The sequence below is a fragment of the Mytilus californianus genome, unplaced genomic scaffold, assembly GCF_021869535.1.
Source record: "Mytilus californianus isolate M0D057914Y unplaced genomic scaffold, xbMytCali1.0.p SCAF_2, whole genome shotgun sequence".
NCBI classification, from domain to species: domain Eukaryota; kingdom Metazoa; phylum Mollusca; class Bivalvia; order Mytilida; family Mytilidae; genus Mytilus; species Mytilus californianus.
The window spans coordinates 100,422,322-100,494,410 of record NW_026262668.1 but is presented as its reverse complement, the minus strand read 5'-3'; the positions used below and the strand labels follow the sequence as shown (position 1 = coordinate 100,494,410).

At 32.6% G+C, this 72,089-nt stretch overlaps 1 protein-coding gene and 2 long non-coding RNA genes across 3 annotated transcripts; 1 reads left to right on the top strand and 2 right to left on the bottom strand.

The window, feature by feature from the left end:
• Window positions 1–10,849: 10,849 nt before the first annotated feature.
• On the bottom strand, window positions 10,850–13,886 carry LOC127730576 (uncharacterized). Its single transcript, XM_052239029.1, has 5 exons — window positions 13,497–13,886; window positions 12,606–12,798; window positions 12,232–12,335; window positions 11,851–11,937; window positions 10,850–11,216 (listed from the first exon to the last, which is right to left on the bottom strand). The coding sequence occupies exons 1-5, from the start codon at window positions 13,722–13,724 to the stop codon at window positions 10,884–10,886; spliced, it is 945 nt and encodes a 314-aa protein (XP_052094989.1). The 5' UTR covers window positions 13,725–13,886; the 3' UTR covers window positions 10,850–10,883.
• A 26,438-nt stretch (window positions 13,887–40,324) lies between these two features.
• Window positions 40,325–54,993, top strand: LOC127730579 (uncharacterized). The gene is made up of 4 exons (XR_007995167.1): window positions 40,325–40,427; window positions 41,253–41,303; window positions 47,932–47,979; window positions 54,964–54,993. It is a non-coding gene; the product is annotated as an uncharacterized LOC127730579 (long non-coding RNA).
• LOC127730580 (uncharacterized) lies at window positions 41,495–45,971 on the bottom strand. Its single transcript, XR_007995168.1, has 2 exons — window positions 45,781–45,971; window positions 41,495–41,567 (listed from the first exon to the last, which is right to left on the bottom strand). It is a non-coding gene; the product is annotated as an uncharacterized LOC127730580 (long non-coding RNA).
• Window positions 54,994–72,089: the final 17,096 nt, after the last annotated feature.

The following is a 72,089-nucleotide window of genomic DNA, read 5'->3' as shown; positions in this document are numbered from 1 at the left end:
TTTTCACTAATTATTCACACGGTAGGTATAGTGTCCGGCTAGGATCGTGGTTTTTCGAGTGATTTGATCGTTTTTTTTCGAGTGTGACCACTTTTTTTCGAGTTAATATGAACAAAAATGTAAACAAACAGACTTCCTTTCTAACAAGACGTGATATAGCCGCTTGAGTTTAATATACAAGGTTATACAATGTATGTTAGTATTTGATATCAAAAGATATTAATAATCCGACATTATTTTTCGTTAAAAAAGTTAAAATTAGCCTTAAAATGCTTTTATTCCAAAATACAGAATAAAGCCATTTTTATACACATACCAATGCAAATGTCGAAGGAAATGCATACATGGAATCTATATTATCCTTAGAAATACAGACACTTTACAAAAATTCTTGTTATTGCATTGAAAACGACATTTTGAAACTAAATGCATTTCTTTATGTTCGGGTTTTTTCGAGAGTAGTCAGGGCTTTTTCGAGTGCGTCCGTTTTTTTTTCGAGTGATTATACAAATTTCCTATAGCTTAAAATGCTATGTGTCAGTGTATTTACGTTGAAAAACAATAAACAAAGGTTCAAATTAAGTACTTTTCAAGGCATGAAACCAATACATTCGCCAGTTTGATAATGGTGTACTAACACTTACATGTTATAAACAAGTATCGTTCATTTGTATATATATTGTTGTTTGTCATATCTTATAAATTACATTTACAGTATATATTCGTGATGTCAACAATATAATGTAGGCATAGATAATTTGGATTGAGACGTACATACAGATACTGTGTAAAGCTGATGAACTATTCATTTCATTGTTAATTATGTATATAATTTAATTCAAATGTTTTTGTCAATGGGTATAGAAATGGTGCGGATTAAGTGTGTGTGTGTGTTTTTTTTTCATTTTTTATTCATAGATTTTTATGTGTTGGGGCGGGGGGCAGGCCTCCTTTAGTAGAATATGTTTTCTTACATGGCATTTTTCTGATTCCTCACTGCTGTCTAGTAGGTTTCTTACTCCTTTTTATAAAAACTCCGGGGTTCTCCACAAAAAATATTGTTAACTGTAAAAACAAAAGTAGCATGAAATAAAGTTGAAAAGATTATGAGTCCCCTGCACTATATTCTAAAGACCGTTTTATGAAGGATCCAGTAATTTCTAATTTAACACTGCAGACTTGTGGTACGTTTTCCGAACAGAAAATTTGCATTAAATTGAAAAAGGTTAATTTTGATCCACGTAGTATTACACCCCAGTTCTATTTTTATTTTTCATAGTTTCGATTTCTGAAAGTGTAGATTGAATAGATCTTTTGTTACAAAAAACAATGGATTTTGACCACAAGGTGTGACGAGCGGGGTTTCTGGAAACCCCTGCTTCTACATACCGTAAACACAGTCCATTGTTATTCATAACAATAGAAATTGTTTTTTAAGCATGAACATAAGGGATTACTAATAGTATTCACTACAAGTTGTTTCAAAACATATTTCAGGCAATTTCAATAGCGACAAAAATATTTAGTTTCTATTTGGAATTCAAAAAATCATTCAAATACTCCTTTGCTTGAAGTTTTAATTTTAATTTAACATGGCAATGTTTTAAAGAACATACATGTAAAGAACTTTCATTTGAATTATACATTCAAAGCATTTAGATTTCATTCGGACTAAGTCTTAATGATAAAATAAATATAAAGTTTGGATTGCTGAAGACTAATGATGGCACCCGGGGGCGGATCCAGCCATTTTTAAAAGGGGTAGCCAACCCAAGATAAAAAGGGGTTTTCAGTCATATGTTCCCATTTGAAAACATTGATCGTAAAAAAGGGGGTTCCAGCCCCAGGACCCCCATCCCCTCGGATTGCCCCAAAAAAGGTGGGTTTCTACATATGCATGCAATATGTAATTTTGTATGTTAAGTGTGTCCGGTCGTCGAATTTCTAATCCAAACGCACATATGCCTCAGTATGTTTGTTAAATGTTGAGAAGAGGGGGGGGGGGGGGGGCATTTTTTTTATAAAACCGTAACATGTAAAATACATGTATGATTACCTTCATTAAACTGATACATGTAAGTACCTTGGGTTATAAATATTGCGTTATCTTCAGTCTCTTCTGCCAAATCCAACAAATAACCCAAAATGTCGTCCGTCCTATACCCGTCAATATTGACAACTGCATACCATGAGTAAGATGTATTGTTTTTGGTAATAAGAATGCACGATACGGCAAACCTTGACCGGCTGATCCATATTAGCACATGGATTTAACGGCAGTATGCAAAACGTCAACTTTGACTTTTGAAACATCTACTCACTTGTCAAAGTTTGAATGAAGATGTCATAGTAAGGTTACTTGTCGGGTTTCATTTAAAAAAAAATAAAAATTCTTATTAATCATGATTTGATACTGTCATGTCAATAAAAATGCTATCCATTCTTTTTCATTTAATATTCAATATACTAGTAAACAAATAAAGGGTTTAGCATCGGGTGTAAGATAGTTATACACTTCTGGCTACGGTGTGTCTTGATGTGAAAATCTCCTGCCTCCGTCCGTCGGGGTTTCTTATCCAGACACACCTATCCCTCAGTGTATAACTATTTCATATGTTTTGGTGATTTATTGGGAATATATGACATTGTTCTTTACTTAATTACAGTTATAAACTAGAAACTGTCATTTTTTAAAGTCAAGAATACCTTTTTCCTTATTCAAATTTTCATAAAAAAAACCCGGACAATCTGTTTAAAAACCCGGATGGTTTCACTGTTGCTCTCGAAAAAACCCGGACAACATAAAAAACTGAATGCTTTGGTTAAATACAAGGAAATTGTGCTTCTTAGTTGCTCAAAACATGTATAGTATTCAAAATAAGATGGGTAGTCATGTAAAAATCTATTATAATTACGAAATAACAGGTAATTGACCTTATCGCATGTTTTCTCACTCGAAAAAGCCCGATCTACACTCGAAAAAAATGGACAGATTCACTCGAAAAACCACGATCCTAGCCGGACACTATACCTACCGTGATTCATATTGAATTATTTATAAAAATGTCTATTGTTGAAGACCTTATATTGACTCCTATATGTCTATTGTTTTATTGTTTGTTGCCGTCTTATTTGGTGTATACCCCAAACGAATTTATTTGGAAAAACTATCCATTGTTTTTATTTTACTTTTATTTTAGATATAGAAAACTTCTTACCTTACTTCTTCTTTGATTTCTATAAGCAATGTTTCATCTGCTTTCAACTGCAAAAGAACAATTATCGAGATTATAAAAAGATGATGATGTGCTGTCATTTGTATCAGAGAATAAAAGACCAGAATTATATTTAATTGCTGAAATATTTAAACTAGATGTTCTCAAGAGCCTGTGTTGCTCACCTAGATCTATGTGTTTTTCTATATCGAAGACTAGAATAAAATTCACGACTAAGATTTGGTGATAATTGCTTCTGCTAAAAACTTTTCTTTGTATATTAATTTTTTGGCAAAGAAAAGGCAAAACAGTGTTTAACATCATGATTTAAGGGGCAATAAGTCATAAGCAACTGACTTCAGCCATTTGATGTACGGGAAATAAATGAATAATACTTAGATCTCAATATTCCTAAAATTTCTGTCATGTTGATTGGCATGCAGGATCATTGGACACATTTTAAACGAGGTTCCCTAATGATGTATTTGACCAAGTTTGGTTCAATTTGGCCTAGTGGTTTCAAAGGAAAAATTCTTGGTAAAAATGAATGGTCAAAGATGACATTTGACAATGGACAATGACAACAGAATATGACAGTCGACGGATGCCTAATGATGAGAAAGCTCACTTAAAATTCATTAGAATTTTTAATTCTATCGCTTAAATTAAAAATATTTTTCGGTCTAATCGGTTAAAACTAGAACTGTCTGCATAGCGAAAGTAATGCCCCAATCATATGCATGTAAGTTGTTCATCTTTCAGAGTTATACTGATTCAGGGACAAAGTCTAAGGTTTGAAAACTGTAAAGTAAAGAAAGCATTGCTTATATAAATAAGAAGATGTGGTATGAGTGCCAACAAGACAACTATCCATCCAAGTCACAATGTATAAAAAGTAAACAATTGCTTGCATTTATTATTACAAATCCCTGATGACTGTCCAGAATTTGAGTTTTACTTCTTACAATTCTAGTCCTTTTTCAAAAAGGAATACTTCCAAAAATTAAAAATGCAAGATAACATTCTAAGTGGTCAAGGCTGGGAACAGTATATCTCAGATTAAGGTAAAGACCACATTGACCTGATTTTTTTTATGTGAAAAACTGCCACCCCATGATGCATTTGCAGTCCCAGTTATGTCAACCTAGGTTCTATGGTACAGCAGTTATGACCTGGACAAGGTCTTAATATCCTAGATTTCCAATGATTTTTCAACATACCAACATTAATCAACCTAAGTTCTTATGAACAAAAGTTATGGCCCAGACACAGTTTTCCTATCATAGGTACAAAGATCAAAGTCAAGGTCACAAGGACCTAATGTTGTATATGACACACCCCAATCCCATGATGCATTCACAAACCAAGTTTGGTCAATCGATGATCTTCAGTACAAAAGTTATGCACTGGGCATCAATCAGGCAAAGTTTTACTTCAATACGGGTTTTTACGTCAAGGTAAAGGTCACAATGACCTTATTTTGATTTATAGCACACCTCCATTCCATGATGCACTTGTATAGCAAATTTTGTCAACATAGTTAAGTTAAACGGTTCAAAAGTTATAGACCTAAACAAAACGGGATTGAAGAAAAGACAGACAGATGGACGGTCAAATACTGACTTATTATCTTATATAATCCTTAATTGTTTGCAGGGTACAAAAATTAGTTATCAAAATAGAAAGATCACTTTTCAGTTGTGAAACGTCCCACGTCACTATGTCAATAAGGGAAACAATTGTCAATTGTTCAAAATTTTTCCAATATCTCCTGTAAAAATTGGAATTTAAATTGCGGTTGCTATTGTCAACTATATGTATTAGATACACCCTGAGGGCATTAGTCCGAGTAGGTGTATCTAATTTACACACCCATATTATGATTAATGTAAAATGATAGATTTCTATAATTTAGGAGGGGTATCTTTCATCAATTTTACCTTATTTAATGGTAGAGCATGATAAACGCAGGTTATCCAATTACATTAAACGACATTCGGGTGTAAATGATTGATTGATTGATTGTTGGTGTTTTAACGCCACTTTTAAGCGCCACATTTGGGCTATTTCGTGGCGGTCAGTTTTTATTGGTGGAGGAACCGGAGTGCCCGCAGAAAACCACCGACCTTCGATAGGAAAACTGACAATCCTAGTCAATAAAGATTGGAGTCGAGTGCACCCGCACGAGCGGGGTTCGAACTCACAACCTCAGTGTTGACTGGCTAGTGATTACAGTAGTAGAACTACTTAGACCACTTGGCCACCGAGGCCCCCCGGGTGTAAATGACAATAAACATTACTACTAAGAATGAAAGCTTTTTGTCAAAAAAATGATTGAAGTAATTTTTTATATATAAAGTTGATCAACGACGATGAATGCTAAGTGATGGCAATTATTCAACAAAAAATGAATTATTGGGGTTCATTGATACAATGTATGCCAAATATAACCGTGTATTTAGATTTTTAATTTTGGGTCCCGAGATTTTTAATTTTGGTCCCCGTTTTCAAATTGGTCATACTTTATAGTTATCTAATGTTGAATTGTTGAAAGACCCTCCTCCGAAAATAACGAAAACTGTTAATCATTAATTATAACAGCTAAAACTTGTATGGTTGTATCTAAAATCTTTGAATTTTGAACTGTTTCTCTTACTTTAAAAAACGACCCTTAACACAGAGTACATGTAATATTTACTCTGAGACTTAATCAAGATTACTCTAGATACAAAATGATTTTTTTTTTAAATTGAAGTCTTTATTTTGATAAAGAATGTTTTATATTAAGTGAAAACAGTTCTATCAATTCTAATGAACTAAAAGAAATGCCATAATTTGAAAGCTTGGAGAACTGGCATCCGGAGTCCGTCGTCGTTAACTTTTATAATTTTAAGATATATATATTTGCATTGAACACATAAGTTCTAAGTTTTCATAGTACAACTTTCATGCTATATCTTTTTATACAGACTTGCTCAATTAGTTTAAGGGAATTAAAGTTTGTCTTTTCTTTTCTTTTTTTCATAGTTTTTATTCAGTACTACTGTTTATTTTTGTTTGTTATATGGAACATCCTCCCTATGTTTATAATTGTTCTGTCTTCGAAACAAGACCCCTAGAATGATTTTCTTGACATTTTCAGAAGTGACACTATTTGCTGGCAATAAAAAAATAGCAATAAAAAAGTCCTTTAATTGAACAAAAGTTGAAGTCACAGCAGATTATATTCTTACTTACTACAACTAATCACCAACCAAACTTGGCTGGTTTTTTTCAGCATGATAGTTTTACTATGTGGCAAGGAAATAACAAGAATAAATCAAGATTTTATCAATTTTAATTTTTGCTAACTATTTTATGAAGTTCTTAACTGACTTAACGTATATGTCAATATCATAACCAAAGAACTGACTCAGCTTTTGAATGTGTGTGGGCCATTCTTTTCTAAATTAATTGTTTTGATTCTAAATGTCTGGGAAAAATTGAACCAATAAATATTTGTTTATATTGTGTTTCAACAAATACTCTTGTTCCTGTTTCTTATTGAAAAAAAAGTTTGTTTTGGAATAGGTAAAAAAAAAGAAAGAAAAGAAAACAGATAATAAATAAAATCCTGTTTCAGAATAGGTTTATTAACTTTTCAAAACTTCCTACTACAAAAAACCATACCATGCTTCATACCATCAAATTATACCATGGTATAGTAATTTGTACCATACCATCATACTCATTATTATTACCATACCATGGTACCATTCATGAATACCATGGTATGGGGGTATTCGTACCATACCACTATACCATACCATGTTTTACAGTATGCCCAATATTTTTTATAAAATATAATATTCTACCTTAAACTTTGTTTTAAACAATTTATAAGTACATAGTTAGGAATATTCATTGGAAACCAACTTATTATACCATTCATTTACTAAGCATTTTATGTCTTTAATTACATTTTAGTTAACAATATATATCACAAGTACAGTATGGTTCAAGATTATATTTTTAAACTAAGTCATTACACTGAAGCACCAATGTATGATGAATGAATGAATGACTTTATTTCTCATAAAACTGCAATTTTTTTTCAAAGTTCAAGTTCAAAAGCTTTATTTACAGACGAGATCATTATACAGAAAACATAAGCTCTATTGAGCTTTTATATCGTCTTACATTGTATTAGAGATTTCCAATAAAATGACATACGTACCTAACTCGACGTACGCACGTAACGGGACCGGTTATTGCTAACCTATTATTTTTGTTAAATTCGTCACTCAAGTTTTAACTAAGTATTCCTAAACTATCAAACCCATTCATGATAAATTTTATCAATATCAAGTATTTATAAGATGATGAAAAACGAAAGAAATCATGATTTTTATATATCACGTGATTATTGAGATTTCCGCCTAAACTTCACTGTCATAAGACCACGTATATATACGTATCTTTACCTATCATACAATTCATTTGAGTTGTCTTTCATGGTTTTGGCCATGACTTTGTTTTTCGATATACTTAGCAAATGAATTTTATTATTTGATATTTGTCATGCTTTTATTTGTCGTTATCAGATTGGTGTCCCTTCTTCTTTTCGTTTTTTTTTTCATGTTTTATAATATTTAATTTTCGTGGGTATTTATTATTAGATAGATTTTGTTTTAGCAATTTCAGAAAAATCGAACTCAAAGTCTTAATCAGAATTTGTCTCTGTTAAAATTGATAACTGGGATTGCATCATACTTTATTAAGCATCATTTCAAACGTTCTCTTCTTCTGCAGTTAATCTCGTTTATTTACAATCTCCGTTTTTTTTTCAACAGGGAAAACGTACGACAAAGGGATGTGTATAATTAAAAAAAAATTAATACAGGTCTTGTACTTCTTTAAATTTTAATAGTTGACATAATCTTTTCTTTCAAATGAAAGTCAACGAACATTAAAAAAAAGAATATTTTAATTGAAAATAATGTATGTAAATAAATGTGTACACCAATTCGTTATATATATTGTAATTTGGAAGGTGTACTTGATTAGCAACTGATGATTAATAATCTGCATATAAACATTGACCGCTGTCGATAGTAAACTATCAATTTATAGTACATAGTAATTGGCTAAAAAATATCCTGTCCCAAAGTATCTCTGATTAAAAGTGGATGAGAATGCCAATTTACATACAACTATAATGTCACTTCAGTCTTTACGGGAATTTTCTTTTACTCTTACTTATCCAATAAGTGGATTCTAAAACTATCACATATATTGATTGAGTTCGCGAAAATTTTTAGTTTCAATTTTTGTCTCGCTTTGGAGGTATATATATATATATATATATATATATATATATATATATATATAAAAGTGACAACTCTGCGACAGATCCATGCACATGATCACCAGTGAAGGTGATACACGACTAAAAAAAACATTTTATATTCATAATTACTTTAAATATGTATATATTTGTGTAAACCAAGCTCTCTGAAGGAAGGTTTTTCCAGGTTATTCTTATGTCGTGCTGTTGCACCACTGTCCCAGGCTGTAGGGGAGGGGGTTGAGCGCTCACAAACATGTTAAACCCGGCCACATTCTTTATGTGCCTGTCCCATGCCAGGAGCCTGTGGTTCACTTGTTGTCGTTGATTCATATCTGTTATATTTGTTTTTCGTAAATTGTTTTGTTTTTTTAAAATCAGACGGGTAGTTTTTTCAATTGAATTGTTTCATATTTTTCAAGTTGGCCCTTCTTATAGTCGACTATACGGTATGGATTTTTCTCATTGATGAAGACCGTACGGTTGCCTATCATTATTTACATCCACTTCATTTCTCATTGGCATTCATACCACATCTCCTTATTTTTTTAATTTCTTTTAATACGTTAAATATTTTCAGGTAACTAAACATGTGAGAATCCGCTTTCAGTACCTGGTGGTACTTGAAGATCGATACTCGGTGTCTTTCATCATAGAAATGTAATTATTTTGCATGGCTTCATTCAAATTTGATTAGTCGAGCTATTTCCAACTGAATTTTACATTTTTTTCTTATACTGTGCTGTTACACCAGAGTGTTGAGCGCTGATAAACGTGTTTAATCAAGCCAAATTCTATATTGGCTTTCCCAAGTCAGGAGCTTTCACTTCAGTGGTTGTCGTTGGTTACTTTTGGTCATGTTTCGGTTATTTTTACTCGTGTAAAAATGGTTTTTTTTCTCGTTTGAACTGTTTACACTTTTCCTAGTCAATGCCTTATATACACGTATCTGCTAATACTGTATGCGTATTTGCTTATTGTTGACGACAGTACGAGCCACTGTAGTCGTTATTCACGCCATACCAAAGACTTTTTATTCATCTATCTGTATTTAAAATATCTGTTCGTCTTTTGGAAAGATCGGCGCACAGTTCTACTGGATATTAATAATAGCAATTCACAAACAGAATGGAAGCTGTGAAACACCATTTTACAATAAAAACTGAGCTTTATGATACAAAGAAACAAGCAGAAAAAAAACAAATAAATTATGCAACAAAATGTGTTATCAAAACAAAACAAGTGTTGCTAGAATAATAATATATGCACATAAAGCATAAAATATATGAACAGGTTTTTTTTTATTAAATATGGGATTGACTGTAGACATCTAGCCTCGATTACGGGTTCAATTATTTTGTTGGACCCCCTGATCGAATGACTTTAAGACTGGATTTTTCGGCTTCTCCACCAAGCATGATGCATTCACGAGTAAGAGCAGGTATTGGTTTACTCGTAGAAAGACAAGTGTGTCTTTATAGCGGTTACGCTATCTTGTTACCTAGCATATGAAAATGCGACTCTTAGTGTTGGGCATGTACAAAATGTATATGCATTTATCATTATCATTTCATCATCCTTAATATATATGTAGGACTCAAATCTATGGTGGGTTCCAAATCTATGGCGGATTCCTAATCTATGGTAAATATGACGTCATGCCATCCCAAATCTATGGCAAAAAATTTACACTCCTAATCTATGGCAAGTTTTTTAAATTTTCTAATTATGACGTCATGCCATCCCAAATCTATGGCAGATTTTTTACAACCCAAATCTATGGCAAATTTTGTAATTTCCAAATCTATGGCGGATTTTTGTTGATTTAAAATCTATGGCAAATGTCGTGCAAATGGAAAACAATGCAGTATATACGACCAATGACTTGTCTAAAACAAATGGAGATAAATGACAACGTTAGAGTGTGTATAAACACTAGTGAAATAAACATGTTATAGCTGACTATGCAGTATGGGCATTGCTCTTTGTTGAAGGCGGAACGGTGACCTATAGTTGTTAATTTCTGTGTTTGGTCTCTTGTGGTGATTTGTCTCATAGCAATCATACATGTCATACCACAACTTCTTTTGTATATTGTATAAATTATAAACCACATCATGACAGTAACCAAATTTATAAATGATCAATTTAAAAAGCTTAATAAAGACTTCATGATCTTGAAATGATGTGTCCCGTAAACATAAGCATTTTCTACTCTGTGCATGGTCATGTTTAACCGACACATTAACCAAATAGTAAGTCATTAAACAACAAGAAAGCAGTTTCTGTTTGTAAAAAAAATAAACACTTTGACTCTTCACATGCTATTTATTTTCTCCTGATCACATCTTTTTAATTTGATGACGATTTAAATCAAATTTGTATCCTGTAATTTGATCTGTCACTTTATACACTTTTCCAGCAGTAGACGCTGAAATTGAGTCTATGACCCCTTTCCTGAAATATCCTGTACTGAAAACTGCGGTGCCTTTGTTCATCGCAGGATTCGGTCTGTACATCACATTTTGTCCCTCTTCCGGATAGTAGGTAATGTCTTCCCTCAAACCATCGGAAAACTGCTCTAGTGGAAAAGCTGAAATTGTTTCCCGGTGAATTTGTTTATAAAAATCGGTGAGTCCAGTGTTAAATACCGGTAACTGTTTTTGATTTACATTCTACAAAAAAAATAGTCTATAAGTATAAACAAAAAGTATATGTTGGCTGAGTGAAATCAAATCTAAATCATCTAGATAGATATACGAAGATGTGGTATGAGTGCCAATGAGGCAACTCTCCATCCAAGTCACAATTTGTAAAATTAAACTATTATAGGTTACAGTACGGTTTTTCACACCGAACAGCAAGCTATAAAGGGCCCCAAAAATGACTAGTGTAAAACCATCAAACGGGAAAGCCAACGCGGTTTACTTATTTTTAGGTTAAAAAAATATATGCAAAGTGTAGCAGTTTTAAAATAAAGTTGATATACTAGTAATAATCGTACAAAGCAAACTAAAATTCAACTTTTACATTTTGCATTTGAATGGTTCAGCATTATTAAAAGTCTTATACATGTACATGTATACGTGCAGTCGCAACACTTTTAAAGATTTCTATCAAATGCATCAAATTTTATGTTATATAGGACAATATTTTAAAAAGTACATCATACAGTTACAAACCTATTCTATACAACAGTATGTAAACAAAATTATTACATATTACGCTTACATAACGAGCAACAAACTACTAAGGCACAAAGTTTAAAATATATGACATTTAAAGACAAATCCCAACAAAATCACATACCTGTGGATGAACTGGTACATTTTCTTTATTTTGCTCATTATAAAACTTTCTCTGATACATTTGTTTGTAGTATGGACTAACATTTTCCTACAAAAAAATAAACAGAATATTTCGTGTTATTTTGTGCACAATTTATCACTTAATATTTCACTGAACAAATAATACATTAATACACATGTAAAAATATTCGTCTAATCTGTAGGTTATACGGAAACTCATACAACAATAGGTTTTTCTATTTAAAAAAAAAGATATTTATGTATTGGTTAGGAACAAGTACGTACTCTTAAGATCTAATGTGTTGGTTTTCTTTCTTCTTCTTTTTTTTGGCGTGTGTTGAAAATTATAAACAAAGTAATGCACAAGGCTTAACATACTTACTTGCAAAATAACAGTTCGTGAAAATGATGGTTCGGGCACTACAAAATCATTTTCCTGGGTACAATCTGGAGGTAAATTGCCATGTTCTTCATTTACGCCATGGTCTGCAAAATAAAAACAAAAACTAATTAATTAATTTACAGTTAAATATAGCTAAGCATATGTTAAATTTGCATTTATTTTTATCACATGTAAAACAAGTAATTGTATTCATTTTTAGAATTAAATTTATAATTTAAATTTGTGTACTTTTATTAGTTTTAAATAATGATTGATTGTTTGTTGGTTGCTTAACGTCCAGTGGCAAATATTTCATGCATGTTCAGGACGATAGCTTTAAGTAAAAAGTTCATGCATATGTGTTTAAATCTTACCATGTAAAGTGAGTTCCTCTTCATTATGATTTGTACTGGCGAATTGGTTTCCACCTGAAGCCTCAGTTAAGGATGAGTGTAGCACATCAACAGATACTTCTGGGAGTTCTTCCTCTGACTCATTTTCATCAACATCTAATTCGGCGTGCTCTAAAAAGTCTCGTTCTTCTTTAGTAAGAGAAGCATAAGGTACCTATAAATACAAAGGTATGTTGAACAGAAGCTGCTCTTTTTATAATAAAAAATAATTTTCAATTTCTTTGGTGTGAAAAAAACCGTTGTTTTGTTGGTTTGTCTTTATTTCCTGACATTCGGCAAGTTATAATTTTTAAATAAATCTATAATGTAAAAATCTATCTCAACCGCAAGTTAAAAAACAAATACTGATATGAATAATAACCCTAATCAAATTTTTCTTAAGACACGTCTCAGGATAGCTTATTTACACAGACTAGACTGCATATTCTTACAACTTAAGTCACTAGACGGCACATTGTCACGGTAAGAGACTTAACATTGACACAGCCTACGGCTAAAAATAGTACATTTGCAAAGTAAGGCGCTATAGTGCACATGACACATTCTATGGTACTTGAATGCACATTGACACAGCCAACAGCCCTAAACGGCACATTGACAGCCTACGGCCCTAGACGGCACATTGACATAGCCTACGGATCTAGACGGCTAATTGACACAGCATACTGCCGTAGCCAGCTTATTGACACATCCTACGGTCCTAGACGACTTATTGACACAGAATAGCTGTAACATAAAGTAAGAATACTACTATAAATGACCTAATTACTAAGATTTTTTTATAACACAAAGACTCAATTTTTAATTTCCGAAATAATAATTTAAATAAAATTAACGAAGTAAAGTAAATACCTGATCATCAAGCGGCACAGCAAAATTTGGTCGACTAAAAAATAGCTGATATGGAGTCTTTGGACGTGTGGCCTTGTTTAGCTTGTTGTTATATGCGTAATAAAATTCAGGAAGTTGATCGGACCAGTCTGAACGTTCTGACATTTTAATTCTAAAATACTCAGTCAGTGTGCGATTAAAACGTTCCACTCTGCCCTGACTTTGTGGGTGGTATGGTCTACCATGCATTTGGACTGTGTCAAATTGTATTACAACTTCTTTAAGATGCGAGTTCCGGAATTCTTTTCCATTGTCAGATTGTAGAATACGTGGAGCTCCATATAGATAAATGTAACTGAGTACAACTTTGCTTATTTCAGTAGCACTTTTAGTTTTACATGCTTGGCCAAATGCAATCTTGAAAAACAATCAACGATATTACATATGTACTGATATCCTTTATGAGGTGGCATCTTTTTTAGGTCAATTTGCCATCTTGAATTTGGATAAGTTGCTGGTATTAAGCGTCTTGTTGTTTCTGTTTTTGGTAGAGATATAGCACTTTTACATTGTTCACAGTCCACGTAAAGATCAAATAAAAGCTTCACGTTTTCCCTTACGACTGGGAAAACAAATCTTCGAATAGATTCATAAATGCTGTGAGATTTTCTGTGATCTAATGCATGATTCTTTTTTACTAGATTAATTAAATCCTCCTTTGAAAGACATTTCCTATGAGGAGTAGCTAGGTCAACACTTTTTTTATACAAATGATTCGAAGTCAAATCATAAAAATAATTTTCCAAATATTTTCTAACCATTCTATCGTTCAACTGTTCATTGCAAAACTTGATTATTTTTGCGGATCCCCATTTTGGATTTTCTGCTTTTAATTTGCAAATGGACACTACCTTTGCATAGTCCCTCCAAAACACTTCTGGATTAGGGTCCTTTGAAACTGGTTTCTTCTTTTCCTTTGCTAATACAAAACCTTCATCTGGAATGGTGTTCATGGGTTCCGCCATCTTCAAATTCGGCGGCGGCGACGACGTCATATGGCGTTATTTGATTGTGACGTTATATGTAACTCTTTTTCCCGGAAAAATAGGCAATTTCAAAATCTGCCATAGATTTGGAGAAAACAAAAACTGCCATAGATTTGAGACGGCATTACGTCATATTTACCATAGATTAGGAATCCGCCATAGATTTGGAACCCGCCATAGATTTGAGTCCTACATATATGTAATATTTGTCGCTGGATATAAGACATACATCATTATCATCATCAACATAAGTACTATAGTTTGAGGTTCAATCTTCGTCGTAAGTATTATAGTTTGAGGCTTCTTCGTCGTAAGTATTATAACTTGAGGCTTAATTCTTATCTGATATTTTAGCCAATTTATGCCAAGAACTTATTTTACGCATGCATCTCTTTGCTACATAGTTTTTATAAATGTCCAAGTTAAAGCCAAAAGAGATCATAGAAGTATGTTTATCAAATGATCATGTCACAATTTTTAAAAACAGTCAGAAAGGGACTGACTCGTGAGACTGAAACGAAGCACAAAAACAGCTATTTCTAGTATTTCCAAATAAACTCCATGTACCTATCTGATAGTATCCACAGCTGCTGAATACTATCTTAAAAACAACTCCAACTAATAAATAGAGAATAATTATCCAGTTAAGAATATTGATCAATTATATCGTACTGTTACACCACTGTCCGAGGTCAGGGGGACGGTTATATGTTTAACCCCGCCACATTATGTATGGATGTGCCTGTCCCAAGTCAGGAGGAGCCTGTAATTCGTTTGTTGTTGTGTTTTCGTTCATTTTTTTTAACATTAATTTGGCCGTTAGTTTTCTCGTTTTAGTTGTTTTACATTTGTCATTTTGTGGCCTCTTTTAGCCGACTATGCGGTATGGGCTTTGCTCATTGTTGCTCATTGTTGAAAGCCGTACGGTGGCCTTTAGTTGTTAATTTCTGTGTCATTTGGTCTCTTGTGAAAAGTTGTCTCATTGGCAATCATACTACACCTTGTTTTTGTGCATATCACAAATTAAGCATAAAAAGTTCATAGACAGTCTAGAAAAGCAAGACCTTTTGTCATGTCAAAAGCACAGAGTGTCTGTAGGACCATTAGTGGTCATAACTGTATAGCAGATTATATGTAGTTTCTATAAAATGTAATGATAGTTTATCGGCAAAAGATACATGATGATTTGTTTTTTGGAATATAAATAAATAAATATATATATTTATATTAAAAGAAACATCAGAAACAAGAATATGTGTCCATTAGATTACACGTCAGTATCACATTTCTGTGTTAAGTGAGCTACTATATCCAGGAAAAAATCCAGTTCAGTATGTAGTCTTAAACTTTTAAATCTCATGCGAAATGTCTAATGTTCAAACATTGTTGTTTTTAAAAATATTTATCAAAGTCAAACGACAATCATTGAATTTCTTTTTCGTGCATTACAATTTGTGATTATGGCCGGATCCAAGATATTTGAAAGAGGGTGTAGTTCCCGATAATTGAATTTATACTGCCGAGCGAAAAATAATCTGGACGATTATATACTAAAAAAAAAACATGAGATTTTCAAATTATTTGGCGATCGGAAGGGGGGGAGTACGCCCACTTCCCCTGTATCCGCGAATGCACGTTTAGGTTTACATGGACAAAAACCTCGTCCCAAACATTAGTATAGGTTAAGACGAAAAAGTATTATTTGATAAATATATCAATGATATGAATTTCTGCCCACGTCAAATTATCTTCATTTAAATTATAGAAAAATGATTTTTTTTTAAAGTAGTCGCGTACACCTTTTAAATTCGGGTGTGTTGGAATCTTTTAACGTTAAAACTTTAAAAAAAAAAAAAAAAAAAAAACCTTCTCGCTTCGGAATTCATTATTGTAATATTTTCATGCTAAATTTTGACTTGGTAGTTTTTAAAATTCATATTTTGAGAAGAACTAAAATATGGGTCAAGTGAAATGACAAGAAATGATGGGTGTATTTGATTACAAGTTGCTAACTTACTTATTCCATTAAAATATTTGTGTCAATAAAATCATTCAAAATTTAATGACAAAATATTTAAAGATTAAAAAAATTAGTTGGGGTTGATTTTTACATAAAGTATATTCCAGCAAAAAATGTGTGTTCAAAGAGCAAAACATGCATGCAGTATATGCTCCCCTCCGTCATGCTTCAATGCAATAGGGCGAAATACGTTGAGTTAGGTCGGTTATGTCGAGTAAAGTCATTTTATTGGAAATCTCTATTACAAACAAAACATCTAAAACGTGCACGTTTAAAACAAAGCAAGCATGCTTCTCACACAAAAGCTACACAAAGCAAAACATTACATTGAAGCATACATATACAGTATACATGACATGAAGAAGTTAAGTATGTTAATTAAATACTATGAGTTATAGAGAACATTATATAAACAATAAAAGTTATGTTCTAATTCGCCAAGTTTAAACGAACATAAATTATTTATACAATAAAACTCAACACATGTATCAGAAACGTATAAAAATTTTCAAACATCAGCTCATTTTTCTCCACCATCTTCTCATCATATAACGGCTCATTCTCAGCCGTTATATAAAACAGTCATGCGTTTACGGGCTCAATAACAGCCATTCAGTCAAACATAAATATACATCAATCTAAAAAACAAGAAATAAATGTTAATATTAAAAGCTTTATAAGTAGTAATCACTTTTCACACAAAAATGAGCCATTTATGATGAGGGGGTGGGGTGGGAGTTGATACAAACAAGGCAGTTGCATAATTAACTCCTTCAACCACTGCTGCAGATTTGTGTTTTTTTTTATTTGTTAAATAAACGAATCAGATATAACGAAACATCATAATCTGATGCTGGTAAATGATTCATATGAAACGAAAAACACCATCTACAAAACTTGTTAAAAGCGTATCTACATTTTTTCCGAATTTTATCCTCTTCAGAATGTAGACAAAATTTTGGAAAATGTGAAAATTAAATTAAAAATAATGAATAAAAAGAGTATCTACATGTTAACGTTAATCAATGCGTTTAAAATATAAATGATCATTACTGACCTTGCTCCGTACAGTTAAGCATCATCAGATTTCTAAAAATGACCTAGCTATCATTGTCAACATGTTTCATGGTTATGTCACAGTAAGACAAAACTGTTATCTATATCGTTCTTAGCCAGACAACTAAATTATCAGAATCAAAAATTCTTTGAACCAAAAATTGAATTCTTATTGATCCATTGTGCAATTGATCACGTGTTCATTCATTAACCCCCGATCTATAATGTTGAAATTTGAAATTCTGAACAAGAAGATCCAAAAAGATGAGGACGACCATTTTCATACCAAAAGGGTACATTCCTCTTTACAGAGTACTAAATGATTTAAACTTTTACAAACTAATTTAATGGGAGATACTATCCAATTTGTCTCATTTTTCTTTTCAAGTTTGTGAATATGTGTCAATAGCTTAACTCTCGGGATTCAAAAAATCTGATATAATCGCTTCAATTTTGTATAAGCAAAGTTGACAAATCTAACTATGGTATAATGCCCTATAATTCTTTTTTTCGTGAACTCAAAATCTTCGAAAACGTTTGCTAGTCATCGGTATTTATTATTTTAGAGAGAAAATCTGCCCTAAAGTTTTCTGAACCAAGTACCCATATTGAATGTGCAATCTACTTCCTTCTAGCAATTTTTAAATTGCCATATGCAAAACACTGTAAATGCATTTTAGTGCTACTTTTTTTATTATATTTAAACAGTTTTGAATATCTGTGCGTCATTTTACAGCACGGTTTCTAAAACAGATATAAATGAATACAAAACTTATTGAGTAGCTCTAAGTTCTCGACAAGTGAAACTCGTATTTTTCTCATATTCAACTCCATGTGGAATGAAAAACTTTTTCTTCTCTAGTTAAACCTTGCCACCTTCCAGACTCAATCGGTAGATGGTGACTACCACATCTATATTTGCACAATGTATAAATGGAATTAATAGGTAAAAATAAAATGTAATGTACTTTATAACTTCATATAGTAATTGCTTTAATTAGCGTAGCTTAATTAATTATACCCCAAGTAAAGTTCCGTAGCTGGTTCCTTACCGTCTACGTTTTGTAAGCAGGCGGAAATGGTTTTGTATTCAATTTGTCTTGAATTTATGACAACTCCGCCAACGGCCAACTCGCACCACTCAAACACTCTCACTAATTATTACAACTTGCATCACTTTATCAAACTCACACCACTCAAAAAAAAAAAAATAAACTCGGAAGAAATGTGTTTAATCATTAGATTGTTTTCTCCTTCTCTTAGTAAATTCCTCCTTTCTTGGAGCACCCGTGTCACACAGAGACAGAACTCGCACTACTCGAAAAAAAAACCCAAAAAACCCCTAAAAACTCGCACCACTGAAGAAATGTTTTAAATCATCAGAGAGTTCTAGATTGTCTTCTCTTAGTTATTTCCCCCGTTCTTGGAGCACCCGTATCACACAGAGATAGAACTTGACTCGCACCTTTCGAAAAAAAAAGAAATACTACAAACTAGCACCACTGAGAAATGTTTTAATCATCAGTGTTATAGGTTGTCTTCTTCTTCTCTGAGTTATTTCCTCCGTTCTAGGAACACCTGTGTAACACCGAGACAGAAGCAACTAATTGGACATTCAAACTCCTTTGGAAGAGGAACTGACAAACTAATCAAAACTATCAACATAATGCATCAGTGCATAAAAACAATTTGAGAAACACTAACCCAAGCTGTGTATCACCATAAACATTTCAAGTTGTCTTCAAGCCGCGCTCGCGATGATTTTATCTATTAGGCATATAGTTTTGTGGCCCATTTTCAAATCCTTTGTTCTTAATAAATTCCTTTTACCAATGCCTCCAAGACCAACAATCCTGTGTAAAAAATAAGATTAAATAAATACACATATACATCAATAAAATTTTCATTAGACGCACATATATATCTTTTACAATTAGATTATCACCAGGTGTTTTATTATTTTTCAGGCTTCTATACAAGTATTAAGAAATACATTTGATAAATTTTCATTTTCAAAAATGTATTGCTTTTCTTTTTCCTTATTTTTATTCAGATCGTTATAAAAGGAAAACACATATTTATATCATTTTTATTCCTCCGTCTTTCTCGAATAAGAATTTTCCAAGACTCTTTGGGTTTTTAGACCGCATCTTTGTCATCTTGGAACGTGAATTTTCATTGAATGATCTGATTTACACCCTTTTTATATTTTCTAAACGCTTTCTTTTCCAAGAGGCATTCTGAGTTAAACCAATCACTATGATTTTGTTTCCCATCCGTGTTTGATTGATTTTTGGCTGCTTAACGTCCAGTAGCAAATATTTCATGCATGTTCAGGACGATCCCATCCTTGAAATCATATCTTAAGTTTTTTGTACGAATTCCCCAAATGTATTTCTAACAGAATTGAGTAAAACATCTCTTATTTCATTTACCATTTCATCAATAGTATTTTTATTAACAATTTGTACGTTTTCTGATTTTGTTATAATAAATGATAACAATTTAGATATACATTCTTTGTCAATATATTGATTTATCTTATAAATGAGATAAACCGTATTAATTAAAGAATCAAGTTTCAGGCAAAGCATAACAAACAAATAATTTATGTGGAAAATAGCGGCCACAGTTCACTTCGAATGACGAGGTCGGACAAGATAGCAGAATGCCGACGTAATTGATTTGATTGACAAGTCTGTGCACCATTGATGACAATGGATGCTCAAGTTCCTCAAGGTTAAATACTAAAGAGAACGAAGGCCATGATCCCCAAATACGTCGGCTCATATTCGCATCTCCCCCTGGTTGTCAGGGGAGTGAAAATTAACAATTTCTATAACATAAAACAGTTAAGCTCGAACTGGTACCAATTCAGAACCGGCCACTCATGGTAGCTATATAGTCTCAACAAAACTTCCTGCGGTAACGCAGGAAAGTAAAAACCTAATATGATCCGACATACAATACAGAGAAGGATCATAATTTCCAAGCTACGTCACTTCCGGCAATTATATAAAATATCAAACTCGATAAATTTAATGGACCCGAAATTCCGGAACGTTCGATTTATATTATCCGGAAATTCGATTCTGCCAAATTTTACCGAGTTTCATATTTTAGATACGCCGGAAGTAACGTATCTTGGAAATTCTGGGAAATTTTGAAATCTAAATAAATATTTGCCCACCTCAAATGGAATCGTATCTTATTTTATCATTTCTTTTGGATATTTCTGGAAATATTTTGCACCAATAAGCACAAAAAAGGTGAGACATTGTATCTATGCAAACATTTCTAATCGTTAATGAAGATTTCATACCAAAATTGGGTCTCAAAATTCCCCCCAAAATTCTCTCTCAAAGTCCAGACGGAAAAAATGGCTTCAGCGTTATGACGTCGTAGGAAGGCGTCACAGAAAAAATAAATTAAAATAGCCTTTCAAGACGTCATAATTATTTGGACTAGGTTTACGGTATAGTTTTACATCTAATATTTTTTTGTTTAGAAATCTGATTCCTCTAACAAATTGTGACGTCAAAGAACTGAATGCTAGTGTGTGATATTTTATGTGTGAATTGTATTAACGGGTGTTTATTATTTGCAATATTGAACAATTCATTACGATTATCCCGACTAGAATTGAAAAGAATGAATCCATCATCTCTGTATGGAGATAATAGTGCTAAATATTCCTTAAAAGGAAATAAATCAAGAATATTTGCAATAACTTCAAACATTCTTAAATCATCCAGGGATGGGCTCATTGGGGCTCCCATTTGGGACTCCACATGTTTGTCTGAATAAGAGGTCCATTTTATGTGGTAGAGGTATTTCATGCATGTGTATTACGGCATATTTGTACCATGCCCTGTCCACTGCTTCCAGCATTCTTGAGTTAAGGAATTGTGCACACTAGTCACTAGTAATATCACAGGTGTACATAATTGTGTCGTCTGGTGCCCTTATTTGTTCTTTTTCTCTATCTTAATGATTAATGTTGTGAATTTTTGGCAACGTATAGAGTCGTCCAACTCGTACATTGGCATTATTGGTAAGGTATTTATAGAAATTTCCAATAAAATGACATACGTACCTAACTCGACGTACGCACGTAACGGGACCGGTTATTGCTAACCTATTAATTTTGTTAAATGCGTCATTCAAGTTTTAACTCAGTATTCCTAAACTATAAAACCCATTCAGGATAAATTTTATCAATATCAAGTATTTCTAAGATGATGAAAAACGAAAGAAATCATCATTTTTATATATCACGTGATTATTGAGATTCCCGCCAAAACTTCACTGTCATAAGACCACGTATATACACGTATCTTTACCTATGATACGATTGATTTGAGTTGTCTTTCATGGTTTTGACCATGACGTTGTTTTTGATATACTTTGCAAATGAACATTTTATTATTTAATATTTGACATGCTTTTATTTGTCGTTATCAGATTGGTGTCCCTTTTTCCTTTCGTCCCTTAATGTTTTATAATATTTAATTCTTGGGTATTTATTATATGACAGAGATTTCTCTAGCAATTTCAGAAATATCGAATTCAAAGTGTTAGTCAGAATTTGTCTCTGTTAAAGTTGATAACTGGGATTGCATCATACTTTATTAAGCATCATTTCAAACATTCTCTTCTTCTGCAGTTAATCTTGTTTATTTACAATCTTCGATTTTTTTCCCATGGGAAAACGTTCGACAAAGGGATGTGTATATTTAAAAATAATTAATACAGGTCTTGTACTTCTTTAAATTTTAATAGTTGACATACACTTTTCTTTCAAATAAAAGTCAACTAACATTAAAAAAAAAAGAATTTTGTAATTAATAATGATATATGTAAATAAATGTGTACACCAATTCGTTATATAGATTGCAATTTGGAAGGTGTACTTGATTAGCAATTGATGACTAATCTGCATATAAACATTGACCGCTGTGGATAGTAATATATCAATTAATAGTTCATAGTAATTTGGCTAAAAAAAAGTCCTGTCCCAGGTATCTCTGATTAAAAGTGGACGAGAATGCCAATTTATATACTTGTTACACTTTTAAGACAACTATATTGCCACTTCAGTCTTTACGTAATTTTCTTTTTAAAATGTACTTTTAATAAGTAAGGCTTGGTATTGTCATAGTTGTTTTTGGATTAAGACAATTCTTACTAATCCAATTAGAAGTGGATTCTAAAACTATCACATATTGATTGAGTTAAGCAAACATTTTTAGTTTCAATTTTTGTCTCGCATTAGAGGTATATATTTATATATACAAAAGATAAACTCTACGGCATAGGATCACCATTGAAGGTGATACACGGCTGAACACGGGAATGACATTTTATACCAATAATTACTTTGAATATGTATATATGTGTAAACCAAGCTCTCTGAAGGAAGGTTTTTACAGGTTGTTCTTATGTCGTGCTGTTGCACCACTGTCCCAGGTTTAGGGGGTTGGGGTTGAGCACTCATTCTTTATGTGCCTGTCCCATGTCAGGAGCCTGTGGTTCACTTGTTGTCGTTGGTTCATATCTGTTATATTTGTTTTTCGTAACTTGTTTTGTTTTAAATCAGACCGGTAGTTTTCTCAATTGAATTGTTTCATATTTTTCAAGTTTGTTCCTTTTATAGTCGACTATACGGTATGGATTTTTCTCATTGATGAAGGCCGTACGGTTGCCTATCATTGCTTACATCAACTTCATTTCTTATTGGCAATCATACCATATCTCCTTATTTTTTTTTGTTTCTTTTTAACTAAATACGTTTAATATTCTCAGGTAATTTACCATTTAAGAATCAGCTTTCAGTACCTGGGGGTACTTTAAGATCGGTACGCTGTGTCTTTCATCATAAAAATGTAATTGTTTTGGGCTTAATTCAATATTGATTACTAGTAGTTGAGCTATTTCCAACTGAATTTTACAGGGTTTTTTTCTTATATTGTGCTGTTACACCAGAGTGTTGAGCGCTGGTAAACGCATTTAATCAGGCCAAATTCTATATAGGCTTTCCCAAGTCAGATGCTTTAAATTTAGTGGATGTTGTTGGTTACTTTCTGTCATTTTTGTGTTAATTTTACTTGTAAAAATGTTTATTTTCGTTTGAAAAGTTTACATTTTTCAAAGTCAATGCCTTATATACTAGTATCTGATAATACGGTATGAGTATTTGCTTATTGTTGACGACAGCACGAGCCACTGTAGTCGTAGTTCACACCATTTGGACTCTGTTTGATAGTTTGACCCCAGGAGTGTAAGGAATAAATCGAAAAAAGAATGCATGCTAAGCATACTAATGCTTTTGAAGAGAAAATTGAAAATATTTGTTGAACGGACAGACTGGCGGACGGACAGACAGGGTGATTGTAATATGAGTGCGGGTACAATATTTTGTCAGTGTATGTATCTTAGATGCTAGTGGGAAGGAAGTCTGGATCAAAACGGGGTAATCTTTACTTGTTAAAAAATATTTTTTACTATTTAGAATAATAATTGCATGCCTACTGGATATTAGTACAATAGCAAGTCACAAGGATAATGGAAGCAGTGAAACACCATTTTACAATAAAAACTAAGCTTTTTGATACAAAGAAACAAGGAGAAAAATCAAATAAATTATGCAACAAAAAGTGATATCAAAACAAAACAAGTGTTGCTAGAATAATAATATATATGCACTTACAGCATAAAATATATAAACAGGTTTTTATTAAATATGGAATTGACTGGTAGCAGACCTGCCTCGATTACGGGTTCAATTATTTTGTTGAACAATTCGATCCAGCGAATCGCTGTCATTTCATCATCCTTAATATATATGTAATATTTGTCGCTGGATATAAGACATACATCAGTATCATCATCATCATCATAAATATTATAGCTTGAGGTTTAATCTTCGTCGTATTTATTATAGCTTGTGAGTTTTATAGCTTGAGGCTAAATTCTTATCTGACATTTTAGCCAATTTAAGTCAAGAACTTATTTTATGCATGCATCTCTTTGCTACATGATTTTTATAAATGTCCAAGTTAAAGCCAATAGAAATCATAGAAGTATGTTTATCAAATGATCATGTCTTCTCATAATTAAAACAGTAAAAAAGGGATTGACTCGTCTGACTAAAACGAAGCACAAAAACAGCAATTACTAGTATTTCAAAATAAACTCCATGTACCGATCTTAGAGTATTCACAGCTACTGGACACTATCTTAAAAACAACTACAACTAATAAATACAGAATAGTTATCCAGTCTGGAATATTAATCAATTATTTTGTACTGTTATACCACTGTCCCAGGTAAGTGGGCCCGTTAACATGTTTAACTCCGCCATATTATGTAGGGCGGTGACTGTCCCAAGTAAGGAGCCTGTAATTCAGTGGTTATCATTTGTTGCTGTGCTTTCGTTCAGTTTTTGGTACATTAATTAGGCCGTTAGTTGTATCGTTTTTGTTGTTTTACATTTGTCATTTTGTGGCCTCTTATAGCTGAGTATTCGGTATGGGCTTTGCTCATTGTTGAAGGTCGTACGGTGGCCTATAGTTGTTAATTTCTGTGTCATTTGGTCTCTTGTGAAGAGTTGTCTCATTGGTAATCATACTACATCTTCTTTTTTGTACATATCACAAATTAAGTAAAAAAGTACATAAACACTCTAGAAAAGCAAGACCTTATGTCATGTCAAAAGCACAGAGTGTCTGTAGGACCATTAGTGTTCATAACTGTATAGCAGATTATATGTAGTTTCTATAAAATGTAATGATAATTTATCAGATAAAGATACATGATTATTTTTTAGTGGGATTATATATAACTAAATAAATGAATATTTATATTAAAAGAAACATCAGAAACAAGAATATGTGTACATTAGATTACACGCCAGTATTACATTTCCGTGTTAAGTGAGCTCAAAATCCTGCGAGATGTCTAATGTTCAAACATTGTTGTTTTTAAAACGTATTTATCAAAGTCAAACGACAATCATTTAATTTTTTTTTGGTGCTATAAAATTTGTGATTATTACCGGATCCAAGATATTTGAAAGAGGGCGTAGTTCACGATGATTGAATTTATACTGCCGAGCGAAGCAACGCGAAAAAATATTGGACGATTTTATACTAAACATTTGTATAGATAACGTGGAAAATGTGAGATGTTCAAAATTACTTGGCGATCGAAAGGGGGAGTACGCCCTCTACCCCTGTATCTGCGAATGCACGTTTAGGTATACATGATCAAAACCTCGTCCCATGCATTGTTATAGTTAAAGACTAAAAAGTACTTTTTGATAAATGTATCAATGATATGAATTTCTGCCCACGTCAAATAATCTTGAATAAAATTATAGAAAAGTAATTATTTTTAAAAGTTAGTCGCGTACACCTTTTACATTCGGGTGTGTTGGAATCCACTTTTTAAACGTTAAAACTTATAAAAACAAAAAAAGAGATAAACTTCTCGCTTCAGATTTCATTATTTTAATATTTTCATGCTAAATGTTTACTTGGTAGTTTTTAAAATTCATTTGTTGAGAAGAACTGAAATATGGGTCAAGTGAAATGACAAGAAATGATGGGTGTATTTGATTATAAGTTGCTAGCTTATTTATTCCATTAAAATATGTTTGTCAATAAAATCATTTAACATTTGATAACAAAATATTTAAAGTTTAAAAAAAGTAGTTGGGGTTGATTTTTACATTAAGTTTATATCAGCTAAAAATGCGTGTTCAAAGAGCAAAACATGCATGCAGTGTATGCTCCCCTCCGTCATGCTTCGATGCAATAGGACGATATACGTTGAGTTAGGTCGGTTATGTCGAGTAAAGTCATTTTATTGGTAATCTCTTATATGACATTGTTATGTCGTCGATAAATTCTTGTGTAGTTGTTTATCATTTCTTGAATAGTGTCCGATAATTTGGTCGTATTAAATTTAGAATTTGTTCATAACATGTGCTGTTGTTCAGGAAGTGCAGTCACGGTTTGTTTTATATATATACTTTTATTCAGAAAAACGGTAGATTAGTTTTTTTTTAGCTTCTTTAATAATTATATTATTATTTTAACGTAAGGTTGTGAGTGCTGCTCTTTCACGTTTAGAAAGATTATTATTAACTTGTGTGTTTTAGTCTGCATCTTTGTGGCAAAGAGATAATTATCTATTGTGTTGTTTGCTAAAGCGTGTTTGAATCTCGATTTGATTCTGAAAGGATGATTGCTGTTAACATTAGATTTATCACTAAAGTGATATTTGCATCGCGTTTTTCTACCAAGTTCGTCAAAGTTTAGAATGAGTTTTTGTTTAATGTATTTTACATCAGGATTAGGAACACATTTTTAATCCCTTTGCAAGAACTAATATTTCATAGTTTGTGTGAGATTTTCCTATGTTGTTCAAAGCTTCATTCCCATTTTCATAACAGTTTTTGGTGCGCTTAAGATGGCCTTTGTTATTATTATGTATACGGAGTTTACTTGTGTATTTTATTAATATTTTAGGGATCTTTTTCTTTTATCCATAGTAATATATATTTTGACTTCTCTTTTGTAGAGATTAGCTTTGTTTTGCTTATAAAATTAACTCTATTTGAGAGATCAAATGTATGTATATAATTCAACTATAATTAAGAGATGAAATGAGATGAATTGATTTTTATTTAATTCAATTATATTCCAAAATTGAAATGTATACGTAAACTCTGTTAACGTGTTTTTACACTTTTGAAGCATTCAAAGTGTACTGGAAATATATATGACTTATCAATGGTACATGTACAAAGAATTGCCACGTGTATACAAGCTAAGATTTATAAGATAAATTTTATTTCCAATAGAGGACCCATTATGGGCATAATCAGTACATTATTTTTTGTATTAAAAAATTGCAATATAGACAATACACAAGAAAAACAACTAAAAAAATGAAATATAAATTGAGTTAATAATATATATAGTCATATAAACCATCATGTTTAGTGTTTATTGACCATGCACCAGAAGCAGCATCACATCCATTACAAAAAAAGCTTTTATGAGTTAAGTCCTTCCTCGTGGCTGATGCATATGAACAAATAGTATTGTTGTCCATATGTCGGAGTCACCAAGGGCAGGTGCTTAAAGGACACTCAAGCAAATACACACAAATATGAATATTTAAACACTTTACAACAAGCATAAACTAATACTCATAAAGGATTATTATATAGTCCTCCTCGTGGCTAATGCACATGGGCAAGATTATTTTGCAGTTATCCAAATGCAAGATCACCCAGGGCAGGTGCTTTAAGGTCATAGTAACATGTTATGTGTAAAATTTTTGTGCTGACTATTAAAGATCAGTTTTTTTGGTTAATGAGTAATGAAAACAAAGATATCTTGTACGAAATGTTTTTTAACTATAGTCTATTTCATATTTGTTTTGTGTTTCACAGTTGGAACAAGGGTGTGCTCGACTTTTTATTTACTGTGGAGAGAATATGACGTTTTCTGAATTTCTGCTTATTTGTTTGCAAAAAACATGCACACATCTAGAGTTCAGATATAAAAATCGTTTTTTTAACATGACCATCTGGACCCAAGTGCTGTTATTGAAATTACCAAATTTTGTGAAAATTGACCGAAATGACCCGCTTTAAACACTAAAATATTCACATGAATTGCAAATTTGAACAAAATAAAATAGCCATCAAATTTTGAATTTAAAGAATAGCTTTCAATGTTATAATTCAAAAATTTCCACATTTTTGATATATTGAAATACTATAGTCTATTTCAAAAATGTACTTTTATAAGAAAATGGTTTCATTTAAAATTGTTGTTCACAATTCATCTTATCAGTTACATATTAAATCGGTATTGGGGTCAATATATTCATTACTTGATGATCTATACAGAATCACGGGAGTAGATTGATTTTATCTTCTGAGCTTGTCTAACAGTACCGCATTTACTCTAAAAATCAGGGGGGGGGGAAATATTCCATTTTTAGACTGGGGTCATCTCTAATAAAAAATTGTCAAAATTCAGGAAAGTAAAGAGAAAACGTTTTGAGGATGATCTATGTGTGGCATATATGTTTGTGCATCTAATGCACTATGAATTGCATGATTCTAGAAAATATTAAATACCGTGTAGGTTACAATAAACCATTAGAATTTATGGGCGCAGCCATTTTATGAAGATAACATGGTATTCAGAATTAAGAGTATGACTAATCCTGATTGGTCGTTGTGTCCGGCCGATATTTTTTATTACTAGATACTTCGTCCACTCTCCATTATACCAAAATAATATATTTTCCTTAGCATTAAAGGGCGTGAGAAGACTTTTCTTCGATGTGATGAGATACGTATTTTTAAGTGCAGAATTGATAGGCAAGGGAGATAAGTACAAATTGCGTTAAGAAAGGCAACGGGAACCTATATTTTTTGGACTAAAAAATACTGTCCGAATATTTTTTTTTAATTCTAGCAAGGTTTCGTTTTAAAAATCAACTTTCGAAAGTCTGTATCTCGAAAAAAGGCTACTATTGTCGCCTATGGGGAAATCAATTGTTGTTTGCAATCTATAGGGACTTTCAGTTTTGAATTTTCCTTGGAGTTCGGTATTTTTGTTGTTTAATTTTTACTAGAATTAGGAAGATGTTGTCAGTAGTTAATATACTTGAACGACCTATAATTTATAGAATATTAGTACATAATAAGTGCAATCATAATGCTCATTGCTAAAGCCATAGTAAATTAAATGAGTTACATTATATGAATATTTGTTTTAATAATCTTTTTCAAAAAATTTATTATGAGCTGCCAATTGATTGATACCAATTTTTGAAATATACTTATACTAATCGAAATTGCTCATCATATTGAACCCAGCCTCCAGAGTAACCCCCAGAGGCTGCCATTCTGACCGTTTGCATGTTTTGAAAAACTCAAGAGCTTTGTTAGGCCATTTTTCTAACATTACACTTCCATAAATCATGAAGGCGGAGGTCCATGCATAAATACTTTTGATGGGACTTCTCTTTTGAATAGCTATGAACAAAACACCTCCTTTTCCTGCCACTTCACCCTCTAAATTTTGCTCTTTTACAAGGTTTCGAGTAGATTTTTAAAAGTATATACATGTACATTTGATTGATTATGATTACATATCAGAATACAGATAGCCGAAAGGCAGTACATAAAAAAATTAAACTAAATGAAAAACATCTGCAGTACTTATTGCATAATTCTGCCTGTAGGTTTACCTTCTTTATCATTTCATATCCGAACATACAATGTTATCAACATGTTGATCTTACAAAATTGTATAAGTTTTCTACCATGTGTTTACATTTAAATCAGGAATATATCGTTTTCTTTGTTTGAATACCAAATTCGTCTTAAATATATACTTTACTGAATCGATGTCTCTGCTAAAAAATCATCTGGTTCTACTAAATGATTTAGATATTGTAAACTCGTTGTTCTACTGATGAATCAGCTGTGTTTTACTTCAATCACTTCTCATTACAAGCCATTAGCGGAATAACCTAGTCAACATATTTTCAACTTTAAAGGACTACCCTACCTGCAGACTAAATCATGACTTTTCGTTTAGAGCTTTTAATTTTGCCCTGTCGTATTGTCGAAAATGGTGCATTTTTATGCCACCACAGTAGCGGAGCGGGCATTAATTTTTACCCTTGTCCGTCTGTACGTACGTCCCAAAATTCTCTAACTTTAGTTTGCCTCAACCAAATGTTATGAAACTTATGCACAATGCAAATTACCACAAAACACAGATCAAGTGCGAATTTTGGTGGCGTCACTTTTACCGTTCTAGAGTAATGTCCCTTTACAAATGAAAAAATTGCTGAATTTTTTGTTTCTGTTCTCTAACTTAAGTTTGCCTCAACTAAATGTTATGAAACTTCTAAACAATGCTTTTTACCACAAAACTCAGACTAAGTACAAATTTGGGTAGCGTCACTTTTACAGTTCTTGAGTTATGTCCCTTTATAACGTTATATGCAAGCGGAGGCATCATCTGTGTCCCATGGACACATTCCCCATTTATTTTTTTCAAAATTTGAGGTCAAAGTTCGATAGTTGAGTTTTTCAATTGTGTTTATTTCACAAGAGGTTATAAAAAAGTCATAAAATAATATCTGAATTGAGAAATAGGAGAGATATAACTCTGTAAATAAAAGAATCAACAATATCAGTTCATTTTCGACTCGATTTGAAAAAAAATAAAATCATCAAATTTCAACAAGAAGAAGACAAAGACAAAACAGGAAATGACTTTCTATTGATATTTTTTTACCTTACATCTACATTACAGATGTATTTCTGAATTTTACGGTTTCTTAAAAAAAAGTTAATTTTGTTTTTGAATAATTAAATACCGATTGCAAGTGGCACATATTTCACTAAGTAACCGAATAAAATTGTTTTTTTTAATGAAGTACTGATGGGTTATGTACATTGAGATTGTATTGGTAGGAGTGTCAACTTTAGCGGCCACAATGGACTCCTGAGAGAGAGAGTTACTGCAAGGGTCCTTAAACATGCAAAGTGCACAACATTTTCAGAACACCGAGCTTCTCATTTTTCATCCCTGAGTTTAAATAGTCCACATAGTCAAAGTAGTACCCATCCTCCATGAATTCAACTGTAATACAATTGTACGAAATAGTTTTTCTAAGATTTCTGACTTTACACATTTTGTTCAGACATCGTATTCATCGTCGTCTTCTTAAGCATCCCCCAGATCCTTCAAACGAACAAATACTTGTACAAGACCAATTCTATGTGTTGCATACTAGCTTTTTATACGACCGCACAATTTTTTGCGTCCGTATTATGTTATGGCGATGTCTGCGTCGGCGTCCGAAGACACTTTGGTTCGCAGACAATAACTTGAGTAACAGTGTATGGATCTATATGAAATTTTAGCACAAGGTTTCATACCACTAAGGGATGGTTAGGATTGTTTTAGAAGGGTATTGTCCTAGCGGTTTTGTAATTAGGGGCCAAAAAGGTCAGTTTTACTGGTTCATAGAAAATAAATTGGTTCGCAGACAACAACTTTAGTATAAGTGTATGGATATGTATGAAATTTTAGTACAAGGTTCCGTATCACAATAGGAGGGTTGGGATTGATTTTGGGGGTAATTGTCGTAGCTGTTTTGTAATTAGGGGCCAAAAGGTGGCCACAATCAATTATTTGTTTGGTTCTTAGACAATTACTTGAGTATAAGTGTATATATCTCTATTACATTTAAGCACAAGGTTCCACGCCACAATAGAAACGTTGGGATACATTTTGGAGTTATTGTCATAGCTGTTTAGGAATTAGGGGCCTAAAAGGGCATAACAAAACAATTATTTGTCTGGTTCACAGACAATTACTTGAGTATAAGTGTATGGATCTCTATGAAATTTTAGCACAAGGTTCCATACCACAAGAGGAAGGTTTGGATTTATTTTAAGGGTTATTGTCGTAGCTGTTTAGTAATTAGGGGCTAAAAAGGGGCCAAAACAAGCATTTTTCATGTTTCAGGACAATAGTTTGTGTATAGGAGTATAGATTTCTATGAAATTTTACTACAAGGTTCCTTACTTCAAAAGGAAAGTTGGGATTGATTTTTGGAGGGTCATTGCTCTAACCGATTAATAAATAGGAGTCGAAAAGGGGCCAAAAACAACTATTTTTCTGGTTTGCAGTCAATAACTTGAGATAAGTGTATGGATCTCTATGAAATTTTAACACAAGGTTCCACACTACAATAGGAAGGTTGGGGTTTATTTTGGGGGTTATTATAGTAGATGTTTAGGAATAAGGGGGAAAAAAGGACTAACAAAAACAATTATTTTTCTGGTTCACAGATCGTAACGGTTCAGTTTAAAGGGGCCAAAAATAATTCTTTTGTAATACTTTGTATAAATTGCTTATTTCTTTAGCAATTTCAATTGGGTTTAATTCAAAGTCTTGAACTCCTGGGGTTTTTAATATGCTGAATCTAATTGGGTATTTATTATTTGATTTTGGGTCTGTTTTTGAATTGATCCATATTAAGGTTCAAAGGGTCCAAAATTAAACTTTGTTTGATTTTTTCAAAAATCTAATTATTGGTGTTCTTTGATATGCTGAATCTAACGATGTATTTAGATTTTTATTTTGGGGCCTATCTTCAAATTGGTCCACATTAAGGTCCAAAGGGTCCAAAATTATTTTTGCGACCGGTTTTCAAATTGGTCTACATTAAAGTCATATTATATATAATATATAATTGTTTAAGAATATCATTAAAATACAGTATAATTAATGATATAAAAAAACTTTTCTTCTGATTTAAATGTTATAGCAGGTTCTGGCAACACTTTCAAAAATTTTATCGTTATTGAATAAGAAAAACAACTTTTCATTATCTGATAAAACGTTAAAATTTGCAGTTTCATAAAATAATATGTGTCTAAGATCTTTGTATAGTGGACATTTCACTAATGTGTGTATTTGTTTGATTATTTTGTAATTCTTTGTTTGTTATATTTCAATGTATTTCATGAGGGCCTCAGGGAAGATTAGTTTTACAGCCAATTGTGTACCCCTCTTTAAATAAAGAATTAGTATTACATGTATAATCATTACTATTATTTTATGTTTAAAAAAAAAAAATGAAATGAAATTTTTTTCCTTTAAAAACTACACACAATTTGTATTACAAAATGTACATATTTACACTTGTAATTAAAGCGGCATTAGCTACGACATATAAAACAAATTAAAATATGATTTTTTTTTGTTCAAACATTAATAAAAGTTAAATAGTAAAATAATAATTCTCTTTTAGCAGCCAGTTTGGTTCAATTTTGTCAAAATATAAAGCTAAGAAAAATCGCTGATGAATTATTCACTTGCAAGTGAATAATTCGACCTCATTGAATCCGTATTCATGTGACCTTTTATCTAAATCCTTAGCAAGAGATTGGTTACGCATGAACTAGGCGTGTTCAGCTATTAAAAGGAAAACAATGTCAACATTGAAAGTGAAACAAGGGTAAATCATTTGGTTGACTGATTCGATCCACAAAATCTTATTCGTATACAGGTAAACGCGATGATTGACATATTTGTTTAACCTATAATATGAAATCAAACAGACCTAGAAAAATCCAATTGCACGTGTTCGCTATCTATTTATATCTATATGTATGTTTATATCGGGTTATATGACCGTCTGCAGTCTTTGGAGTTCATCTCGATGACTAATTAGATGGCGTCTAGATTACAATACACACGAAATACGGATGCATATTATCGAGTCATGCATATTATCGAGTCATGCATTGTTAATTGTTCATTTTAGACTTTTTGTAAGGTTGATATACGTTTTTGTATGATATAAATCAAATATGAGAATTTGAGTCAAATCGGTGTACATGAATTGACAGCTAATGCCCCTTTAAAAAATTTCAAATTTTCAGTACACCTATGCTAAATTTGTTTTTATGGCTAATGAAAAATGCATTTGTAAGTGTTTAAATAAAAGATTGTAGCATTTATGATTCTTTAAACCAATAATAATCACGATTAAGATATATTTTTATGAGATTAAAATATCTTAAGTCAAATGCTTGCGTAATTTATGTGCGTACAGTGTCAGGATATCAAATTTTGATTTTGTTTTCCTTGTTTTCTGATTGCCTTGAAATCTGCATAATAAACTATCATCTTATTTTAGAATGTTTAAAATAACTAACGAAAAATCACAGTTTCTTTATAATTCTATGTAACATTTTTTAATAACTAATTTCAATCAGCGTACATGAAATGCATGAATTTACTGTTAATGATACTAGATCAACCATTAAATTATTTCTCCTTAAAAATATGGGACTATTCAGTGATGATATTAAAAGCACAAAGCATTCTAAAAATTGTACACGGCACGTTTACCACATACCAGTGTAGAGAAGAGACTTAATTAAAAAAACGAAGTGAGTATCCTTCTGTCATTTCTATGCTGTTACCAACAAATCTATAAATTACAACAATATTATACTTGTAAAATGTGCAATTACGTGTTGGAAACCAAGACCATAGAAGAAAAACATTATCACTGCAAAAAAGGGAGTAGATATTTCACAACAGGATTCATAAATATAGAAGTTACTGCATATCCTGTTACTATAGTTTAGTCTCTAGTGTTACTGCATATCCTGTTACTATAGTTTAAGTAACAGGACAAACAACATAAAGAGGATGGTTTAAACTAGTAGCTTTTATTCAACTTTGCAATTTCGACATTTTTTGTATGACCCATATATAAATGCTTTTTACATGGTTTACTACCAAAATTGTGTCTAACAGCCCTATCAAATTTTCAAAATGGCCATCACAGACTTTGAATGGTAGACTTCTCGTCAAAATCTACTAAATGTAGGTTCGAAATTAGACGGAAGAAATGTTTCTGAAATGATCCTCCGCAAAAACTGCGATCGATTATTCCGACAAATTTAAAAACGTGACCACCATGGCCTGTGATTGGTTGACAGACTTTCGTCAAACACTTGGTGGCCCATTCGTGCCAAACTTGATAGAAATTTCCATGGGTTGCCAGAATGGCTGCACCAGACTATAGTTGGTTGGCACAAGTAATTTTTTATCAGCACTGATTATTTGTTCTCGCTTCTCCTATCCCCTACTAAACTAAACTTCCTTTTTTTCGTACCTGTGGAACAAGAAAATATTTCCATCAGAAAACCAGTTTTTTTAATCTTATTTGTGCACTACATCATTATGTAGAAAAAAATCATTCAAAAGTACTTATCTGGCTTCATATATTAGGTGTATTATGTTAATGAATTTGACGATACATCAGATTGAAATATGCTGTTATTCAAATTTTGCTGCTTTTTGCCGGTGGAACGATAGTATGCTCCGTTCATGGAGACTAGTTTTATTTGCTAAAAAAAACCTTATGAATCAAGTGCGCCGTAAAATTCACATTTGAGACGACCCCGTGCATTTTACCTGTCAAAGTCGGTGTCAACAGTCGATACTGAGACTTTCCGTAAATCTCTAATAATTCATTCATGCAGCAATTACCACCTATTATCAAGAAAACCAAACATGTGGTATTCGTCAACTAACACACTTATAATTGTAGTGACAAATTTATTTGAAAATTTTGTATATTCTAAGTGGCGTGGCTAATAAGCTGATTTTCAATCCATCATCATTTTGTTTCTATTAAAAATATTGAAATTCTTGATATGTTTGTTATATTGGTCGCTTCAGTCATCTAGGGACACGAATTCGACCCTGCTGACGAGATGTGCACTTAAATTTCTACAGTCGAACTCTTCCTGGTTTCAAATGTTATTTTTAATTATAAATTGATTTACGTGGTAAAACCTTTAGAAATGTTACATACATGTATCTTTTATTTCACTTGACTTGTTGCGAGACCTACTGATTTTGGTCTTGTGTAATAAAGTAACAATCCCTCATGTGATTTTTAAGAATAAAAGCTTTACAAAGTATGTTACAGTTTTAATTATTTTTTGTTTATCTTCATAATCGTTTAAACTAATCTTTTTATGAATATGTTTATTTCTTAAGGAATATATATAACGGATCTTAACTATGACCATGAAAGTGTTATATTTCATTTTACTTCCATGACAAAGTATTAAGTAATCACGGGGTATTTTCCGTAATAGCTAACTTAGACAAACCAGAAACGCGTCAAAGCTAAATTAAACTCTGAAAGTGTTCAAATGATAACAGAAGTGTGAAAAATTAATAATATATACACGCATCACTCCCTATAGAGAACAATCTTAATTGCTTGAATCACATAAATCAATATTGGTATCCCGGGGTCGTAGGTCAATGTAGAAGTAGTTAAAAAGTTACTCCGTAAGTATTTTAGCATTCAACATTTACCTATTAATGAAAATCGAAAAAATAATGCATTTTGTTATATAGATACAATGGATAAGCGAGGATTCTTGAAAAAGAAACGATGATCCCGGAGGGCGAATGGTTTGTTTTTCATGAATTTACGCTTATCCATTGTATCTATAACTTAAACTATTGTGTTAATTTCTTTTCAAAATTAAAGCCTTTTCTTAATTAGAAGGTATTGTAAGTGAGTTTAAATAACCATGTTATCGTGTCCAACGATGCATTGATAAATCTCAGATCACAATCAATTGGTTAATAAAATACATATATAACATTTCTACCTTTACAGATCTTTATATTATCAGGCATCTGAATATTATCTTATTTTACAAAATTAGACATATTCGAACTTATTTCTAATAAAATTGAGAATGGAAATGGGGAATGTGTCAAAGAGACAACAACCCGACCAAAGAGCATATATAAAGTATATATAATAAGTATGTTACCGAAATTTCTAGCACTCTAGGCACATCAGGATTTTGTCGCATAGGAATTTGCGAACAAACATTTGTAAAATTATGTAGTAAAACAGATGAAATCATACTATATTTTTATACAACAAAATTGACAAATAGAATGTAATCATTTTTGTTTCAAACATGTGAAATAGCCAATAATAATCCAAAAAATAAACGGTAAAACTCGCTATTATTACAAAAATATCCAGTATAACATGAAAATTAGAAAGAAAAAAAACAGAATTGGGACAACAGAGATAATACAGGGATTCGAACCTAAACCGACAAATCCCTATCTTTTAACTCGTTGATTTTAAGCATGCTGACCTCGCGGCTACCAACTTATATTATACGACTGTCCACTGTGTATATATAAAGGTACAACCCCTGTGTGTCCGATGTTTATTTATATATATAAAATAGACATCTAAGTTGTAACCCATTGGTAGCCGAGAGGTTTCGTCGATGAGTTGATGTCAGTCATTCATAACAGATTTCTCGGAAGGGTTCGATTCCCAGTGAAGGCATATACAAATAAGAAAGATTAAAGGTAAGTTTTTAAATTAATTCCATTAGTGAACAGAAATCAGTAAATTAGCCAATTCAAACTTAATGAAATTAGACACACAAAGGAAACAATTGAAAATAATTTGGTGAGTCCATTTCAGCGGCAGATTTAGGAAGCGTTGATTCTAGAAAAAGAATCCACGGTAAATGAATAGGCTGACGTCACCACAATGGTTTAATTACTTTTATTTTCTGAATTATTACTGACTGAATTCTTTTATAAGTGAAAATTTGTATAGAAAGCACATTAAATCGACAAAAAACGTTCATAAATTTGTTTTAAATTCATCAAATCTTCAATTTCAAATCAATAAACTTTTCTTAAAAATATATAAATGTTGATACATTAATTTTCGTGTTACTGATATAAAATATTAATAGGGTTACCAGCTTCGTTTTACGGTATTCATCATTCAAAGTGGCGTTCTAGTTGAAAAAAATACTACAGAACCTCGAAACAAGCGGAACGTCATCACGTTATATGACGTTAAACGTCGATTTTTGACGTTTTTTACTATGAACGATGTAGCAGAATGTCTAATTATACACCAATAACGAAGACGATGAATATTTCATATTATTAAAACGGAAATTTATGTTTAAACAACAACATATATAATTTTTTTCAGAAAAAAAGGATGGATTAAAATATAAAATTTGAACGTTTTTCGTGCATTCTTTATATAAAATGTTTAACTATTTTGAAAGAATTCAATCAGTTATATTTCAGAAAATAAAAGAGATAAATGCATTATTTTTCGATCTTCAGTTATAGTTCTACTAGTCAAAGTTGGATACAAAATTTTATCAAAATCTGTGACATGGCCAATTTACTGTTCCTTGGCCTTAAGGATAGAGAAAAATGTTAATGTCGATATTATGTACTTATATTTTGTCATTGCACAAGGTCTTGCTTTTCTCAGACTGTTCGTGACTTTTCACCAAATCCGTTGGATGTGTCTTGATTGACATTTTAGCATGGGAGAACAAGATTTATTCATTAGTTTTATTGGCTTTAAACTAGCTTTCAGTAACTACGAGTACTTTGAGATCAGGACTTTGTGTCTTATAGTACTTTTTTGTGCTTCGTGCTGATCTGGATGCCAGACATAGGGATAAAATACCGGCTGAGGCGGCGACGTCGTAAACCATTTGTACAAAGCTTTATATTTCAGAAGGTGGAAGACCTGGATGCTTCATACCTTGTATGCAGATACCTTATGTTACGAAGTTGTTTTCGTCTGTCATAATTATGTCAATTGTCGCTGAACTCATAGTCATGGTTCAGTGACTGATTGAAAAAAAAACAGTTTTTAGTCATGTGAAATACTCAACTATTTTGAGTAATATGATAACTGTATTTGGTATATGGGTTCCTTGCAAGGTAAACATATCTGTCAGACAGGGGGCCTCGGTGGCCGATTGGTCTAAGTAGTTCAACTACTGTATCAATAGCCTGTCAACGCTGAAGTTGTGAGTTCGAACCCCGTACGTGGCAGGTGAGCTCAAATACAATCTTAAGGGCATCCGATACAGTTTCAAGGGAGTAAATTCTTGGTGCGACGTAAAACGTTCGAATTCCCCCAAAAACGTCATTTTTATAGGGACGTAATGTAATAAAAAAAAAATGCTTTAAAGATATTTCAATATAAACGATGTCACAATTTATGTTATCACACAAGTAAACTTCATGCATTAAATTTAGTGCTTTTGCAATGAGAAGTCCATGATGCAAAACTAGAAATTGTATGAACATTGGAAGTACACACTTTGCACAAGGTCGGTGGTTCTCTCCGGGAACTGCGGCTTCCTCCACCGATAAAAAATGACCGTATATTAGATACTATAAGTTATAGGTCAACTATATTTGGTGTTAATATCCGACTCTCAGGTTTCGTCTTACCATGACCTTATTTTCATGGTTCATTGGACGATGTTAACATTTTGTGGTTTGGCCTATTTCTCAGATACTGTAAGCAATAGGGCCACTACATTTTGTGTTTGAATGATTGTAAGGTGTACATGTCTGTCTGGGAGGTTTCTTATTACATTGACCTCATTTATTGGTTAATGTTAATTTTTCGTGTTTTTGTTAGTTTATCAGATATTATAAGCGATAGTGTATTATATTTGGTGTATGGAATGATTGTAAGGTGTTCCTGTATGTCGGACATGGATCATATGACATTGACCTTATTTTCATGGTTCTTTAGTCAATGTTAAAATTTTGTGGTTTGATCTGTTTCTCAAGTACTATAAGTGACAGGACGACTGTATTTGGTGTATGGAATGATTGTAAGGTGTACCTGTCTGTCTGGCTTCTGCTGTTGTCTGTTCTATGGTCGGGTTGTTGTCTCTTTGACACATTCCCCATTTCCATTCTCAATTTTATCGTTCATCTTAAATTTTTCCAAGTGAACAGTTTTTCTATACCCAGAGTTAAATTTTTAGTGCTCGTCCGTTCATCAATTTATCCGTCCGTCTGAAAAAAAAACCCATAGAGAGTACAAAGATTGTGTCATGCAAAGCTCCAACTTTATTCAAATTTAATTAAACTGTGAACAGTAACTGCAATCATCAAAAATAATTATTGAAATAAACGAGTGTCAATATATCTAGTATAAATTATAAAACTTACTTTTTTGCTTTTATATTCAAATATTTTGTACTCTAGAACCATTTTTGTATTAGACAATTTGTTTCCATACAGGTTGCTATTATGGCGTTTGCTTTTTTACTCATAGTATTAATCTATGTGAACGTTCCTATGTCAACAGAAAATGACAATAGACCGGGATTTTCTACAGGTATGTGTGACAATTTTATAATCAAAGTGAATGATTTTTTTTCCCATTTCGGCTATTCAAACTTCGGATCACTAAAAGGGTGTAATATTCTTTTTTCTGAATTTATATATGTATAAACCGGACCAGTCACTGTCATACCAAGGAGGTTATATGACCTCCTTGGTCATACTAATAAACAGGTTTAAAGTTCAAAGGACTTTAATGTTACAATAACTCTGTTATCTGCTGGTCAAGTTTACACAACCATGCATTCAGAAAAAAGTTAAATCCTTTACATTTCAATTTATACAGATATACAAATATTTGTATTTGATATAATTCTATATTTAAGTTTCTTACCTTGACAATTTAAGTCAGAGTTTTGCAATTGTTGGAGACACACTTTATCATCCTTACAAACAAAATTAAGAGTTTAAAGTTTTCACTTCTATTATCTATTGTTTTTTTGTTCCTGTAAACAATGAATTAATGCTTCAGATTTCTGATACATGGTAAAACTTACTATTTGATTAGAAATATCTTTAATGTATCCTTAACTTACGTTCTTTATAATAATTAATTTAATTTAATTAAATAATTTTTTCCATAGTATGTGTTACTCTATCAACCTACCATTTTCCATCCTCTTTGAGATATTAGATGTCTGGTTTAAACGTAAGACGTTCTCGTGTTTATCGGCTTCAAACATTTATTTAAAGTGCTTTTTGTGTGCGTGTTTTTTTTAAAGACAGTACAAAATGACCAACAGCAATAATACAGATGATTGATTGTACCATTTGCATTATAAATATTCATTAATGTCCTTCGATTTATAAAACTTTTCAGTGCCTTACATGTCTAAACCGTCAGTGAATTGTCTTAACCTAGAAGAAGCAGGTATGTTGTCTAACCAATATCTATTATCTATTGGTTTTTCTTCCTGTAAACAATTGATTAATGCTAACAAACCCAATAACATATAAAAATGCATGACGTCTTAACCCTAATGATGTGTATGCTGAGCCTGACTCAGCTAGCTTAACCAGGTGACTGTATCGCAATCTCGGCAAATATATAAAGAACACAACTTGTTTCGAAAATTGTAATTATAATATTCCACCAGAAAGGTTTACAAGTAGTCAGTAGATTGTTTGTGGTAAACTGCAATAAAACAAAAAGAAATACTTACAATGTGTATGAAAGAACATATTAAAGTTCATATGCAAATATTTAAAACAATGAAATGAAAACGAAAGTAGAATTTACAGTTCCAATCTCGGTTATAAATAACTTACAGTTCGTATGCATTTAATAAATCACTTATCCAAATTAACGGACTTAAACAGATTAAATTATCACAGTTTATAAATGAATAAAACGTACTTGACAGTGATATGTCTCGATTTCCTCAGAAAATTAAATGTCGTCCATGTTACATGTGTTGTTGAAATATTGAAGCAGACGGTGTCACAGAAATTAAAGGCAGTCAATACGTACGGTGATGTAAGAAATCGGTCCAGTGCGATTTGTTCCGGATGATTATGAAAACATATAGTAAACATTGAATGTGAAACAGAATACTCCCCGTCTGATGTCTAACTGATATCACTATTCCAAAAACTATATACAATCGTTCTCTATGAGAAGAGTCATGTCCACGATTGGGCGTGTGCAGATGGTGGCTTTTCCATTTACGATGATTCGTACTTCTGCTTTCCGGACATGTTCGTCGGAACTCTTAAATGAATTTACTATAACGCCTATGGGCCATTGAGTACGGCAAAGGTTTTTGTCCTTTAGGAGAATGACGTCTCCTTTGATGAGATCACGGCGATCGTCGGTCCATTTTCGTCGGGGTTGTAGTAACGGCAGGTACTCTTTCCTCCAACGGGACCAGAAAACACTGGCAAGAGCCTGTACACGTCTCCATTCGGCTAGACATAGATCCTGTCTGTCGAATTCTCCAAGCTGATCTGAAGTGAAGATGTAATCGGTCTTTTGTGTCAATAACATAGCTGGCGTTAAGATTAACGGATTCTCTGGATCTGTCGATACCGGTACCAGAGGTCTAGAGTTCACTATTGCTGAAACTTCTGCCATTAGTGTGTTGAGCACGTCGTGCGTTAGGCTTCTTCCTGCTGCGTTTAGAAGCATAGAATCAAGAATTCTCCTTGCGATACTAATCATTCTTTCCCAGGCTCCACCCATGTGGGACGAATGTGGCGGATTGAAGATCCAAGTTGTACCAGAATTGTACAGAAAGTTCTTGAAGGGTCCATCTTCGACGTTGATTGAGTCAATCTTTAAATCGTCGATTGCGCCAATAAAGTTTGTTCCACGGTCAGATCGGAAAATCTTAACTTGACCTCTTATAGCAGCGAATCTTCTGACGGCATTTATGAAGGCTGAAGAGCTCATTTCCTCGATTAGTTCGATATGAACAGCTCTTGTCACTAAGCATGTGAAAAGAATTGCCCAACGTTTTGAGTTGGCGTATCCACCACGTGTTTTACGTGAAACAATTGTCCAGGGTCCAAAGGTGTCTATTCCAACGTTAGTAAACGGAGGTGACGGTGCAAGACGGTCCTCTGGCAAAACAGACATGATTTGATACTCAGTTTTTCCTCTGAGTTTGCGGCATGTCACACATTTCTGAGTAATAGAAGAGATCAAGCGTTTTGCTCCGACGATCCAGAATCCTGCGGATCGAATCGCTCCATCTGTGAAGTGGCGACCTTGATGTTTTATCTTGTCATGGTAGTGTCGGACTAATAATGTCGCTATATGATGGCGTCCAGGGACGATCAATGGTTTCTTTTCACGGAGGTTTAAGTCAGATTTGACAATACGGCCTCCTACTCGTAATAGTCCTCTTTCGTCCAGAAACGGATTGAGGTTAGCTATCGGGCTCCGCTTATGAATTTGTTCCTGACGTTTTATGCAATCTATTTCATCTCCGTAAACTTCATGTTGTGCAGATATTAAGATGAAATTTTCAGCATTCGAAAAACTTTCCAGAGAAGTTACTGGTGCTGCCTGTTTTGACCCGTGTAAACGGGAGAAACGTTCCAAAAAGGCTATCGCTCGCACAAATGATGTCCAGTTGGAGAAACGGTTGAATCTATCAGTTCCGATACCTTTATGCTCAGATGTGGCAGATGTTTTTGCAACGTTAACATTTGCACGGATTTCTCCATCTTCCTCTGGGTCTATTAGCTGATATATGTCCTCAGAATTCTTCTGTTCTGATGAAAGAAGTTGTCTTGGTCCTGATAACCATTCACTGCTATGAATTTCGTGGGCTGGTACGGACCTTGTTCCCGAATCTGCGGGATTACGGTTGGTTGGTACAAAATTCCATTGACTTGGAGAGCTAAATTTCCTTATTTTCTCTACTCTATTGGCGACGTAGATAAAGAACCTTCTTGTCTCGTTACTGATGTAACCTAAGACCACTTTACTGTCTGTATAGAATTTCACGGTGTCTATGTGTAAATCTAAATTATCCACGATGGTTTGTGTGATCTCAACTGCTAGTACGGCAGCAGATAGTTCAAGTCGAGGAATAGTATGACCACTTGTAGGTGCAACTTTTGCTTTCCCAAGAATGAACCCCATGTTAGGTTCACCACTACTGTTGGTCGTGCGTAGATATGCAACAGCAGCTGCTGTTTTTGGTGTTCAGCAAGGATCTCCTCTGAGACGCCTAGTTTTTGGTATGCAACAGGGATCTCTTCTGAAACGCCCTGTTTTCCTATGCCAGTTATTGTTCCCAGATCTGGGAATACATTAACTTCCGGTGACTTAGCGTGTGTAGGCAACACCGCAGGTGTCTGTGATGGCAGGTTCAATGCCACGGAGGGCACGAAGTCTGGCGCTTCATGACTTAGCTCATACTTAACAGACGTTTGTTTTTTCTGTTGAGGGGCTGTCGCTTCCTGTATGGCGGTTGGTTCAGGATGTTTATTAACAAAGTCTTGCACACGTTGGAGCGGGTCTTCCGTCTCTTTAGGGAGATCGTCTAGCGCTTGGCTGTCATCGTACTCTAGGATACGAGCCTCGGCTTCTGCGGCTGCAGCTTCTTTCTGTGCTTCTAGAAGGTTTAACTTGGCTTTCAGCTCGGTTTTTTCCCGGCTGACACGTGCGGCCTCCTGTTTAATTTGTGCTTTCCTGCGTATGGCCTCTTGCTCTGCTTCATGCTCCATTTCAGTTTGTCTGAACAGGGCTTGTTCCTCTAACATTGCCTCCTGTTGTAGGATAAGTGCATGTTGTTCGACAAAGGCTATTTTTGATTTAGCGGCCTCTGCTTTGGCACGCTTCCTCCGTGCTAGGCTTGACATGTCAAACACGTTAGATCTACCACTATGTGAGGTTTTCTTACTTTTTGAGGTCTTTGTTTTAATAGATTTAGCCTTTGTCAGGTCGAGCCGATGTTCGTGCAATGTTTCTAGGGCATGGTCCACTTTGGACAGACGAATATCCAATGTGAGATTGCATGCGTCTAGGTCTTTTTGACTGTCCAATGTTCTGGTCCTTTTCAGAAAGTCCAGATACTCATCTGTGAGCCTACGATAATTTGTGCAGGCTTTAACAATGTTATCCTGGGCTGTCAAGATTTGCTGGATCTTGTTAGGAGGCGTGGTGACTTCTGATAACTGGGACTCTACATCTGACCAGAGGGCCTCTAGTTCCTGACAGAACTTGTCACGTTTTTCTGTGAAAGCTCCTTTACCTTTTTCCGTGAGGTCTCGTACTCGCCTCGTCTCGGGATTTTCATCTAAATGTGTGGTATTAGACGGATTCTCTATAAGTTCTTCAGGGACATCTCCCTCTGGGGGTTGAACCTCTTCTTGCTGTTCCGCTTGACTGGGATCCATGATGGCTCAACGTTTTGTTTGCTGCCAAAACACAAGCTGTGTTGCGTAGTGTCAAGGTAACAGCTACGAACGATGCTCCGTTGTATTTCCTGATCAGGAGATGTGTAGACAAGTTGTTGTCAATTTACTATGCTGAGCCTGACTCAGCTAGCTTAACCAGGTGACTGTATCGCAATCTCGGCAAATATATAAAGAACACAACTTGTTTCGAAAATTGTAATTATAATATTCCACCAGAAAGGTTTACAAGTAGTCAGTAGATTGTTTGTGGTAAACTGCAATAAAACAAAAAGAAATACTTACAATGTGTATGAAAGAACATATTAAAGTTCATATGCAAATATTTAAAACAATGAAATGAAAACGAAAGTAGAATTTACAGTTCCAATCTCGGTTATAAATAACTTACAGTTCGTATGCATTTAATAAATCACTTATCCAAATTAACGGACTTAAACAGATTAAATTATCACAGTTTATAAATGAATAAAACGTACTTGACAGTGATATGTCTCGATTTCCTCAGAAAATTAAATGTCGTCCATGTTACATGTGTTGTTGAAATATTGAAGCAGACGGTGTCACAGAAATTAAAGGCAGTCAATACGTACGGTGATGTAAGAAATCGGTCCAGTGCGATTTGTTCCGGATGATTATGAAAACATATAGTAAACATTGAATGTGAAACAGAATAATGTGAACTGAATGATATTTTATTCTTAGATACATGAAAGTTTATTAGTTGTTATTGGCGTTGAACTAGCTTTAAGTAACTTCGAGTACTCTCAGATCTGTACTATGTGTCTTTATTGTTTTTGTTAGTTGTTTTTTGTGCTTTATACCGTTCTGAAATGTTTAACATCCGACACATTCTGCCATGGTATGTGCCTGTCCCAAGTCAGGAGCCTGTAATTCAGTGGTTGTCGTGTGTTGCTGTATATCATACTTATTTTTAGTTTATTGTTTTGTACATACATTTTGCCGTTAGTTTTCCCGTTTGAATTGTTTTACAATTGTCATTTGGAGACCTTTTATAGCTGACTATGCGGTATGGTTTTGCTCATTGTTGAAGGACGTTCTGTGACCTATAGTTGATTACTTTTACGTTATTTGGTCTCTGGAAGAGAGTTGTTTCATTGGCAATCATACCACATCTTCTTATTTTTATATAGTATAGGCCTCTTACCAGAATAAAAGTTTAATCGTTTTATTGTGATCGAATGCTGATGTCTTGTCTTCACTAAATATAAGTATTCTCATGAATTCTTACAAAACCAGTCAACTATTTTAACACATAGAAGTAAACATATCTAATTATTTACATTTTGTTGTCATGAAATGGATACCTGTCCACTGCTGTCTGTATCAAATTTGTGATTAATGATAAAACCTGTAAAAAAAGGCCCCGAAATGACAAATGTAAAACAATTCAAACGAGAAAACTAACAGCTTATTTTATATACAAAACAAAAGGAAAAGAAATTTGATATACAGCGACAAACGACAACCACTAAATTACAGGTTCCTGACTTAGGATATACACATATAAAATGTTCTGCTTAGAAAAACAATTTTAGTTGTAAGAGGACATAATAATAGACTCCAATAATATTCATTTGCTCTCTGGTGTAAATTTGTATCAATATATTTTTTTTCAATGATTCAGGGGTTACGGTCAAGGTTACAAATACCAAAAACTGTAATAAATTATGAAAATTAAGGTGGTACCTAACACTTCAGGGAGATAACTCTGTAAAAATCAACTAAACGTTTTAATCACGTTGTACTGTTATGGAAATATTAAGCTTCTCAATGATCAAAATTAGTGTTTGTCAAACTGCTATATAACCAGTGAAATTTTTCTGATAAAGTGGTTGGTTCAAATTATTTGAAATTTTTATATTTTGTCAAAGGGTCAAAGTAAACATTTTGTCAAAATTTTAGGAAAATTAAACGAGCCAAATTAATATTAGTCAAGGTGTTGGGTACCACCTTAAGCCCAAACTGACGTTCCGGACGCACGAAATTGATAACGTGTTATTTACATTTACAACATATGTTATGCATGAGTTAGGGGTTATATCTTCGTAATTTATGATGTTTTATGAAAACAATAGACTCATTTGTTTAACAAGTTATATAACAACTATTTCTATGTAATATCAAAAGTTTTTTGAACAGATTAAAAATAGGTCAAATAAAAGGGACAATTTTAATCGTTCCTGAACCTACTCCTTTGCGGTAGCCTATTTTTTTAGCGGGATTTGAGCCCATGCTTATATCATATAAGAAAGACAGGAAGACCAAATATTTTGCAATTTATTGAAATAATGTACTCTAAAAAACATGCGAAATCTTACCATTTCAAATATAGTTTTATATACAATGTCATTATAAAAATAAGGAGATGTGGTATGATTGCCAATGAGACAACTATCCACTAAAGTTCAAATGAAGTGGATGTAAGCAATTATAAGCAATCGTTATACCTTCAATAATGAGAAAAACTCATACCGTATAGTCGGCTTTAAAAGGCCCCGACATGAAAAATGTGTAACAGTTCAAATGAGAAAACTAACGGCCTAATTTTTAACAAAAATATTTTCGTTTGTATGGATATTAATATATAAAAATGTTTATCTTAACAGAGAAATTTACTATGAAATCAGATCCACTGAAAGAAAGATGTGAGCCAGGTAAGTGCAGATACTACTGGTAGTGAGGGTAAAGAAATGGCAATATCAATGAACGTCTACAACATAAATCTCTCAATGCCATATAATTGGACTTAAATGTCTTACAAAAATGAATCATGCCTATTTGTCATTTACCCGTTTCATCTTCTTTGACTTTATTTTGTAATTGATGGCCTTGTAAAGATAATTATATTGTTACCTATATGTATAGTTTGATATATATTTTCTTATGCGTCTCATTTTTACTTTAATAATGCAGAAAGCACATAAAGACACACTCTGTCCTGAACGATCTCATTGTACACACTAAGGAAAACGGTATCAGTAAGATTTAATGGCGATGTTCACTTCGATAAAGATTAAAAGTAGTATAAACATACTGCTATTAGTTGACATACTGAACTATTAGTTCGGTCACGAAAAACAACTCGTACTTAAAAAAAGGGAGGTAACTCAATTTTTTTATAAAGGGAAACGAGCTTATCAGTTTTCCGAAAAGCATGTTGAGTTTTTCAAACCAACTTGTGCACATGAATAATTAAACATCGGATCACAACGGGATGCCTCTAAACTACTCTAGAGTACGGTTTCTGAATGTTTGATGATCGATGTCCACACTTGTTTCCAATTGTATAATTTTATTTGGTTTTAATAGAAAACAGAGTTTAGAATCAAACCAGGATTATTTCGGTTTATATATGATAATTTCAATTAGTTTTTATTATACGAGATGCGTATTCATTGTGTGTAATTTAATTCTTTCTTATCTTTGAACATTATTCTAAAGATGCAAATTCTATATTAATATATATATATTTAAGTATTTGATTTTATAATACAAAACAAAAAAGAGAAAAGAACAAAACAATTCTGCTCATCTGAAATAATGAATTTTGCCATGTCTGGTTGAATGTCTCTATATATATATATCTTGATTCTCATTCAGACAAAGCATTTCATCGGTACAGCGAAAAATTCTAAACACATTGACTATTTTAACTGTTAACGAATTTGAGGAAATGTTTGTTTCTATTTTCATCTTTGAACTGCAAGATGGCGAAATGCATCATTTAAATCTATTAAATTTTGCAAACTTGTTTAAAATAGAGAATAATTTAAAAACAAAATCAATTTAACTTTTTCAATACATGTGGTATACATAACTTTTTCAATACATGTGGTATACATAACTTTTGCCACTACGAATACATAAACAAGTATTATGTAATCAAATTTTGTTGGATATCTTTTTCAAGTTTATTATCTTTTATATGTAAAGATGATAAGGTAAAAATAAGTAAACAGAATTAACAACGTTATGTTATGGTTTTGATAACGATGATGTCCTTGCTGACTTTATGACCATCATACGTATACTTACATTCCTTAGTTGAGAAGACACATTAAACCAATCAATTGTATGTTGTGTTATAACTTTAGATATTAATAAAGGTAAATACAGAAAAGCGCCTTAGACGCATCAAATTTATTAAGTGATATTGTCAATTTTATACACGAATCCCAAAGTTTTTCAGTTGGAAAAGTTTATTTTTTCTAATTTCGTTCTACATTAGCAGAAAAGTACAAGTTGATTCGAAAGACTTGTGTCATGACTAAGCAACTACAGAGATTGTTTAAACATTTTTTTTGGAAGGCTAAATTCCTTTGTAGAAGTTAAGTGGAAGTTATAACTTTAAACTTGTTTTCGCGTGTGTTTCAATATCTCAACATCTCGGGTAACCTTTCCCGTTTACGATCCAGGTAGTACCACCGTGTCCTATTACTATTTTCTTGATTTAGGACAGTATATCCACATTCTCTGATAACCAATAGCTCGTGGTCTTTATTCAATGTCTTTTCAATTCAATTCTTTTTCTAACCTTCAGCGCATCCATCGCACAGTCTTTGAAAGATTGTTTAAGCGTGATGGACCAGTTAAGTGTTGTCATTGATTTATTCAATCCGTTATCCACTGAATTGATACAAGCTTCCCATGAAGGGTTGAAACATAAAAAAGGATGAACGGTTTTAGTGTGCCTTGAAATACAAATGAGAAAATTTTTACACTCTACTGCAAAGTTTTCGGCATCTAGAGGTGCAAAGGGTAAATTTTATATGCGATCTATGATTGACGGATTTGCTTGACGTCGAGTGACAAATATTTCATGCGTATTCAGAACGAGAACAAATTTACAATGATAAGTTGAACAACCAGGACAAACAAAATAAAGGACAGAACTTTCGAATGCAACTCGAAAATGATTTTCTTTTGCCATCAAACCCCTGAAAGAGTTGTTGCAAGGGTTTGCTAACGTTTGGAGATTTGGGACATTTCATTTCGATCGGACGTGGCTGCGTTTTTATACATTCAGCACAATCAAGCGGATACCCATTTACTGCCATGAAGATGGAAGAAGTCCATAGATTACCATATGTTATACTCCATTGCTTGGAATAACTTATATACTGGATATGATAAACTAACTAGCCCCACATTGGCACAAAATTCTTGTCCATGCAAAATCTTGATTTGTAGAAATTTTATAAAACAATGATAGAATTTTCCAATGTACTTTAAATCAATAGCTTTAAACATTTAAATGTAACTAGCTTGGTTAAAATAAAGGAACATGTCGGCGAGAAGAGGATCGTAATTATTTCTGATGGGATTGCATACGTCAACCTGACATAACAAAAATTTTGTCAATAATAATAAAAAAAAACATCATGTCAGTTTCACAGTTCCAACTTTTTCATTTTTTTAAATATTATTTGTCCGTTTCAAAAGCAAGATATTTGTTTCTACGATGGTTACTTTAATAAAAATTGACTAATAAGTCTACTCTGCCTTTAAGTTAATAATGAGAAATACGTGTGTAAAGGGTAGAAAAGTCAATTTTTACTCCATAAAGTAGCGATGTAATAACACATGTTCATTTTATCTCACTTTGTCCATAATTTTTCTTTGACAAAATTAAGCGAGTCACTTGTCTCACTGCCTAAATGGAAGCTATGCAGCATGATATTGCAGAAAGTATAGTTGATTTTAAAAGGAGATCCCCATTGTTTATTATCAAAACCAATCTTATTATCACTGTTTAAATATTGAAGTTCTGGACATGATTTCTTTATTGTTTGTTATATTGGTCTCTTCCATCAACGAGGCAAACGAATTCGGCCCTGTTGACAAGTTCTCCACTTCAATTTGTTTAGTCTCTTCCTGGTTTCAAATGTTATTATTAATTATAAATTGGTTTTCAGGGTAAAACCTTTTAAAAAGTTATATTCATGTATCTTTTATTTGACACAGAAGATGTAAACCTCCATGCTGCGAGAGATATTGATTTTGTCGTTGTGATTTGATTTGATTTTTGGTGTTTTAACGCCACTTTTAAACACCGCTTTTGGGCTATTTCGTGGCGGCCAGTTTTTATTGGTAGAGGAAGCCGGAGCGCCCGGAGAAAACCACCGACCTTCGATAGGAAAACTGACAATCCTAGTCAATTAAGATTGGAGTCGAGAGCACCCGCACGAGCGGGGTTCGAACTCACAACCTCAGTGTTGACTGGCTAGTGATTACAGTAGTAACTACTTAGACCACTCGGCCACCGAGGCCCCTTTTTTGTCGTTGTGTAATAACGTAACAATCCATTATGTGATTTTTAAGAATTAAAGCTTTTCCAAATATGTTACAGTTTCAAGTATGTTTTATTCATTTTCATATTCATTTTAATTAATCATTTTATAATTATGATTATTTCTAAAGGATTATATATGTAACGGATCTCAACTATGACAAAGTATTGAGTAAATACGGGGTATTTCCGAAAATAGCTAACTTAGCCAAATCAAACACTCGTCAAAGATAAAAACTCTGAAAGTGTTCAACTTCAAATGATAAGAAAAGTGTGAAAAAATAATAATATCGACACGCATCACTCCCTGTAGAAAATAATCTTAGCTACATGATCACACAAATCAATATTGGTATCCCGGGTTGTGTTACCAGTAAGTTAATGCAGTAGTAGTTAAAAAGACGATTCGTAATTTTTTTTTTTTAAAACATATTTAAACTTTATTATAGTATTGGGAAGTTTATGTATTTTTTCTAGGGAAGATATTATTGTAAGTTAGCTTTCGGTTAAGGAAAAAATATGAAAGGATAATTATTGAAATTCTAATAATAAAAAAAAATCATGTCATTTTTTCGGTTAAAAATATAACTGGTGCGATCAAACAACCTAATCCCATTGGTGTTTATGGTCACGATATCTGTATGAAGATGAAGCTTATTTTTCTTAATGTCCTTAATCCGAGGGATTTTAATTTCCACACGCATCCTCTACAATAACACCAGTCTAGTGTGTATTGTGTCAAAGGTTTTCTTCGAAGCTTTCAGCAAATTTATTTTTGGCATAATAATGCAAAATATATTAAGTAATAAAATTGAGAATGGAAATGGGGAATACGTCAAAGAGACAACAACCCGACCAAAGAGCAGATAACAGCCGAAGGACACCAATTGGTCTTCAACGCAGAGAGAAAATCCCGCACCCGGAGGTGGTCTTCAGCTGGCCCCTAAATAAAATTGTGTACTGGTTCAGTGAAAATGGACGTCACACATACAAAGGAACTAAAATTAAAAAAACATACAAGACTAACAAAGGCCAGAGGCTCCTGAATTGTTTTTTTTTTTTGTTGGAAGTTCACTTTTCATCATAATGATTCTTTGGTATACTTTATCCTCTATCATGATTGAAAAGGGGAAAACACAAAAAAAAAAAAACAATATACCTTGTGTAATGCAGGTATTGCCACTTTAATGTACATGTAGAGTAAACATGTGTATATTTACAATTATATTGTATTTCAAAGTCTTAAAGGGTTTAATCATACTAATTCATAAAAATATAAGTTGTTGCCGATGACTTCGCATCCAAGCGTGTAAAATTCTCTTTTCAATGATAAATTAAACAATTTTCAATTTTCAACCATAAAAAGACGGAAGAATTACAAAAGTTAATTTTAGGCAAAAATATAATTTCATATCCCTGTCTTTGGAGATTATCAAAATATCGACTCCAAAATAAGAAAATCACGAATACTATTTTTTATTTGAACAAACAGATGTCAGGGGTTCGCAAAACAAAGCCTTCTCTATATACATTAAACGGGCTACTTCAATATTCATGGTAGCAAATTTTGAATCAAAAGTAACGGATGTTCAAAATATTTCATAACATTTACATCATTATACAGTTAAAACCTCCAATAAACTTTATTTAACAACGCGCAGAAGAAATTCAAAAGTAATATAAAGTAATACGGGGATAAAAAACTATTTTCCCATATAAATCTATAGTAAAATTAATCGGTGTCTATGGACAAATACCAGCGCTTGTGCATTAAAGACCGAACGAATTCTTGGACATGGTGTTTAGTGATAGAATACCACACCAAAAGAAAAAATATAGTAAATAGTTTATGTTTCACAAGTACTCTGTAACTTTATAATGTAATTTCTGTACTTTTATACCAGATAACAAACTTGATTGATTCTAGTACTTTCCTCTGACATTACAAAAACTCTGAATTGTTCCAAGTAGGTACAAACTTTTTGATAAGATCTCATTTGGATATTCAATTTCATATTTCACTTGACCCCATTTGGCAAAATCGAAAAAATGATGCATTATCAATTTTATAAATAGAACTTATGAAACTTACAAAGTCAATGTAAAATATGAAAATTTCAAACAGCTTGCTGTTGTTGATTCATAAATTTTTGCCCCCTCTCACAAAATTTAAAACTGCAATATCTCTAAAGCGACAACAGATACCTCAAATCAGTTAAATGTATAATGGTCTGAATAGGAAATAGGAAGTATAAAGTATAAGTAAAATTGGGGTTATTCCATAGCTCGTTAAAGGCACAATGAATAATTAATTATACGATGTAATACCGAATTTGAGAACCGGAAGTCGTAGAGACACGAGAGAACCACCACTCATCTCATGACCGCTAGACCTTTCAAAAGGTCACAAGGTCAAGGTAATTGTACCAAAATGGAAGGTCTTAAAATACTGACCATTTTTGCAGTTTATAGTATGTTGATATATGTTACCATTTCAATGATATACACAAAAAACTATACTTTAAATTATCTCGTAACTTTTGAACGGATGGTCGAACAGAATAGGAGCTTTGTATAAAATGCAGAGCTCATCGATAGGAACATTTCATACTATGTGTGTATGCAGCTATCTCGTATCGTTTTCTAAATATTCAAGCTTGAAATTTAAGCGTAAAAACGTTTTGCACTCTATGACCTTTGACCTTGGGGGCAAATAAAAGGTCATATTAACTAAGGATTATTGGCGAAGGTCCCGTATCTCTACGACTTCCGGTTCTCGAAATATAATTTTTCAAAAATTTTGTTCAATATTTCAAGGGAAATAACTCTAATACAGGTTGATAACAAAATAATTGTTTATGTTTATTAACATTGCCATCTGTTTCTGTACATGTTACCATTATTAGATCGATCCTATCTGTAACATTTTTTTAGAAATTGGTTCAAGGGGATATAACTCTAAAAGGGGATTATGTGGTAATTCTTCATGACGAGATCTACCTATTGTCCAAATAAGGTCATGATATCTTTAAAAACAACGAGGGGAAGGAGGGGGTCCAAATTTGATCATGATAACTTCAATAGAAACGGGGAGAGGCCATATAAAAAAAATGTTGGAAGAAAAAAAAAGAAAAAAAAAACCAGTGAGGTCTTTCCTCACGTAGGTGAACGCGTTTAAAAAAAGAAAACCACATTAGAAAAACATTTAGGTCTTTCCTCAAGTAGGAGAAAGACTTTTATTACGAGGTTAGTACATCATATAATCAAAAGTATCAAAATATCACACTGGAGAAGTAGCATAATTATCTTAATAATCAAATTTCTATAATCTCTTAAACTCTCTTTTCAGGATCTGAATTTGTGAGGAATTATTGCCGAGCCAATGACTGTAAGTAGATAAACAATAAACTGCTGTAAGAAAATTCATTTCTCTGCATGTCCGTTTGCAATCTCTCTCTCTCTTGCTGACAAAATGACTAATTTTTCATACTTGGTCGAATAGTATTTATAAATTAAAATATATCATTTAATACCATATAAAGTCATGAAAGTGTTGAATATCTGATTGGGTACAGATAAAAATTCTGACTGAAAGTGGAGAAATATTGTATTAGGAATGTGATATAAAGTAAGTCTGGTTGGATATTGTGTTATGTCTTATCGTTTATGGTATAAATTCTGTATTTTCTATACATTTCACATATATCTTATTTGTCGGTATAGTCGAGTTACTCGTGGTTCGTCTACAGTGTTTTTGTTTCATGTTGTTTATTTTCAAGTGTGTTTACTGTTTGTTCTTACATCATCATGCCTTATATTACAATTATTTTAATTTAATTTTATATGTGTATGTTAAAGTTAAGATAATAAATCAGATATTTCATTTATATGATTTTAAGTTTAAAGCTATTATATGCACAGTATTTTTTGTTTATAGATATAGGAAGATGTGGAATGAGTGCCAATGAGACAACTCTCCATCCAAGTTACAATTTATAAAAGTAAACCAGTATAGGTCAAGGTACGGCCTTCAACACGGAGCATACTTGGTCGAATAGTGTTTATAAATTAAAACATATCATTTAATACCTTATAAAGTCATGAAAGTGTTGAATATCTGATTGGGTACAGATAAAAATTCTGACTGAAAGTGGGGAAATATTGTATTAGGAATGTGATTTAAAGTAAGTCTGGTTGGATATTGTGTTATGTCTTATCGTTTATGGTATAAATTCTGTATTTTCTATACATTTCACATTTGTCTTATTTGTCGGTATAGTCGAGTTACTCGTGGTTCGTCTAAAAATAACAGTGTTTTTGTTTCATGTTGTTTGTTTTCAAGTGAGTTTACTGTTTGTTCTTACATCATCATGCCTTATATTACAATTATTTTAATTTTATTTTCTATGTGTATGTAAAAGTTAATATAATAAATCAGATATTTCATTTATATGATTTTAAGTTTAAAGCTACTATATGCACAGTATTTTTTGTTTATAGATATAGGAAGATGTGGAATGAGTGCCAATGAGACAACTCTCCATCCAAGTTACAATTTATAAAAGTAAACCATTATAGGTCAAGGTACGGCCTTCAACACGGAGCATAGGCTCACACCGAACAGCAAGCTATAAAGGGCCCCAAAAAAAATTACTAGTGTAAAACCATTCAAACGGAAAAACCAACGGTCTAATCTATATAAAAACGAGAAATGAGAAACACGTATGAACTACATAAACAGACGACAACTACTGTAATCAGATTCCTGACTTAGAACAGGTGCAAACATTTGCAGCGGGATTAAACGTTTTAATGGTACCAAACTTTCCCCTTTTTCTGAAACAATAGTATAACATCACAACATAGAAAAACACACTATAAAATATTAATTGGAAGGCTTAACTCAATCAAAAAACGTAAATTAACACACAGTGATCGAATAAATTTGACCTGTGACACCTGAATGCAAATACACAGTTAATAAAAAATTACAAGGGATAAATAATTAAAGTCAAAAGTAAATAAACAGGTTTAAACAAAGTTAAAGTATGATATCACTGTGAAATTTCAAACAAATTTTAGAAAATCATCATTTTGGAGAAACCTGCGTCATATTATACACAGGTAAATGAAAATAATTTTGTTGTTAAGTATACTTCTTTTTCTGTGTGTATAAAATCTTCCGTTTAGGAATACCAAAAAATTTCTTTAATATCAATAAAATTAATGTAACACTTGGTACATATGGGATGAATATCAACAATAAACATATACAATTAGTGCTAGATAGAACTTCCTGTACATGTCCAAGAACAGCATCTAAGGAAAAATGAAATAATTTAGATGTTCATAGTACGAAGAAGTGAAAATTTGTAGTAAATTAAATACCAAATAATCAAAGCTGGTATATAGACAAGATCCATGTTAACATTAAATAACAAAAAAGCATTACAAATAGTATCAACAGGTCAAATTAAAAAGAAAGTACGATTTGAGAGTACTCGCAGTTACTGACAGCTAGTCAAAAGCCAAAACAATTAATAATAAAAAATCATGCATCAGAGACTAAAATCAACTAAAATACATCCCAGGGATTTAGTATTTTAACGTCATGAACAGTCAAAGAAGACATGACTTGTGCAATGCAAAATATAAATGTATCGACAGGTAGTAGGATAGTTAGGAGTGACTTCTTTATAGATAAAAATGAACGTGTGTGTGTCTCTATACATCCCGTTTGAAAAGAAAATACAAATTTAGTTCTGTTTGAATTTGCTAATGACAAAATCGATATTAGTGCCAATGTAAACTATATTCAGAGATCTAATTACAACATTGGTAGAATAACCCTTACTAATAAGTTTGTTTAAAGGTTCGATGAGTTTACACGGATCACATAATGATTTCCGCGCTTTAAGTACAATATTACCATAAAATTTAGGATGTGAAATACCATTTCTAATAAGTTTTCTACAGGTACAGCCAAATTTATGTTAGATTTCCAGTAAGTGTATCTAGCATACTTTCCTTTTTCGTCACAGAAAAAGGCTTTAAACGAGTTACAACAAATAAATTTACAATGAGACTTTTCGAAAGACCATTTTATTAAATATGAAATTTTTTTCTTTATTAGATTGTGTGGAAGTGTAGTGTAGAGAGTAGAAAAATCATAACTGTCAACAGAAGCAAAAGGACCACCAAAAGCATGTATTTTATCTAAAACCTCTAAAGAATTTTTAACACCCCAAAAATAATTAAAATCATTATTTTCATAAGTTTTATTACAAAAGTTAATAACCAGTTCTTTGATAGTAGTAAGGGAGGTAGTAAGAAGCACTGATATATTAGTAGTAGAACACTTACTAGATGCGGAGATGAAATGGAATTTAAATGATTTTTTGTGTAATTTCGGTAACCAGTACATGGTAGGGAGTTTCAAATGTTCGGAAGAGGCTTTAAGCTGGGTAGTGGCAGTGATATGCTTGTTAACGATTTGACTTTCAGTGGTGCGTACGGACCTGAATGTAGAGGAATTGATAATTTCGTTTTGAAGAACTTCCGTGTAGTATATGCGTCATACCACCACTACATTATTGGCTGCCTTGTCTGCCGGTACGAACACAAACCGCTCTGCGAGTACTTGGAGTTTATTTTTTATTCTAGAAATGGGAATATCATGGACCCTATTATTAATTTCAGAATTGTTTTCAAAATGAGATATTCGAATATTAACAGTATTCATAATTTTATTCAAATAACTGTCTAGAGATTTTTTATCAGATTTTTCACGTTTGCACCAAATTTTACAGTAGGCAGACAGAGCGTCTTTAATGACCTGACGACACTGTTTCCAATCTATTATAGATGGAGGACGGTATTTCGGTCCTTTCTTTAGAAAAGTTTTGACCTCACGGTCTTCGACGATGTTGAGGTCTCCTGTAATAACATGACCATAGGGAACATATCTAAAACTACATAATTCACAGTCTCAAGTGGAAGGAACATTATTTTCTATATTGACGTCTGATGTAACTGACGTATAATTAAAAATCAAACTTCTGCTCGGTTTTTTATAAGAATACGAAATAATGGGTGGTTCTATATTATCAAAATGTGGAGGTATTTGGCTATAGAGTCATTGAATATGCTAGATAAGTTAATAAAATCAATACCTATATTTATATATTTCAATTTAAGAAAACGTCGTTTATGATTTTCAGGTTTATCTATACTAGGAAACAGCCTGTGATGACAAAAGGCTGTAATAATACGGGTGTATTCATAAAATGGGCTAAAAAAAGAAATTTTATCACACTCCAGAAAAATAGCATATAATTTACTTATTGGTATCTGACCCAGTTTGCATAATACTTGATGTCTGCCATTATTTTTTATTATAGATAACAGATCAGCAAGTGTATAATTCACACGATTTTTAATACGTTGATTACGGTATTTGCGTTTACCAGGAGACCTACTATTTCTAAGTCGTTTATCAACAATATTAATGACATCGATAGAAGTTTTAGATATGTTCCCCTGTCCTAATATTTTGTCGTTGAGACCGAGAGGATAAGCTGTTTGAAGTCTTTTCATCCAAAATAATTCGCGAACTTCACGTGATTTTTCAAGTTGCTTGTGTAATTCTCCTGGTTGTTTCTGAACGGTTTCGAGGGGTTGGAATTTTATAAATTTAAGATTGTGATTATGCTTATCTAAATGTTGATATACCAAACTTTTGAATTTTTTGGGTATATACAGTTTGGATTTATAAGAAAAACCAACATGGTTAGAAAATACAAATGATAACATCATTACAAACTCTATTCCATTTTAATATTCTTGTCATGGTGAGAACATACATAAAATAACACCATTACAAACACAATACCAATTTTATATTCTTGTACGTGTCTTCAATAAAACAAATCTATTCTATTTTCAAAATTAACCTGTGATAATACAAACGTCACAAAAATACGTCACTTTTTTGAGGCGTTGATACATTCGTATGACGCGCAGTTTATACTTCGTTTGTGGTGAACTGGTGTACTGTGGTAAAATCATGGAGGTGTCCGTTGTTATTCTGTGGTTTTCATGTTGTAATGTACTATTATATTTTTTATTTATGTATTTCTCTGTTCTGGGTGTTCTTGCGTTTATTTCTCCTGTATTCCTGTCACGTAATGTTGTCATTTTAGCGGTATTTATAGGTAACCGTACAGCCTTCAACAATGAGAAAAACCCTTACCGTATAGTCGGCTTTAAAAGGCCCTTATATGAATAATGTGAAACAATACAATTGAGAAAACTAACGGCCTAATGTATGACAAAACAAATTATGAAAAACAAATAGGACATGAACTAACGAAAACAACTGAACTACAGGCTCCTGACTTAGGACAGGCACACAAAGAATGTTTAGCCCATATGTCGTCAAAAATAAACACACAATAAAAACCTGCACGGTCCACATACCCACAGGTTGACTACTAACCTGAACAAGGAAATGAAATATGGTATATAATTTGGAAAAGAGGATAACAAAATTTGCTCGCTACTACAGGACGCTAGCTAGTTTAGGCAACCACTGCTGTTGGTTGAATTTTACCGTTTAACATTTTTAAACAAATACCTAATTGAAAAAAGAAAAACTAAGATTTTTTACTTAAAAGGGGGAAAACTCGTTATAAAATCGAATCAAATCAAATAGTTTATTATTCCAATCAGGGTCCCACAGGGGGCATTTACAATTAACAATAATTTATGATAGTATAACTATAAGCAACAAACATGAGACATTGTACAGTTATGTAATAATTGGAACAACTTTTCTAAAAGAGGGTCCCTTTTTTTTAATTATAAAGTAGATATAAGTCCAGGATTATTACAAAATTCTTGGACATGTTTTGACCATATAATACCAAATAGATGTATAGTTCTTTGGAAAAAGTTTCTGTAAATGAAATAAATATGTGCTCATTTGTATCTCTTGAAAAGTATCCTTCATAAAAGGGATAGTCATTACTTTGAGGGGTTGTTCCCAAGCTGAGAAATATGAACAGGACTTTAAATGGCTAATCGTCACAGAAGAAGGATGTTACTGTTCTGTGTACCAAAAATACAGCACTAAAGCAAGGAATAGGACAGAAACTTGGCAGGAGGAGGGAGTCCTGCAAAAGCCATCTGCTATTCAATTCCATTAAATGTGAATACAATACTAACCATTCTTTTTGTGACAATACCCACAGTAAAAAAAAACGGTTGGAAAAGTATAAAAAAAATAATACGACCGGTTGCAAGTGATTTTTTCAAAACACCCACCTTACCTTAGTGAAAAATTGAGAACACTGACCTAAAATTACTCGTTATTTTGAATATTGACTTGCTTTCATGCAACTTTCAGTTTAAATCGCTGACAGGGGAGAATGGTATTGAATATCAGTATTCTACCTGATTAGTAATATCAAACCTATGGAAAACTATACAAGCAAAAGTAGCAGAATTTAAATGTTTGTACAGAATCAAGAAATGTGTATTATTTATTTCTTTGAGTAAAAAATACCTATTATTATTTACCTGCCTTATGAAAGTTTTTGCCACTATTTGATATTAGAGTGACGCCCAACAATATTATTATTCTTGTAAAACTTATATTAGATACTTTTAATATAGTTATCATTCATTTGACTGTATTTTGATGATTACTTTTGATAATATTTTGAATCCAGTCCGAAAAAGGTCAAATTAAAAAAAAACAACTTCGAATAAGAATTTGAATGCAGTTACGATTTGTGGAATGACTTTTGTCAAACCTAAAAAAAACAAAGACAATGATAACATATCATATAAACATCTTATTGACTGTTTGCAAAAAAAGTTTACAAACGGTGATTATTTGTACTGTCGTGCATTTTTATCTGAAGTTACTAAAATGCGATGATTACTACTTTTTGAAATAGTTTACATAAACACAAGTTTCGTTTGACATTTTATGATGAGTGATAGATATCGTATGAAAGTACGATATATATTACATATGGTGTAGCATTCTTCTTTTTTCATTGGTTATTTCGATCACGTGATGTAAATGTTATTTAAGTATATGGACGAGTTGTTTCTATTTATATATACATATATTGACGGCCAATATTAAAAATCTTGCAAAATTCTATGTTTCTATTTATATATATATATATATATATATATATTGACGGTCAATATTAAAAATCTTGCAAAACGCTATGTTTGTATATATATACATATATTGATTGAATATATAATAAAAAACTATAACACAATTTTCCATACGTTTCGGCCATAACGGCCTTCTTTATTGGAATAAATTACAACATTGAAACAACAATTACATCGCTTGGATACATCACGTTACAATTACTACTATGACGTTCATTTGCCGGTTTTTTTTCTCTTTTGGGTTATGAATATTTTTACTATCGTTTCTGTGCCAAATACTTTTTCCATTGCAGTAACTTTTAGATTTTTTATCGAATGGTTATGTTGAATGAAATGGTTTGCTACTGGATCGTCTGTTTTGTTTGTTCTTATTTTTGAAAAGTTCAATAACATCCTTTGCTAAAGTGTATCGCCTGTTTGTCCTACATATATAAGTTTTTAGCATTTTTTACAGTTAATTGCATACACTACGCCCACAGTTTTACAGTCTATATGTTCCTGAATATTATATTCTTTTCCGGTGTTATCACAGAATACTTTGGTTTCATTAATGTGTGAACATAATGCGCAATTTTTCCCGCATGGTCCACAGCCATTACTCTGTTTATAACACAATGAATTTGGTGCCACGATATCTCAGTAGCATGAGTTCGAATCCCGGCCAGGGAAGAACAACAAAATTGCTTCCGTAAATTTACAGATCTAACATTGTTGGGCTGTTGTTTAGACGAATTATATATACAGAATGTATTTTCAGCCTTGTATCACCATCACTGCTTACATTAATTTGTAAGATCCTTTACAATAGATAATTCAGTTGATCTGTAACAATTCCATCCCCATGCCTTATATATCATGTACTGTGTTACGACGTTAGATAAAACCTGACGAGGAAAGGTAACACCCGGCCACCGAAAGCTTTATTATTATAGAGCCTAGGTGGTTTAGTGGTCTAGCCCGTCGGGCATAGTGCAAGGCGATTTGGTGCCACGATATCTCAGTAGGATGAGTTCGAATCCCGGCCAGGGAAGAACCAAAAATTTGCTTCCGCAAATTTACAGATCTAACATTGTTGGGCTGTTGTTTAGACGAATTACATATCGTTTGGGCTTGTATTATATTTGCCTTTGGGTTTATATGATCCGTTCATCCTATTTCGACTCTTCAAATTTCAAGAGTCTATCCTAAATTGAGGTAAATTATAGTGGCCTTCCAAATACCGTTTCGATTCCTAACATCACTGAAGAGACATTAATTGTCGAAATCCGGATATGGTTTACAAATTTTTGCACCTTATATTTGCGGTATACCATTATTCCGCAAGTTTATTGTTTTCTGTTTGGTATTTAATTAATAATTTTTAAGATCCATTTTGTTACATCTTGTGATACGTTTATTTGGCAATCGCCAATGGCAGTCAGCAGGGTTTAAGAACATCAGTTGTTCGACATGTTAGTCAAATGCGTTTTATTAAAATATAGGTTTTCACTTTTTTGGTCTCTTGAAAATGTTGTTTGTGCTGTATTTAGACCACTCTACCAAGAACTTGGTTTTGCATGCACACGTATAAAAATTGCGGTTTTTATCCAACGCAATCATAGGTTTGAACGTTGTTTTCAATTTAGACTTGTTTATATTTTTTCGTTTAGGCTTGTATTATATTTGCCTTTGGGTTTATATGATCCGTTCATCCTATTTCGACTTTTCAAAATTCAAGAGTCTATCCTAAATTGAAGTAAATTTTATTGGCCTTCCAAAAACCGTTTCGATTCCTAACATCACTGACGAGACATTAATTGTCGAAATCCGGATAAGGTGTACAAATTTTTGCATCTCATATTTGCGGTATACCATCTTTTCCGCAAGTTTATTGTTTTCTGTTTGGTATTAAATTAATAATTTTTAAGATCCTTTTTGTTACATCTTGTGATACGTTTATTTGGCAATCGCCAATGGCAGTCAGCAGGGTTTAAGAACATCAGTTGTTCGACCTGTTAGTCAAATGCGTTTTGTTGAAATATAGGTTTTCACTTTTTTGGTCTTTTGGAAAATGTTGTTTGTGCTGTATTTAGACCCCTCTACCAAGAAATTGGTTTTGCATGCACACGTATAAAAATATGGTTAATATTAAATATCTTGCAAAAAACAATAAAAAAATACAAAGAATGAATATTTAAGTCCATTTCCATTATACACTATTTACTGAACATATGTAATATACGAAGTCCATTACTAGGAAGGACTTCTAGTAATATACAAAAGGACTTTCACTCAGTTAACACGTTATATATGGACCTGTTGAATTATATTGAACTTTGTCCTCGGTCAATATAATCTACATATCGTATTGACATTGTCAAAAGTCCGTAATTGATAAATATCTGATTGAAATAAAACCTTTATAATAAAATACTTACTACATATTCATATTTCAGCACACCATTCCTGTAGTAATTGTAAAGGACAGCTTTTGCCGAATTTATGTTTTTGTGACATTGGCCAACAGTGCAACAACGATGATGCACCAAGGAAAAAGACATGTGAGTTATTAGAAACAATTATACAATTCTTGCTTTGATTTAAGCTCTAAAAGGACATGTGTGCTTTTGCCATCGTCCATCCGTCGTCGTTAACTTTAAAAACAATCTTCTCCTCTTAAATTCATGTAACCAAACTTTATCTAAATGTTCCTTTGATTATCTAGATAAACAATTGTATCCGGGGATTTGATCTCTCAACAACCTTGACCGATGTTGCTAAAATGGAACATAGGGGTAATATGTTGTTTATATGTCACGCGTTACAATCTATTGAAATTAGTTTTTCACACTTGCTCCTAATTTTCGTTCGGTTGTGTATATGTCGCGCATGGGAGGATTTTCCAACTTGCGTTGACCGAACAACCAGTAAATAAGTGTTTTGATATAACAAAAGTACGCGATAATGTTTGCTTCTTGTAAACAGTTATTCCCAGTAAATAGTTTTTGAAACAGTTAACCAGGAAATGAATTTTAATTCAGTAAATAGTTCATACACAAGCAATTGTTTTTGAGACAATTTTGTCGTCTATAAAATTATAAAGAAAATACAAGCTGAGATGTAATAATGGCTATTATTATATATTGATAGGTTGACGACATGAAACGACTTTATTTCAATTAAGATCCGAACCATGACAAATTTGATATAGTATAAACCATGAAAATTGTCTAGAAACTTATCTGAACCATGTCAATTGCTTAACTAAAATCTGCCATTTTGCAGTATCATCCTATAAATCCGTTAATTTCTTAAAACGACACTTGCAATGTAGCGCTTTTGACGTGCAATATTAGTTCAGACATCTTATTTAACTTTTTATTTGCATATTCGATAAGAAATCGGACAATCATTTGGGCGAATGACTTAACTAAATGATGACCAACTGCACGAAATCATTACAAAATCACTGTTCTAAACAATCCTCTCTTTGGAAACTTTATATACTTCCTGTGTTAACATTCTTACATTTAAAATGATGTAAATGTATGTGAACATAGACTGCAATTTTCCATAATTCAATCCATACAACAAATTCTTCTGTTTATATTTCGACCCAATTAACATTAATTTACTGAGTTTTTGCTCGTAAATAGTGAAGGCAAGAATGACTTTGAAATGTTACGAAAGCGATGGATATCAGCACAACTTTATGAACTATAAGTTTAAATGAACCAAACAAATATTGATTTAATACAGTAATAAATATTTCTAAAAATGTTATCAAATTAAAAAATCCAAAAGAGTCTAAAAACTGAAGTTTTGGTCGTTTTGGTCATTTTCGAGTAATTGTAAAAATGCTTTAGAAGGACTTTCTAAACCAACACCAAAAATTCTACTGGAATTTCAGCGATGATGCAAATCATTTAATGTTGGTAAAGTTATAGTATATTTATTTCTGTATATGTATTTTTGGACAACATTCAGATTTACAGCCTGCGTGTGAAACAAATTCAGTGGAAATTGCCCAATAGGCTACCTCTTTTGATGATGTTCTTAAAAGCGATATTTTGTTAACGAACCCTCTGATCATCCATTGGACTACAATCATATATGTTTTGGGTGGATTGTTTTAATGCATATAGAAAATTCTTATATCTACTTATGCAGTTAAATGGTCTGGTCATAAGGTTTCGAAAAAAATGAAACTTATTTGATATATGTAACCAGTATATAAAAGGTCTTATCCGAACCTTACTTACATATTTTACCAGGTTCATGGTGCAAAGATAATTGTCCATGTTTGCAAAATGGAACGTGTATCTGTGACACGACAGGAGATGGCCTTTATTGCAAATGCCCAAAAGGTAATTCAAGAACTATAATATATAATATTGTATTCGACCAGCATGACAGAATATACATCGTTGTCATTGTATGACAGTCTATCACACTTCTTTAATACACAAATCGTATTTCGTTACCTTCAGTCAGGCGGTCTTTACAAACCCCTATTTAATTTATACATAAATAATTCTGTGGACTTCTTAAAGTCAAATGAAGTTTGTCAATTTGGTTAAAAAAAGTACTGTATAGAACTCTCAAGAAAACTAAGAGACGACTAGCCAATTTTTCCAAATCTGGAGACATTCTTCCAATTTCGAGAATTCTCTTTACCGGAAAACGTTACATTGATCAGCAAGTTACAAATGTGTGAAAATATCTGCAGATCGAAAGAATAAAATCTAAGATTGTTGAAATCGTTACGATGACCGATAGTTAACTTCTACGTCATTTGGTCTCAGGAGAGAGTTCGTCTCGTTTACAATACTACCACATCTTCCTTTTTTTATATTGGATGCACTAAATTACGAAAAAGATGAAGAACAATTTATGACAACGACGGTTAGTTTACCTTTGTTTTAGAAAGGTGCACAATAGACATCGTTTGCCTCATGCATTAAAATGTCACATAAAAGTGAAAAATACTTTCAATTTCTATGCAATGATATATTTTTTGTGTATACAATGTTTGAAAATAGCCAATTGCAAATTATACCTCATCTCCTTAATTTTAGAAAGAACCGATTTTCAAACCAATTTCTTTTCTAAGAGGAATTAATTGTCCAATAACTTTCCCCTCGATTGAAAATTGTGATGTTGTGAAATGTCTTTCAATTGGGAGATTTCTGCCGAACAAAAGACATTCATGAAAATTACACTTTGAAGGTTTACATGAAGAATAATAATATTTGATTATCAACTTTATAATGGTTCTGAAATATTCCCGTTATCTTAAGAAAAGACCCATATAACTTAGTGTAAATACTGTATCAGGCAAATTTTGCACAAACTATGCACCGAATTTATTTTGTTTAAGTCTCCAAATCGGAAGACATTCCATGAAACCACAGTATTCACTTGTTTTCAAAATATAACTTATTCTGAAAGTATCGTAGGAACTGTGTTTGCGTCAAAAATGCAGTCTTTGTACTGCGTTATTTACCCAAGAAGTGTTTTATAGTATGTAGCGTTTTGAAAAGCATTGAAGAGCCCTTTTCATTAACCATGCAATTGATACCATTGAAAAATAAAATTTGACGCAAAAGACGTTACTCAAAAAGGCAGTTGTTGCAAATGGACTGCAGCCATTATTTCTACGTTGCATCTTTTTGAAACTGGTAAATCCCAATGTGGATTCATGTTCACATATGGAAGTACATAAATTTACTCCCTTTTAACGTACATGCACGGTAAAAACTTATTATTTGTTGATGACTGTAAAGTTTTATCAAGAAATCAGATTCACTTTCTTGCTCTTTGATCTTCATTGGCTATTTGCCTATTTCAATATAAATCATTCAGATACAGGGGAGGTAATGACATTGCTAATGTAAAATGTATTTCTTGGCGACGTCAAACTGCGAAATATCGGAAAACGATGTATTTTTCGACTGATTTTAACCATTAGCTTTAAAACGAGTACATGGACCCCTCTTTTCAAAAATGTTATTTGGCTTGAATATGTATGAAGATTATTTGTATACAGCAAAATGCCGTTTTTTTCTTAAATCATTCAAAATTTAGTAAAAATGTATTATTTTCAAAGAATTGTTACACAAACTTAGAGCATACTTATGTAAAAAAGATATTCCAAATGCTTTTAAAAAATCCGTTTGTGTTTATCTTTGAAACAAAAAAGTTAGTTATGTCTGTCCAAAGTATAAAAATGTCCAAGATACTGCAATTTTGAGTAAATGTCTAAAATTTCGACCCCATTTATTTCTAAAAGTAGGACATGAAGGTATATCTTTTATTACATATTTGAATTGACAAGGTGAAAAATAGCTTGTTGTCAAAAATACACCTTGTGATCAAAACTGTATCGTATGCACTTAAAATCATTGGAGTGTATCTTAGGGAAAGATTCTAACCTACTAATGGACAGTTTAAAACTAACTTTATATAACAAATTCTGCCACCTGATAAACCAATCGCCTGTACTTTCGAAAATCCATTTTAGCAAAACTTGCTGAATAACATTAACCATTCTTATAAATTGATCAATGATATGTTTGGCTTACTTTTAGAATTGTGCTAATTTATAATGTGTACGTTTTTGTGAAACCTTGAAATGATTGTTGTTTAAAAAACAAGGACACTATGTAACGTATACCGTTATCGAATAGACAAAGCACTGGTCATATATTATTTGCAAATGATACTGCTGAAATTAAGTTTTTCAAAATGCAAAATATATATTTTACTAAGTAAAATGAAACGGTTAATTGCATCTTCGAATGTTAACAGGTAAGTTTTAAACTTTAAATGCCCGTTCTTTTGATTTGGCTCTCTGCCACATGAAATTTGCGACTCGCTAAAAGTGCATATGACCTTTTTTGCAGCGAAATGTTTCTAACGTTTTTCACGGGAATTTTGTGGTCAACTCAACTGTTACACTTTTGCGCATACAAAGACCAAGTTTGAAGATTTAATTTATCACAACGTTAAACCGCTGCCATGCCAAGGTTGGACCAAGGTATTCGAAATTTCGTCATCGACCGTCTCCGGGCCAGAAAGTCCCAAAGTGAAGTAGCAAGAACTGAAAATGTTAACCAGAGCACAATTTTGCGACTTTGGAACAGATACCAGCAGACTGGCTGTACTAAGGACCGCCCGAGGAGTGGACGACATCGCCTTACGACTCCTGGACAAGATCGCTACATCCGGGTATTTCATCTTTGAGGATTGAAAAGAATTGGCTCACAAACAGTCAGCAATCGACTGCGACATTATGGCATTAGACCCAGGAGGCCGTATTTTGGACACGTTATGAGGCCGTTACACAGACGGTATTGTCCAATGGTGCATCAGATTGAGGGACTGGACATTCCTCAACTGACGCAGAACCTGGTTCAGTGATGAGTCCCGTTTTATGCTTCAAAAACGTGATAGAAGAACTCGTGTCTACGGGCGCATGAATGAACGTTTTGCTTCCTCGTGTGTCCAAGAAGTTAACAGCTTCGGTGGAGGAAGTGTCATGATATGGGCGGCTATCTCTAATGACCGTAAAACGGAATTGGTACATGTTCCGGGAATTTAACGGCTCAAAGGTACAGAGACGAAGTTCTCCAACATCACCTTATGCATGTTATTGACCGACAGAGGGAGTTATTCTAGCAGGACAATGTTATGCCTCACACAACGCGTTTAACAATGAACTACCTTAAGCAGAATAACATCAATGTGCTACCTTGGTATTCCAAATCACCGGGCTTGAATCCTATTGAGCATCTATGGGACCAACTGTAAAAACGTGTGCTCCAGCGTCAACCCACGCCTTAGACCCTTGATAGCTCCGACAAATGTTGCAACAGGAATGGCAAGCAATTCCACGCAACAACATAAAACTTTGATAGCATCCATGCCGAGGAGATGCGTAACAGTCTTAGCAGCGAGAGGTGGTCATACAAGGTACTAACTTTAATGGCTTCGGAAGTAACTCTAATTGTGATAAATTGACTTTTATTCGTTAATATCGAAGTATTTGACTGTCCTCTTCTCAATCAAACACGTTTTGAGTTAATATCTTTACTAGTAATTGTAAAATTTCCCAACAAAATACATGTATTAAAATTTTTAAAAATCCATTATGCGTTTTTTTTTGCAGGGTTTTGTAAGGTACAACCCCTTGCTCATACATGTATAGGAACTTTGTTGTTGATATAAAAGTGTGTATGTTATATGACAAGAATTTGATTTGTATATTTTGGATTGTGCATATATATGATGTTGTTCATTTGGATTTTCACAATATGAATTTTTTAGTATTAACAAGCAGCTTGAAGTATTTTCATATTTAAATTGTCCATTTTAGAACACATAACAGAAACAGTACATATTTTATTCTATTTTATTATTGACTAGAAGATTTCAACACTTATTCGCATTTTTGAAATATTAAATGCACATAAAGATTTCACTTTTCTCATTTGATGCTTTGAAACTTTTCATAGTTGAAATAAATTGTGATGACATACTTCCCAGAACATCTTTACACTGATCTGTAAAATCACAAGCTCTTATATAAATATATGCCACTCTGTTAAGTTCATTGATATTGTTGAAACTTTTGTCCATCTTCATGATGTTGATTAAGGCTAAAAGTGTCATCTGCTGCCTCGTTCCAAAACTTAATTTGCATTTTAAACATGTGCTGATGTCAATCCATATAGTGTAACTGTAAGAAATACGCTATTTGTATACGTGTTGTAAATAAACTATGATTGTTGTATGAAGAAATGTTATTCCTGATGTCAGTCCATTTTATTGAATCGTTGTTATATGAAATTTTCCATTGTAGATTATGAATTGTAAATTACGAGCACCTGTTGATCTTTATATATATATAGGAAGATATGGTATGAGTGCCAATGAGACAACTCTTCATCCAAGTAACAATTTATAAAAGTAAACCATTATAGGTCAAGGTACGGCCTTCAACACGGAGCATTGGCTCACACCGAACAGCAAGCTATAAAGGGCCCCAAAAATTACTAGTGTAAAACCATTCAAACGGGAAAACCAACGGTCTAATCTATATAAAAACGAAAAAACGAGAAACACGTATGAACTACATAAACAGACGACAACAATTGTACATCAGATTCCTGACTTAGGACAGGTGCAAACATTTGCAGCAGGATTAAACGTTTTAAAGTACCAAACCTTTTCCCTTTTCTGAAACAATAATATAACACCACAACATAGAAAGACAATCTATAAAATATTAATTGGAAGGCTTAACTCAATCAAAAAACGTAAATTAACACACAATGAACGAATAAATTTGATCTTTGATACATACATAGTTAATAAAAATTATAAGGGATAAATAATTAAGGTCAAAAGTAAATAAACAGGTTTAAACAAAGTTAAAGTATGATATCACTGTGAAATGTTGAACAATATTTAGAAAATCATCACTTTTGAAAAAACCTGCGTCATATTATACACAGGTAAATGAAAATAATTTTGTTGTTAAGTATACTTCTTCTTCTGTGTGTATAAAATCTTCCGTTTAAGAATACCAAGAAATTTCTTTAATATCAACAACAAAACTATACAATAAGTGCTAGATAAAACTTCCTGTACAGTATTTAAGGAGAAATGAAATAATTTTGATGTTTATAGACCGGAAGAAGTGAAAATTAGTAGTAATGCCAAATAATCAAAGCTGGTATATAGACAAAATTCATGTTAACATTAAATAACAAAAAAGCATTACAAATAGTATCAACAGGTCAAATTAAAAAGAAAGTACGATTTGAGAGTACTCGCAGTTACTGACAGCTAGTTAAAAGCCAAAAACAATTAATAATAAAACATCATGCATCAGAGACTGAAATCAACTAAAACACATCCCAGGGATTTAGTATTTTAACATCATGAACAGTCAAAGAAGACATGACTTGTGCAATGCCAATGTGTAAATTCCTGCTCATGCGCAGTGGTTATAATATGTCAAGCTAATCGTTGATGATTATTAGGTCGATTTTTAATTTAACGCTTTCACAGTCGGATACACCGGCATTTCGTAGATCCATGAGTTGGATATAAAGTATTCATATAGTTTTTATAAGTTGTCAAGTTGTTTTAGCGGCGAATTCTGTAATTTTGTCAGCCGCTATCACACACATGTTTTGTTTTCCCAGACAAGCCGCTTTTTCCGGTGGCGCAGTCGTAACTTTATTTATTGTTGCCATGGAGAAATGAATTAAATAATATAGTAGAAGTTAT

Coding starts and splice junctions, on each gene's coding strand:
- LOC127730576 (XM_052239029.1), bottom strand. CDS start 13,724: ATGCATGGTAGACCATACCACCCACAAAGTCAGGGCAGAGTGGAACGT. Junction 12,336..12,605: donor AGAGGAACTCACTTTACATG/GTAAGATTTAAA, acceptor TTTATTTTGCAG/ACCATGGCGTAAATGAAGAA. Junction 11,938..12,231: donor CACGAACTGTTATTTTGCAA/GTAAGTATGTTA, acceptor ATTTTTTTGTAG/GAAAATGTTAGTCCATACTA.